At 43.1% G+C, this 71,806-nt stretch overlaps 2 protein-coding genes and 1 long non-coding RNA gene across 4 annotated transcripts; 1 reads left to right on the top strand and 2 right to left on the bottom strand.

Moving 5' to 3' along the window:
• Window positions 1–17,516: 17,516 nt before the first annotated feature.
• On the bottom strand, window positions 17,517–21,500 carry LOC133801888 (uncharacterized). The gene is made up of 3 exons (XR_009877049.1): window positions 21,271–21,500; window positions 20,298–20,667; window positions 17,517–17,651 (listed from the first exon to the last, which is right to left on the bottom strand). It is a non-coding gene; the product is annotated as an uncharacterized LOC133801888 (long non-coding RNA).
• Window positions 21,501–23,243: 1,743 nt separating this feature from the next.
• On the bottom strand, window positions 23,244–26,831 carry LOC133801932 (uncharacterized). Of its 2 annotated transcripts, none has more exons than XM_062240158.1 (10): window positions 26,673–26,831; window positions 26,292–26,515; window positions 25,880–25,988; window positions 25,368–25,713; window positions 25,117–25,186; window positions 24,945–25,012; window positions 24,469–24,584; window positions 24,265–24,371; window positions 24,025–24,161; window positions 23,244–23,800 (listed from the first exon to the last, which is right to left on the bottom strand). In XM_062240158.1, exons 1-10 carry the CDS (start codon window positions 26,751–26,753, stop codon window positions 23,565–23,567), a joined length of 1,494 nt encoding a protein of 497 aa, XP_062096142.1. In that variant the 5' UTR covers window positions 26,754–26,831; the 3' UTR covers window positions 23,244–23,564. The 2 variants fall into 2 exon arrangements, with proteins under 2 accessions (XP_062096142.1, XP_062096143.1); XM_062240159.1 differs by having other exon boundaries at window positions 26,292–26,508; window positions 26,673–26,822.
• Window positions 26,832–26,971: 140 nt separating this feature from the next.
• Window positions 26,972–29,397, top strand: LOC133801933 (uncharacterized). The gene is made up of 8 exons (XM_062240160.1): window positions 26,972–27,134; window positions 27,218–27,303; window positions 27,409–27,461; window positions 27,576–27,670; window positions 27,947–28,055; window positions 28,243–28,256; window positions 28,730–28,831; window positions 28,916–29,397. The coding sequence occupies exons 1-8, from the start codon at window positions 27,066–27,068 to the stop codon at window positions 29,066–29,068; spliced, it is 681 nt and encodes a 226-aa protein (XP_062096144.1). The 5' UTR covers window positions 26,972–27,065; the 3' UTR covers window positions 29,069–29,397.
• The last annotated feature ends 42,409 nt before the right edge of the window (window positions 29,398–71,806 follow it).

Here is a 71,806-nt window from a genome sequence, read left to right on the forward strand (position 1 = left end):
TCTCTCGGGTTCTCTTGAAGAAGATGAAGCTAGAGAGATTTTAGCAGAGTTCTTGCTATGTAATTTGTTGGCCGTCCCCTCCATCGTAAAATGAGGGGGTTTTTATAGCTAGGGTTTTTTATTAGGGTTTTACTCTGTCCCATTAGTCTTAATTACACCAGCCACAAATAGGGGATACAATTACTGTAGTAGCATGGCTACAAGACTCTATGTGGGTATATTTACGTGAAAGTATGGGGAATACACAAAGTCAGCCATCTTTTCCAAGTTGTCAGCGGAACAGTAGGCGAAAAGGTACCCTTAAGCGTGCTGGGATGTGTGCGGCCTTGACCTGTCGGGCGTGTCAGGGGGGATCCTGTGTCAGGTGGATATCATTCCAAATATGCCTCCTCCATGACTCGACCGCTTGGTCTTGCTCCGTGCGTGGCATGGAACTGTTTCCGCGAAGGCAACCTGAAGAGCTTCTCCTGGAAGGAGCTTCCCCGAAGGATATCCCTTCGGGAGTCCGGGAGAGTTGACGAGCTTCCGTGTCGCGTTTGCTTGAAAGAGTAAGCCGGACACTAAACGGGAGAGGCGAAGCCTTTCTGTCCATCCGCGAGCTCTGGTCACTTTCCATGAAAGACTTTGATAATTCTGCTTCCCCGAGGATATCCATCTAAACACTATCCGGAAATCTGGATAACATTTACCCCCCAAGGTCACGGAGCTTTGAGAGATCCGGGAGCTTGTACAGTCCTCCGGGTACTCTGGTTTCTAGATTAGGCGAGGGGTCACCTCCTGTGTTCCTGGAAGGGTTCCTTTTTCCCGCCTGAGTGTTAGTATGAAAAAGAAAAGAAATTTCTTCTGTTTGAACTCAAGTACTCAAGTGTGGCAAGGGCCACGCGTCATGTCGGGAGTGGCTCTGCGACCAAGGCGTGTACGTGAGGCGACTGGCTGAGTATGCGTGCGTCAGGCATCTGATTAATGATTTGACGGTTTTTAATGGTACACCGGGCCCTAGGTGGTATAATGATGGGAAATAAATACTTTATTCCCATCCGAGGAGTCATAAATAGGATCGTCGCTTCATCTCCAGCCGTTGGATCTGATGCACACGGAATGGGAAGATCGGGACCGTCCATTTGAGGAATTCGAAACGACTTCTTTCCTGCTATAAAAACGAGGGAATGGACCTTTCTTCCTCTTTACGCTTTCAAATTCTCTATCCTTCGGATTTTCAGATTCCCAAACCTTCGAACTCTCAGGCTTCCAAGCTTCCATTCCTTCGAACTTGCCACTTCTTTTGGTAAGGAATCTAGAGACTTTTCTTTTGATTTGGCAGTGGGTTTATTCGCTGAAGTTCAGGGTTTGAAATGCCGTTCGTCTTTGCAGCTTTTACTTCTCGCGATCGTGCTGTGCAGTGATCCGGTTACTCCTTCAACCTTCAACTACCCGAATACCAGTAAGTATTTCTACTTTGCTCTTTCCTCCCAAACCTTAGGGTGTTGGTAGTTGTTAGAGTTGAGTATTCTGCCAGTATCGCCTATGTGCATGCGTGAATAGGGCTTTGATAGGCATGCGATTGATGTGAGTCGATAAGTAATCTCTTTTGCATGCTTTGACGATTTGCGTTTGGAAAGTCGTTCCTTGTCTTGCTTGCGCTGTTCTGGTTTGCTGTTTTAGGGCATAAGCATGAACGCCTTTAGGGTGTCTTTCTCTGGAAAAACACTTCTCTCGGCGGGCTTAGGCTCGGAGTCTGATTTTGGCTCCTTGCTGTCCTTCGGGTGGCATGGTGCCAACCCCTCGGCAAGCTCGGTGGGAGCCTCTCCAAGCAGTTTTCGGGGAAGGTCTCCCCGACGCCTTTGATACCGCTAGGGTACGACAAGGGTGCTGACTGCTTAGAGTGTTTTCTTCTTTGTTTCTTTTGTTCAGTGACGAACATCTCAAAGGAACAACTCATCGCTGCGACAGAGGCTGATTCTACCCAGGAGAAGGGTTCCCCTGTCGCCGGCGCAAAGGGGAAAGGAAAGGCAAAACTGGTCGCGGCTAGCCCACCGACTACCAATAGTTCAATCTGGGAGATGGACCAGAAGCCGAACCTGTTCAGGAACTACGGCATGCTGGAGCTGTACTCCTCCGAGGCAGGCCTGAAGAACATCCCAGGTCTGATGTGGCACCGTCTGTCGGTGCTGGGCGAGTTGGCTAGCCAGAGTCACGTGGGCTTTGGTGCCTGGAGCTGGGCACACATAGTGTGTGGGGCGCACTTGCCCCTAAGAAATTACTTTGCCAATTTCTGTGTGAAGGCGGGGATTGCCCCCTTTCAGTTGATTCCCCCCAGCTACAAGCTCCTAGCGGGGTGGTTCATCTTTTGCAAGTCCTGGAACCTGGAGGCTCCTACCCCGGAGGAGGTGCTGTACTTCTACGGGTTGAAGTCTCAGCCCATGAGAGGTCATCCAGACAAGGTGGGATTTTACAGGCTGGAGAGGCACCCGGACGTGATGTGTCCCACCTGTCATACCGCAAGGGTTCCAGACCTCCGGGAGTACTGGTTCCTGACGACTGGCTTCCCACTGAAGAGGGTGCCAGCCCTATCTTTGGATTTCAAAGTCCCTGGTAAGTGCTCCTTCCTCTCCTTTTTAACTTTGTTTCTTTACGTTTGGTTTGCCTTTCGGGAGGATCTCTAATACTCATGTTTGAATTTTGCAGAAACCATCCCGCGGATGCCTCGCTGTGCGGAGATGATAAGGAGGTCGCAATTCTACGAGGGGTTCTCTGAGGAAGAGCTGAAGGTGGAAGGACTTGTGACCACCGAATCTCTGCGAGAGTAAGGGCTACTCGCCTCCTTCCAAAGTATTGGGCCAGTGAGTGGCCGGGGGCAAAGTCAGGTGTCCGCTGACGTCCGGGAGCAGATTGCCCTGGAACTGTCCAAGGTGATCTGCCAGGCAGTCCAGGACGAGAATAATTTGTCCCCTAGTTGGGCGGAGAGGTTCCCCGACCCCCAGTCGGAGGAAGAAGAAATTGAGGCTCGCTACGCCGCGGCTTACCCCAATGAAGGGACTCCGGGAGCTGGCACCTCCGGGATAGGTAAGGCTAGCTTTCGATTGATTCACACCCCCAGCCTATCTGAAGTTTCCCGGACCTCCCAGATGGGGTTCGATCCCCGCTTCCTTAGGCTAAATCCGCGTAGGATACCCTTTGACAGATATTGCGATAGGGTAGATGAGCTTCTCGGGTGTTTGAGTGACGGTAGTCTGCCAGAAGGTGTCATCACGGTTGACCCTTCCTCCCTCAGCATGTCATTCCCGGACTTCAAGGAGTACGGGAGCTTCCTGGAGCAGGAAGCAATGTTTTGTTTTGCTCGGGGAAGACCATCCACGTTTCTCGTGCATGGTCGTCCCTCTCAAATGTCTCTCTTTTTTGTTCCTTGTTCCCTGTTGGCGGACTTGATTTTTCTTTTATGTTGTTGATCGTCTTGCCTTCTGTTTATTTTCTTTCACATTGCTTGCTGGTTCGTTAACCTTGCTTCGTACGTTTCTTGCAGAACATCCTGAAGCAAAAATGTTGGGGGGAGCTACCTCGCTTATTAAGAAGGCTGCCACCAGCCAAGACCCGTCCAAGGGGAAAGGACGAAAGGCCAAAGCTGGTAGGGGAGGTAAAGCTGCCACTCCCAAGAAGACAAGTGGCGAGGCGCAAGCGTCTCCGGAGGTAGAGAAGTCTCCTGCCGACGGGCCTTCCGAGACCATGCTGGTCTCGGGTAGCAGCAGCGATGGGGAAGGTCTTGTGTTCCCCGTGAAGACGACCGGGGTGAGCAAGCGTCCTGGAGGAGAGGCTGAGGGCGACAAGAGGAAATGCCTCAGACATTCTTCCCTCGGAGGTGACGGAGACCTCCGGGCCGCGTGCAGTCCTCGCCAGACTACCATCTCCCAGCAGCAACCACAACTCCAGCAGCAAGAGCAACAACAACAACAACAACAAAGGAAATCAGCACCGCCACAGCAGCAGCCGAAACAACAGCAACATCAGCTGCAACAACAGACCGGGGTGGTAGTGTCTTCGCTACCGTCCCTAATACCCCGTCTTCCTCCTCCTCCAGCCCAAAGGGAGTCCACCCTTTCGGGGTCTCCTTCATCTCAGCAAACAAACCTTCCTCTGCCTGGCCTAAAGTTCCATTTCCCTCAGAAACCAACCCGTTTCCCCGCTGCCCTCCTGGAGGGTGTAAGACGGGCCGATAATTTTTTGAAGAGGCGGTTGGAGGCCGAGAAGGCTGTTACTCAGGGAAGGGCAGACAACTTGTCTGCCGTGAAGAGAGCTGAGCTGGCCGAGGGGGTGAGATCCCTTCACCCGGCTGGAGCGGTTTTGGATGGCCCATCCTTGGAGAAGAGGCTGGTGCCTAGGCTCGGACGTGCATTGGCGCCGTTCGGAGCGGAGATGATGGAGGACATGGCCCTGAGCTTGTGCGAGCTCAATTCTGAGAAATGGGCCATCAGTAGCAGTAAGGATCCGCTGTTGCTGACACATGCCGTGAAGCAGCAATTGTCTGGGGTAAGCCGTCAGTTGTGTCTTGGGATCATCTGTCTTAGTGCATTTGGTTCTGCTTAACTTATTCTGTTGTCTTTCCTTGCAGGCCTCTCTCATCGCGGAACGCTCGTTCCGGGAGGTGGGTGCAGTTCTGGTTCAACTGGAGGAGAGCCAGGTGGCTCGCCAGGCCTTGGAGGTTGAGAAGCTGAAACTGACCCAACAGGTCGAGAGCATAAGGGGGGAGGCTTCGGAGAAGGCTGACCGGGCCCGGCGCACAGCTGAGGAAGAGGCGGACAAGAAATATCTTGCCAAATATCGAGAGTACCGGGCCAGCACAGAGAATGACTTCAAACAGCGGTCGGATGACTTGAAGGCCGAAAACTCCAAGCTCCGGGAAGAGCTATCCCAAGCCAGGGTGGAGAAGGATACCTTGGAAGCCCGCTTGCAATCAAAAAATGATCTCCTCCTTAAGCAGCAAGAGGAATATTCCACTCTTCAGAATAAGCTGCGCGAGGAGGAGCAACTTCATAAGAGGAGCAGGGATCTCGTGTCTATGCTGGAGTTGGGGCTCGCCGAGAAGGATAAAGAGATCGGAGCCTTGCAATTCACTGCCAGGGGACATGTGACCGAGAAGCAATCCGTGCTGAAACAAAATAAGGAGCAGCGCAAGGAGATTGATTCTCTTAAGGGAGAGCGGGATGCCTCCAAGGCCGAAATGGAAAAATTGAGGGCTCAACTAGCTGTCGCGGAGGCACAGCTGGCAACCTCTGAGGCGGAGCGCTTGAAGGAGAAGGAGGATGCCGAGGTGGTACTGAACAGGACGATTAATATATCGCACGTGGTCCTCATGCATCAACTCTGGAAAGCGAACCCGGAGGTATTAGGCTATTTGGGAGAGGATGCCGACGCCATGAGGGAGAAGCTACAGGTGTGGGATCAAGGCCCAGAGGTGTACGTCCAAACTTACAACATTGACGAGCCTGCTGGAGCTCCTGAGGCAGAAGTCCTTGAAGAGGCGGGGACCTCTGAACTTGCCACCGATGACGTTCCATCTTCCAATGAGCCGACTCCGCTAGCCCCAGTTGAAACTGCTGTCTCCGAGACCCCGGTCGAGGATGCCACTGCCACCCCCAGTGCCTGAAGGGCTCTTATTTTCCGTGAAAAATATTCTTTGCTGATTATTATTTTTCATTTGTGTTTTTCTTTGGGGCGAAGCTCCCTGTACTCTTTTCTCATTGCAGACATATTTTCCATAATTATAGCATTCTCCTTTGTTTTCTGCCGAGTTCTCTGTTTAACTTTGCGTTTAGGGTAGACTTTTATACGGTAGAAACTGTTGTAGGGGCGCATGAGGTTTTGGTTCCAACGGCCAGAACCTATGCACTTCCAATTTGAAGCTCTACGGCTGATGTCTTTTCCCACGTAGTTTCTAGGTTACGAACGTTTCCTGGCTCCAACGGCCAGACTCCTTTCACCGTATTTCAGCTTTCCTAAGGCAAATAGCTAATCCCGGGACTTGCAGTTATACTGTTCGCTGGGATTGCTAAGGTGAGCCGTTCCATGGTGCTGGAACGGGAGTTCTCTTGGTGAGCGTCGCTAGACTTGAGGTTAGATCTTTGCGAAGCAAAACTAACTGTCGTTGCGGACCTCATGGTGGCTGACTTCAAGGGACCTGGCATGGAGCCCTGCGAGGCAAGGCTCGTTGCGGTCGGGGAAATTGCCACGCCCACCATGTGCGATCCCGGAGCAGGGACTTTGCGAAGCAAGGCCTGCTGTGAATGGGGGATTGACCATATCTGCTCCTGGAGCTGAAGCTTGCAGTGGTCGAGGAGCTCGCCATGCATTATTTTGTGAGATCCGGAGCTGAAGCCTGCGAAGCAAGGCTTACAACGGTCGCGGATCTTGCCATCTTTCGCCTTGCGGGACACGGAGCTGGAGCTTGCGAAGCAAAACTCTACAACGGTCGCGGAGTATTTTTTGAAGGGCTTGCCCGGAGGTTGGGGGTGTTTCGGCGTAGCTCTCTGAATGTGCCCCAACCCCCAGTCCTGTTCATCGCTGGGCTACACAGGAGATAATTTTCATGATGCATAATGGCAGGCATTTCAATGGCAATTTTCACATAAACACATAATGCACACATGACACGTAATGCAAGCATGTTCATGGCAACAAATTAACCTAAGCTTAACAATTTAAAAATCTCAAACACAATGCTAGCACATAAGTGGTGTTCTATGTATGTTTTGTTCAAGGGGCGTATGGCTATGCCTTAGCCATGTATACCCCCCCAAGTGAGCGTGGGGTCCAGACGTCTCCGGATCGCGTGGTCACTTGTTAAAACGCAGCTTTGAACACAGGGATAAAAATTGCAGTAAAAGCGGAGTGAATCTCTCCGTGTTTCATTAAATTAGCCTGTTAGGCACGTGTTTTACAGCAGGGAGGATTATTTCCACATTTTACACTTTTGCTACGTCCACCAAGGACTTTCGACTAGATAGTCCGGGGCCTACTGATAGTAACGGCGGAGGTGCTCCGCGTTCCAGGCGCGGGGGACTTTAGATCCGTCAAGTCTCTTTAAGTGATACGTCCCATGGCCCACTTTTTCTTGTACTTCATAGGGGCCTTCCCAGTTGGGTCCGAGGACCCCCACTCCCGGGTCTTGCGTAGCAGGAAATACTCTCCGTAGGACAAGGTCTCCAACTTCGAATGTACGGCTCTTGACTTTTGTGTTGAAGTGTCGGGCTATCATGCCTTGGTACATTTTGAGTTGGACCTGTGACTGCTCCTGGAGCTCTTCGATCATGTCCAGGGACTCCTGGAGAAGGGCGTGGTTCCGGGCAGGGTCGTAGGTGTCCTGCCTGTGAGATGGGATAATAGTTTCTACTGGGATGACGGCCTCGCAACCGAAGGTCATGGAATAAGGTGTGTGCCCCGTCGAAGTCCTCTCTGTCGGGCGATAGGCCCAAAGTACTCGCGGAAGCTCTTCCGGCCAGTGAGCCTTGCATGCTTGGAGTTTTTTCTTCAACGTGGTCTTTAAGATTTTGTTTACTTCTTCCACTTGCCCATTAGCTTGAGGTCTGGCGACTGCGGAAAAGATTTTGATGATTCCATGCGAGGCACAGAAGTCCGTGAAATGTTCACTATCAAATTGCTTCCCGTTGTCGGACACAATTTTTCGTGGAAGCCCAAAACGACACACTATATTCCTGATGACAAAGTCCAGTGCTTTCTTAGACGTGACCGTGTTCATAGGTTCGGCTTCAGCCCATTTGGTGAAGTAGTCTACCGCGACTATGGCATACTTCACTCCACCCCTTCCAGTCGGAAGGGAACCTACTAGGTCAATGCCCCAAACGGCGAACGGCCAGGGGCTGGTCATTAAGGTAATTTCTGTAGGCGGCGCTCGCGGAACCTTGGCGTACCTCTGGCACTGCTCACACTTTCTGACATAATCCACACAATCCTTCTTCATGGTGGGCCAGAAGTATCCTTGTCGAAGGATCTTTTTGGAGAGGCTCAGCCCGGAGGTATGGTCGCCACAGAAGCCTCCGTGAATCTCATGGATGATGGCGCTGATTTCGGTCCCGGCAACACACCTAAGGAAAGGTATGGACAACCCCCTGCGGTAAAGCTTTCCATCCAAAACCACGTATCGGGGAGCTTGATACTGGAGCTTTCTTGCGTCAGCTTTATCAGTGGGGAGCTCTCCGGTGGTGAGAAATCTGAGGATGGGCCCTATCCAGGAATGGGAATGGTCGATGATGGCATTTACCCTCTGTGTCTCGGTACTAGGTGCTTCTAAGTGCCCGATGGGCACCAGGCCATATTGCTCAATCTCCGGGTCTGTTGCAAGCTTGGCCAGTGTGTCCGCGAGTGAGTTCTGGTCCCGGGGGACCTGGCGGATTTGGTAGCCTTTGAAATGCTGCAGGAGGCCGCGGGAGAGAGACACGTAGGCAGCCATTTTTTCGCCTTTCGTCTGGTATTCCCCGGATATTTGGTTTACCACAAGTAGAGAGTCGCTGTATACCTCGATTTTTTGGGCTCCGACTTCCCTGGCCAGTTGCAATCCAGCAAGCATGGCCTCGTGTTCTGCCTCGTTGTTGGATGCTGGGAACGCGAAACGGATAGCGCTCTGGAGCTGATGCCCTTGGGGAGATACTAGGATGACCCCTGCTCCAGCTCCTTTTTCATTTGAGGCTCCGTCTACATAGACCTTCCATGTGGGATGTTCCGGGACAGGATCTTCCGGGAGGTCATTCATTCCCGAGCATTCCACAATAAAGTCCGCGAGAGCTTGTCCTTTTATGGAAACACGTGGCTGGTAGTGGATGTCAAACTGGCTCAGTTCCATGGCCCATTTAAGCAACCTGCCAGAAGACTCGGGCTTCTGCAAGACTTGTCGGAGAGGGTGGTTGGTGAGTACTCTGATGGTGTGCGCCTGGAAATAGGGCCTTAGCTTCCGCGAAGCGATTAGCAAGCAGAGGGAGAGTTTCTCGATCATTGAATATCTGGACTCGTCGTCCAGTAACCTCTTGCTTACGTAATACACAGGGAGCTGGATACGGCCGTCTTCCCGGATGAGAGCGGCACTCACGGCGTGCTTTGTCACAACTAAATACAAGAACAACGCCTCTCCTTCGACAGGTTTGGACAGAATGGGAGCTCGGGTTAGATGTTCCTTGAGGTGTTGGAAGGCTGCTTCGCATTCGGGGGTCCATTCGAACTTCTTGTTTTCTCGCAACACATTGAAGAAGGGGATACATTTGTCAGTGGCCTTAGATACGAAGCGGCTGAGAGCAGCTATCCTTCCGGTAACGCTTTGGACATCCTTATGCTTTCGGGGAGAAGGCATATCTATGAAAGCCTTAATTTTTTCAGGGTTGGCTTCCACTCCGCGGGAGCTGACAATGAAACCGAGGAACTTCCCAGACGAGACCCCGAAAGTACATTTCTTCGGATTCAGTTTCATCCCGTACTTTCGGATCACGGCGAAAGCTTCCTCAAGGTCGTCACTGTGGTCCTCGGAGGTCTTGGATTTTACCAACATGTCGTCTACGTACACCTCCATGTTCCTCCCCAGCTGGTCCCTGAACATCTTGTTTACCAGACGCTGGTACGTCGCCCCATCATTCTTCAATCCGAAAGGCATGACCACGTAACAGTAGACACCCTTGTCCGTGAGGAAGCTGGTGTGTTCCTGGTCCACGACATGCATCTTGATCTGGTTGTATCCGGAGTACGCATCCATGAAGGATAAGAGTTCATACCCGGAAGTAGCATCTACCATCTGATCGATTCGCGGAAGAGGGAAACAATCTTTCGGGCAGGCTTTGTTTAGGTCTGTGAAGTCAATGCACATTCTCCAGGACCCATCGGGTTTCGGGACAAGAAATGGGTTGGCCAACCACACGGGATAGTGCGACTCCTGGAGAAAGCCTATGGACCTCAGCTTGTCCACTTCAGCTTTGACGGCTTCGGCCCTCACTGGGTCTAACGGCCTCCTCTTTTGGCGAACTGGAGTTGCAGATGGGTCTATGTTGAGTGTGTGGCACGCAACATTAGGATTAATCCCCGTCATATCAGCGTGGCACCACGCCAGGATATCCTGATTATTTCTCACAGTGGCCACGATCTTTTCTCGAATGGCCGACGGCAGGTTTTTCCCCACCTGAATGACTTTGGTGGGATCTCCCGGGTTGAGGATCACCTCTTCGACTTCCTCCATCGGTTCTATCGCTTTCTCGATCCCCACTCTAGGGTCGAGTTCGTCAAAGCATGCCCCTTGGGCATCCCCAGTTTCTGGTAATTCTTCCGCCAAAGGAACAGCTGCAACCGTCTCCTGGACCGTGTAGACGGATCGGACGGAGACGTTATAACAGCTTCGTGCACTTCGTTGGTCTCCTCAGAGGGTGCCGATACGCCGATCGTCGCATGGAAACTTCAAGCATAAGTGGCGTATCGAGGTTATGGCCCCACACTCTATTAGGACCGGTCGGCCTAGGATGGCATTATACGCCGTGGGGCAGTCGACCACCACGAAAGTGCTGTGCTTGAAGGCACAAGCGTCGCTTTCTCCTCTGAGGGTGACTGGAAGTTGAATTTTGCCTAATGGCATGAGTGCATCCCCATTGAACCCTTGAAGCTGGATGGGGCATGGGGTCAAGTCTGTCTCGGTTAATCCGATCGCGTGGAAGGCCGCTTTGAAGAGGATGTTTACGGAGCTTCCGTTATCGACCAAGATCCGTGAGACCTTTTTATTGGCAATCTGGGCTTCCACCACGAGGGGATCGTTGTGGGGGAAGTGCACATGTCGGGCGTCGTCCTCCGTGAAGGTGATGGGAAGCTCCATCATTCGGGGACGTTGAGCAGGTGATTGAACCAAGGCGCACATCTCCCCGGTGTGTTCTAACTCCCTCAAGTACCTTTTCTGGGAGTTGCGCGTGCTTCCGGCAAGGTGCGGTCCTCCGGAGATGGTGGCTACGTGTCCCTCAACGGGTGGCGGAGCAAGGCCGGGCGGATATGGGTTGTCAGGTCCTGGAGCCAACAAGGAAATGGGTGCCGGAGCGGTTGGAGCAGGAAGCGCTGGGAACTGAGACCCAGGAGCTTGTGGGTGACCGGCTCCAGGAGCGCTAGCGGTCCCCCTCTGTCCCAGGGAATATGCAGCTCCGTGAACTACTCCCTGTCCGGGATAGATTATGGGTATCCTCACCCATTGACCGAGGTGCCCCGCTCTTGCCAGGGACTCGATCTCATCCTTCAGCTGAAGGCATTCGTTTGTGGTGTGCCCCACGTCTCCGTGGAACTCACACCTCTTATTGGAGTCTCGCAGACGCCTTCCTCCGTGAGACACTTTCGGGGGTTTCCTGTAGTTGACCATATTACAGGTCGCCCGATTGACATTCTCTCACGAGTCTATCAAACTGGTGTACTCCGTGAACTTGGGCTCGTAATTCTTCCGGGGTTTCTTTGAATGGTCCCCCCGGTTGGAGTTTCTTCCGCCTCGTTTGTTCCGCGATTGGCTCAGATTTTGTTCTGGGCCTTCCGCTTGCGGTTGTGACGGTCCGGGAGCGATACTACACCCGGTTTGTACAGCTCCGTACCCAGAGAAATGGGTTTGACTTGGCGTCTGAGAAGACGCGGAAGGCCCATACACGCTTGGAGTGAACTGGGCTCCTGGAAGCGTGAGGGCTGGTGCGGGAGCTTGCGAAGCAAAGCTCGGCGCAGTCACGGAAGGCGTCGGAGCGGGGGGAACTCCAAAGGCCTGCTGGTAGGCATCCTCAAGGTTGATGATTCCCTGAGCTTTTGACAAGAATTCGGACAGCGTTTCTGCCCGTCTCCTTTGCATTTCCCCCCACAGCAGGGAGCCGACAGTAAGGCCCGATTGAAGGGCGATCAGCTTCATGTCATCGCTGACCTTGGTCTTTGCAGCAGCTTCCATCATTCTCTAAATGAAAGCTTTGAGGTTCTCATGGGGTAGCTGTTTGATGTTGGTTAAGGAGCCAACCTCCATGTCGTGGTCTCGGGCAGCAATGAACTGCCTTCTGAATGCAGACTGTAGCTCCTTCCAACTGTGGATGGATCCGGGAGCTAATCTTTTCCACCAGTCCTCCGCAGACTTGGTAAGGGTGAGTGAGAAGCACATGCATTTGGTGTCCTCACTGACGCGCGCCACTTGCATCATTTTGTTGTATTTAGCTAGATGGGTGCGCGGGTCTGTCCTCCCCTCATATAATTCTATGTGAGGCATTTTGAAGTTATCCGGGAGGGACGTTTCCGCGATCCTACGAATACATGGTTCCGGGTCTTCCTCCTCAGAGTCTGACAGGGCCCCACTTTGCTTCCGGACCAGCTTGGTCAAGGCAGCAATCTGTTCCTCGAGCCTCTTTGTATCACTCTCTGGGAGGTCACGTCCCCGGAGCTTGTCATTAAGATGATTTCGGAGGTCATCTCCGCGAGGCCGGGCCTTTTCTCCTTTGGCCTTTTCATACTTGGCCTCCAACCTTCTTCTTAGGTCCACCGTGGACCAGCTATCTTCGGAGTGCGTGTCCGCTACCCGACCGTCCTGGTTGACGGAATCACTGGGGCGGTTGTTCCTTCCCCTAGGCCTGGGTGCCTTAGCACCGGGCCCTTTAGGCACAGAGTGCCCCCTTGGGGCTGAAGGACGTCTGGGCTTAGGAGCGCCAGAGACCTTCTGCGCGCGAGGGGGGGGGGGCAGTCGGCCTGGTGATTCACGCCTTTAGGAGGTGCAGGGGCGTCAGTGCGCACAGGCTCCCCGACTTTTTCTTTGCCCTTGTTAGGGGCGGCTTTGGATGGTTCAGCAGCGGCTGGATCCGGCATGGGGGTATCAGCACCACCTAGAACAGAGGCATCCTCGTCCGAGTCGCCTAGATCTCCGAACTTGCTTTGGAGGCGCTCCATCATGCGTTGCATTTTTTCGGAGACGCGCTCCTGCTCAGCAAGCTTGGCCTTAGTGACCATCAGTTCTTCGGCTACTGGGACCAGTTCTGGATCCTTCTCATAGTAGCAGCCGTCCTTGTAATAACCGTCTTGGACATACTCTTCTTCATCTTCTAAGTATGTCGTATCTTCAGTACTGACCCGATCCTGGCGGGATGTCGGGTCTTCACCTTGGTAGTCCAAGGGTTCATTTTGTACCGCATCTTCCATCATAGTATCGGGGTTGACCCTAGCATTTTCGTCAACCGCGGATTTTCTCGTAGTCACCATCTTTTTAGCACGGAGTGAATACAAAAAACGTACACAGAAAAAGAGCTGACTAACAACTTCCTACAGCTCTCAATGAAAGCACCAAAATGTTTACCGAGTTTTTCGGAAACGAATACAAACAGAATAATAAAAAGATAAGAACTGTAGAAGTGCAGGAATATAATTAGACAAACAGGTTTTTTACGTGGTTCAGGCGTTAACGAGCCCTAGTCCACGAGTCGATGTTATTATACTTGTAGAGAATTACAGTAAGATGGCTGGTGTACAAGAACTTCACACACTCACAGTGTTTCTCTCGGGTTCTCTTGAAGAAGATGAAGCTAGAGAGATTTTAGTAGAGTTCTTGCTATGTAATTTGTTGGCCGTCCCCTCCATCGTAAAATGAGGGGGTTTTTATAGCTAGGGTTTTTTATTAGGGTTTTACTCTGTCCCATTAGTCTTAATTACACCAGCCACAAATAGGGGATACAATTACTGTAGTAGCATGGCTACAAGACTCTATGTGGGTATATTTACGTGAAAGTATGGGGAATACACAAAGTCAGCCGTCTTTTCCAAGTTGTCAGCGGAACAGTAGGCGAAAAGGTACCCTTAAGCGTGCTGGGATGTGTGCGGCCTTGACCTGTCGGGCGTGTCAGGGGGGATCCTGTGTCAGGTGGATATCATTCCAAATATGCCTCCTCCATGACTCGACCGCTTGGTCTTGCTCCGTGCGTGGCACGGAACTGTTTCCGCGAAGGCAACCTGAAGAGCTTCTCCTGGAAGGAGCTTCCCCGAAGGATATCCCTTCAGGAGTCCGGGAGAGTTGACGAGCTTCCGTGTCGCGTTTGCTTGAAAGAGTAAGCCGGACACTAAACGGGAGAGGCGAAGCCTTTCTGTCCATCCGTGATCTCTGGTCACTTTCCATGAAAGACTTTGATAATTCTGCTTCCCCGAGGATATCCATCTAAACACTATCCGGAAATATGGATAACAGTTATCAAGATTACTTTGAATAAATCTAGAGTTTTGAGTGTGTGCACCAAACTTGAACCTTCTTACCGGAAACCATAGCACATAAAACTTTTGAATTATGCCAAGTAAAAGTCTCAACTCCATTAACCTCTCATGTAATTGAAAATATTTAAAGTTTAAGGTTTCACTCATGGAGTTGGAAAAGAAGTAAGCACTCATCAAATGGGTATATATTTAGGACAAACTCATAAATAATTATTGAAACGAAGATAGGAAATAAACTATTTGGACAACCACCATAAAGAGTACCACAAAACCAGTTTTTTGGGATTTTAAGTTAAATAGACAATCTTTACATTTATTCTAAGAGCCATAAAATAAAACATGAAATTAATAAACACACTTTTTATATATATATATATATTTTTTCTTTTCTCTTTTCTTCTTCTTCTTCTTCTTTTTTTTTTCATGAACAACATAATAAAAGGCTCTCTAATAAGATTTGTCTATAGAAAATATTATCCCTAAAACATCATCCATTCATACCACAATACATTGTCCAAATAATTATAACCATCTCTAAGAATCAATAAAAATTTAAAAGTTGTTTTCTCAAGTCTCACTTCTCACACAAAAGAATGAATTACTTAAACATGGCAAATTTCTAAGCAAATATGTGCTAACAACCATCTTACCACAACAATTGGCATGTGCATTAGGTAGCTCTAGAGAAATTCTTAGTAATACATATAACAAAAATTGACTCAAAAGTAACATTTTGCAAAAATAAATAAGTAATTTTTAAAAAATTTGACCGTGAAAATATTAATATGACAAAAATCAACATGAACGTGCATGAATATGCTCACCACCCCCAACGAAAATCTGACAGTGTCCTCAATGTCTCAAAAGATAATAAATGTAAAAGAGCAGGGAAAGAGAACACCTGGATAGCGAGCATCGAGTGATAGAGCAAATATTGATTCTCTAAAACATAAAAAACTGAAAACACAAAATGATAACAAATAAAATAAAATGACAAAAGGGAAATAAACAGAAAACAAACCTATGTATAAACAATTTGGAACACTACTCAGACTTGGTAAACTGGTTTCACGAGAGTGACTTCTTCAGGCTAGGTCACCCTCTCTATGTAGTGTTTCAGTTGTTGGCCATTTACTTTGAATTCTCTCCCATCAGTTAGGTCTATGATCTCAACAGCACCGTTGGGAAAGATGGTTTTCACAACATATGGGCCAGTCCACCTTGATCTCAGCTTGCTAGGGTGGATATGCAGACGAGAGTCATAAAGATGCACTCGTTGGTTTGGCTCAAATTCTTTTCTTAGGATCTGCTTGTCATGGGTCGCTTTCATTTTAGCCTTGTAAATCCTAGAGTTGTCATAAGCATCGTTCCTTAACTCTTCAATTTCTGACAACTGAAGCTTATGATTGAGTCCTGCCGCCTTGAGATCAAAATTTAGGCTTTTAACTTCCCAATAAGCTTTGTGTTCCAGCTCAACAGGAAGGTGGCAGGCTTTACCATAGACTAGCCTATAAGGAGACATACCGAGTTGAGTTTTGTAAGCAGTGCGGTATGCTCAGAGAGCATCGAGAAGTCATGAGGACCAAAATTTGCGGTCAGGATTAACCGTCTTTTCTAAAATTTGCTTAATTTCTCGATTGGCTAACTCAGCTTGGCCATTTGTCTGTGGGTGATAAGGCAATGCAACCTTATGAATTACACCATATTTTTGCATTATGGTCTCAAAAGAATAGTTGCAAAAATGGGTGCCTTGATCACTTATGATAGCCCGAGGTGTGCCAAACCTAGATAACACATTTTCCTTTAAGAATTTCACAACAGTTGTGTCATCATTATTTCGACAAGGCACAACTTCCATCCATTTTGAGACATAGTCTATGGCGAGAAGAATGTAAAGGTAGCTAGAAGAAGGTGGAAATGGTCCCATAAAGTCTATCCCCCAACAATCGAATATTTCTATTACAAGAATTGGGTTTAATGGCATCATATGTCGTCAGGACAGGGCACCTAATTTCTGACACCTTTCACATGATCGGCAGAAATTGTTAGTGTCTTTGAACAAAGTGGGCAAATAAAGACCACACTGTAAGATTTTTGCAGCAATCTTTTTCATAGAAAAATGACCACCACAAGCTTCATTATGACAAAAGTTCAGAACACTAAAAATTTCATCATCTGGAATGCAACGTCTCATAATTTGGTCAGGGCAATACTTGAAAAGATATGGGTCGTCCCAATAGAAGTTACGAACCTCGACCAAAAATTTACGTTTATCTTGTGCACTCCATGTAGTTGGAAGTTCGCCAGTCACTAAGTAATTGACGATATGAGCGTACCATGGCAACTTAGTGACCGCGAAGAGATGTTCATCAGGGAAGTCATCTCGAATGGCTAGGCCATCAGCGGAATCAGAAAATTCAAGACGAGATAAGTGGTCTGCTACCACGTTTTCAACTCCTTTCTTGTCTTTTATGGTCAGATCAAATTCCTGTAACAGAAGGATCCACCTAATTAAACGCGCCTTAGCATCCTTTTTGGAAAGGAGGTATTTTAAGGCGGAATGGTCTGTAAAGACTGTGATAGGTGAACCAATCAGGTAGGAACGAAACTTGTCAAGTGCAAATACTACAGCAAGTAACTATTTTTCAGTAGTAGAATAGTTCATCTGAGCACTGTTAAGAGTTCTACTTGCATAATAAACAACGAAGGACTTCCCTTCCCTTCTTTGACCTAAGACGACCCCTATAGCATAATTGCTAGCATCACACATGATTTCGAATGGTAAGTTCCAATCTGGTGGCTGAATGATAGAGGCGGAAGTGAGTTTTGCAACGAGCGTTTGAAAAGATTCCTCACACTCAGGTGTCCAACTGAACACAACATCTTTTGCTAGGAGGTTTGACAAAGGGCGAGCAATTGTCGAAATTTTTTGTATGAACCTCCTATAGAATCCTGCATGCCCAAGAAAAGATCGAATGTCTTTAACAGTCTTGGGGGTAGGTAGCTTTGATATGAGTTCAATCTTTGATTGATCAACCTCAATTCCTCGTTCTGACACGATATGTGTAACGCCCTACTACCTTAGAGCCGTTACTAAGTGAGTTTAAAATAGAAATCGTGCTTTTGACTGACTCTAAGTGGGTTTCTAAAACCAAAAGTGTGGATAAATCAGAATTTAAGGCTGTACTCTTTTAAAATGTTTAACTTCATTGAAAATGTAAGTATAAAACATCTGGGATCCCAAAATAAGGTTTACAAAATATTTACAACTCAAAAATAGATTTACACCAGGTTAACTATCAAAAGAATGGATTAATACAGCCATTTACAAAATGCCCCCAACCAATGCAGTCGGGCAGGCCGAACATGTACGCGCCGCCCCCACGCTCTCCATACTCATGGCCGGTTGACTGACTCCTTGCTTTTACCTGCCACACGGAGCACCCATGAGCCGAAGCCCAGCAAGAAAACCCAAATAGTACATAACATATGCAAATAATATAGCTGGCATAATTCACTGATAAATAGGAAAACCATCATATTAAACAAGTACGGCCATGCCGCCCCAGAGGCCTTACCAAAGCCTGGGGTTTCGGTTCTCACCGCGAGGATAACTCATGTATCCCTTGGGTCCCACCCTGGCTATAGCATCCCATGTGCCGAGTGTTACTTCCGGCCCCACTGCCGTACCCGGCCTTCGCCGCTCTCGTCCTTGCCGTTCATTCCATTATAATCACACACATATAATACATTATGAAATAACCATTCAAACATACAATAGTTCATCTAAGATTACACATTTGCACACAATACAATCTAGGGTCGTGCCCTGAAATCACACCGTGGGCCCATGCCCTATTCTCGGGTGTTACGGTTTTCTTACCTTTAGATTCGGTAGCCTTGATCACCTGACTCCTTGAGCACGATCCGATCCTCGAGCCCTAGCTTAACACCTAGTCACAACCATGAAGAAAGACACCATTAACAACCTTAAATGAGCTTCCAGGCCAAGTTCTAGTACTCGGAACGTTGAACTTCACCAAACATGGTAAAAGACTCAACCCCGAGCACCCTAGGTTAAATTCCCAAGCCTAAAATCTCAAAATCCCAAAATCCCTTAAGCGCCGCGGCATAGGCCACCCATGCCGCGGCATGGCCCCCAAACAGAACCCCAAAAGGCTCAAAAACAGGTAAGGGCCGCGGCATTGCTTGGGCCATGCCGCGGCCCGCCCTTCTCCTTCAGCATGCAACTTCTTCGAAGGGCCGCGGCTCACCAAGAACCATGCCGCGGCCCGACCCTTCGAACCCAGAAAAAAAACCACCTTTTTACTCTCTAAACCTCACCTTAAACCATCCCAAACACATATCTCAACCCCAAAACTAAATTCCAAACTTCATATGAACAATCTAACAACCTATAGACACTAGAATCAAGATCAAAACATCAACACACCCAAGATCCACACCTTTGATCTTAAATTTCAGCAACCCAAACCAAAACCTTGAAAAGCTTAACTCAAGCATTAAATTCCTCAAATCAACACAGAAACCAAACTTAAGTGTGTATAAAATCCATACCTTAAGTGAAGAATCCACTCAACAAGCTTCCTTGAACTCCTCCTAAGCTCCCACTTCAGCCTTTCTACCCTTCTTCTTCTTTTCTTTTTGCTTGCCCTATCTCTTCTTTCTCCTTCTCTTTCTTCTCTTCAATTTCTATCAAAGCCTCAAGTGACCCCAAATGCCCAAACCGTACCCCCTAAATCCCAGCTGAAAGTTTCATAATTCCCTTGCCAAAAGACCAATTTTCCCCTTCCTAATAATCCTTCCCAACTAAACCTTCAAGGGCACTTAAGTCTTTACAATTCTATTTCAATTCTATCACTTTCTATCTTAAAACTTGTTACCCACAGCAGTTACAAACAGTTACCCAGGTTACCCAATAACTATCCACTCATTCTCAACTCAACTTATAAGATTCCCGAAGTACCCCTAGGCTCCTCCCGAGCCGGGTACAACATCCCGTTGTGACTTTTAGACTAATTGGCTCACTAGGACCGTCTCGATGCGTGCATCCTGATAATAACATCACACACACATGGCACAATTCACATAGTACAATTATCACAATTATGCCCTAACATGGCCAGATTACAATCATGCTCATTCTAAGACAATCAGGTCTACATGCATACTAATTCACATAGTCATGCATCTCAAATAATCAAATAGTCATATAACGTGCAATAAATCGTAATCATGCATTAAACTCAATAAAGACACACACCAAATCCCATCATGCCCTCCAGGCACACTACTCCAGGCCCTTAAGCCTAATAGTGAAATTGGGGTCGTTACAATATGCTCCAAGACTATGCCTGATGGCACCATGAAATGACACTTTTCCCAGTTGAGTACCAAGCCTTTCTTTTTGCAACGTTTAAGCACAGACTCTAAATTGAGAAGGCTTGATTCAAAGGAATCTCCAAAGACTGTCAACTCATCCATGAATACTTCCATACATTTCTCAATCATATCACTAAATATGCTCATCATGCATCGCTGGAAAGTGGCTGGAGCATTGCACAGGCCAAATGACATGCACCGAAAGGCAAAAGTACCAAAAGGACAAGTGAATGTGGTCTTATCCTGATCTTCTAAGGCAATCTCGATTTGGTAATACCGTGAATAACCATCGAGAAAACTATAGAAAGGATGACCTGCCACACGTTCCAATATTTGATCGATGAATGGAAGTGGAAAATGGTCTTTGCGGGTGGCTGCATTTAACTTTCTATAATCAATGCACATGCGCCACCCAGTTGTGACCTTGGTAGGAACAAGTTCCCCTTTTTCATTTTGTACCACTGTTACCCTAGATTTATTGGGAACAACCTGAGTTGGGCTGACCCATTTATTGTCAGCAACAGGATAAATTATGCCAGAATCCAAAAGTTTCAAGACTTCAGCCTTTACTACTTCCTTCATCATTGGGTTCAATCTTCTTTGAGGGTCACGACGCGATATAACCCCGTCTTCCAATTGAATGTGATGGGAGAAAATTAAAGGACTAATACCTTTGATGTCAGCTATCGTTCATCCTAATGCATCTCTTTGTTCTTGCAACACATTGATGAGTTGGTGTTCTTGTCAGACATGTGGCAGGTGTGGCAGCGTCAGGTGGCAGGTGTCAGACGGAGTCAGGGGCACCTGGCGGCTGGGCTGGTGGCTGGCGGCTGGCTGCTTGGCTGGTGTGGCTTGGCTGGCCAAATGGCGGGCTGCCAAGTGGCAGCATGGGGGAGCAGCCATTGCTTGGGTTTGGGCTCCATTTTGGGCCTAGTTTTGGGCCATTTCATCTTCAAAAATGCAATTTTCTTCATGATTTCTTCAATTTTAATTCTTTCTTTCTCCTTTATTTTTCTTTGTGTCAAAAATATATTTTATTTCCTGAAAATTAAACACAAATTAAATTAAAATTAATATTTTCAAATATAAAATATATGACAATAAATCTATGAAAATATTAATTAAAACTTAATTAATTTTACACTTTAAGATTAATAAAATTATATTTTTGAACACTAATCACCCAACTATGTAACTTTCTATGATTTCATTGAATGTTCAAATTTTATAATTAATATTGTTAAACGAATTTTATTTTAATTGAGTCACACTTTTAACTTGAAACCTTGATTAGCGAGCAAATGGCACATTTTTAACTGACATGGTAACGACTCTAAGGAAGTAGGGTGTTACAACTTGCTATCAAAGCGTGCCAAAGTTTATGATTCCTGGAGAACGACCGAACATGTACGCTCGCTGCCAATGACAAGCTCGACTCAAGGTTGGTTGGTTGTTAATGGATTATATAGTTAATTGCTTATTTAAGTGCCCTGTTTTCCTGAATATATAGATATAGCATGATGAAATTGTTATTATATGCATGATATTGGGGCATGACTCTCGATTGTTTTATGTTGTGTGTGACTTGTGGACTTACATGATATTGTTTTATGCATGATATTTGCATGTTTTCGACACACTTACATATTCTGAAATGATCCGCCGATTTTAAAAAGCTTCATAGTCGCAAGGATGAAGAGCATCAGAGTTTGTTTATGCCGGAAAATGTGAATGCCACGACCACGACCAATTGCTTCCATGGCTGACAAGTTGCAGGCAGAGAACGACGATCCGTACCTCTGTAATTTCCATTAACAACGAGTTCATGGTTACATATGAAAGAAAGATGAAGAATGTTACTGATGCATATAGGAGTGCTCCCATTTTTGTCTTCTCCGCACAAAAAATTCTGACACTATTTTTTCACAATGATTCGGGCACCTTAGTGACCTTCATTTTTTACTTTCCGTGTTGATGAAGGTGTACATATGTGTATAAGAGGATGATGGTGAGTGAGTGTGGGTCCAAGGTTTCTTTTCTTCTTTTTTTCAAAAAATTAAATAAATAAATATCATTAGTAGTCATTTTTTGTGATTATAATTTGTGGCTACTAGAAATAACACCACGTGGTTTCTGAAGAGTTCACCGAAAAAGGAAGGGAATTTTTGTATAAAAAATGATACCAGTGTTAAGCACGTGCACAACTTTTTTGCCGGAAACACCACATATCACTTGTTATATATATATATAATCGTATATATAATGTTGACATCATGTAGCTTAAAAAAGAACATAACTACTGAGCATGTATAACTACTGAACATGTATATATGGTGTGAATCCATAAAAAAGAATATAACTACCAAAAATATATCTCTCTCTCCGCTGACCATGTTGTGATGCACCTTTCAAACCTTTAGTCAATGTGTGTCTTGAAACATAGCAAAAGAATTATATACATATATATATATATATATATATATATATATATATATAGACACACAAACAAACATTTATAGAAAACCTTGTTCTCATTTACTTAAAACTTTGTTCTCATTTACTTGAGAAAACAAAAAGTTTCAATTTATTTTGTATTTAGTTGATATGTTTTTTTATTTGGGCTATTTTTTTGCAAAAAAAATAGAAATAGTTGTTGTGTCAATTTTAGTTGAGGTTGAGCATTTCCTAAATTTCCTAGTTTATGTGTTTGATGATTTGGTTTATTTATTGCAAAAATTTAGAACGAATTGTTAATTCAAGTTTGGTTAATGTTAATGATAAGTTTGTTTTTTTAGTTGTTGTGTGTGTTGTTTTTTAATTTATTTTGACTATATGTTTAGTTTTCTTAGTATATTCTATACTGATATTTAGTTTTTATTTTTTAATTTTTGAGTTTATTTTGGGCATTGGGTGGTTGCTTTGAGGAATATTTTTAAGTATCTTTTTGGCACATTTTAATATGTAATAGATCCAAGTTTTTTTAAAGTATAATTTTAGTATACTTCTTATATAATTTAATTATGTGTTGGGTTGATTTTAATTTTTTTTCAAGTTTAATTAAACTATATGTGTGTTTCTTTTTATGATTTTTAGCGGTTGATTTTTAGCTATTTTAGGTATATGTTTTTTTTAGAAATTTTTTAGGTATATGTTTATTTAGTTGTTCTGATGAATATTTTGGGTTGATTATTAGTTGATAATATTTTTTGTTTAATTTTTTATTGTAGGTATACTTTGGGTTTATGTATATATTTTGAAAAGTAATTTGTGTTTAATAGTAATGTTTTTCAAGTTATTTTTTTTAGTTTATTTTTGGTATATGTTTAATTGTTTTGAAATATATTTTAAATTTATTTTTTACACAGTTTAAAATGCAGTGATAAATCTTTTATGTTGCTTTTTAATTTATTTTTTGTTGATGCAATGAATTGATGTATAATTGATTTATAATTGCTTTTTCAAAACTGTATTGTCATTTTATGTTGCTTGTCACACTATTTGTTGTGGGATTGATGTCTAGTTGAAACCGTATTTTTGTAATTATGAAACTTTAAAATGATATTTTTTAAAATTTGAGTTAGTAAAATTGAAAAAAAAAAATAGAGGTCGTACAAAAATAAAAAAAAACATAACAAATGTGTATTTATGAAAAAAACACCTAAAATTATCATTATAATGTTACATGGAACAAAGATTGAAACATTTTTGAATGAATATATTCGAACAAGTAAAATGTTGTTTTGATGAATTGCAGGTGTAATAAAAACAAAAATCCTTCAAAACCTATCACAGGCACGAACAGTCAAAATTTACTATAGAGTTTTTGTTAGGCTTGCCTCTCATATATGCTTCATGCAGACTAATGAAGAACCTATCCACATTCACTTGGCTACTTTCTTCTCTTTCCCTACTTTGATAGATTAATCAAAACTCTCCTTCTAAGACTTCTCATCTTGGTACCCTGCTGCCCTCCCACTCCTTCCAACAATGTATCGTTCCGGCAATTCATTTTTATTGTGTATCTCTAAACCTTGATAAGATCGACCTGCCAGAAACTCTGCACCAGATTTCACTGTTCGCTTGGCTAGAGAATTTGGATTATCACGCAATTGTAGAGCCTGCTCTGTCAAATGTGCTAAAGTAAGACCTCCTTCCTCGTCTTCTTCATTATTCTCTGTTTATGTAACAATTCAAATGAAGAATGGTATTGTTTTAAATTTGGAGAGTGACACAAATTGTATCAAAAGAAGAAACATGGGTGAGTTATTGTAAAAATTTCTCCACGTCTTCAAGAGACACCATCACTTTCAATTAGTCACATCTTTTAGATACATTATAGGGACAAGAACCCCTCAGCACATCATCACAGGCATTAGAAGCGAAGAGGAGGGTCATTACCTTGTATATAAAAATCTTCTACATAACCACCTTGCAAAAAGGAAAAGCGTGCCTCTTTTGAGTGGTTCTGTGACTCTATAAGTGATGAATCGATCAAATCCTGGAATTGCATTACATATTCTCCTGTCCATTGTCCCCTGGTAGAAGCAACAGTGTGCTTCAATCAATTGAGAATTTCGAGAATATGAATACCTTTAATATTATCAAGGCTACTACAGATCATTTGCACTAAATTAATACCTGTTGAAAGCTAACATTGCTTCAAACGGAGTAATAACTGGAGCTAAATACTCTTTGCTATCCAAAAGAGCCGTTTGGGCACAAGAAACATAAACAAAGACATCGCACTGCAATGGGGTAATGGATGAAGCTTTGTTATTACTTATTATAAATTCCTCCCAAAAGAAAAGACTACACTTTACCAGTTTGTATATAGAAAATAACCTCTGGAAAGTTGGCAAGTTTTGCAGGGTTTGGTTTTCCCATAACAAGCGTATAAGCTTTTTTCCCTGCTGCCGCAATCAAATCTTTCATCTGATTAATCATGTGCAGGTAACCAGCTGCATCAACAGAGGCATTATTTGAAAGAAATCAGTACTTATTACAGAGCCCAATCAAACCATCATATTTTCTACCTTATCTGTATAAGACTCACAACCCATCAACCATAGGATATAATGATAAGATTGATATCAATAAACCAGTGAACAAAACTAGAGTCAACCCACTTCGGTTTCATACTTTTGAAGCATTAAATTTTCTAAACCAAATACAAAATTTATTAAGCAAGCTAATCATGATAAAATCCACACAGCTAATTTTAAAAGATCAAGGTAGTGAAAAACATTTGAGAGAAAAAAGAACCCACTCTCATTAATTCCCAGAAGAGAAACTAAAAGGAGCACAAAATGAGAGCATACCAACACCAAGTGTGCCAACCAGAATGCCAACAATGTTAGCATCCTTTGCTTTCTCCACAAGGTAATATCTGCATGAGATTAACAATAGCGGTACATCATGCCACAACCAGGTCAGAAAAGTATAGATAGGAGCATGTGCAAGGGAAGACAGAAGATCATATGGGTACAATACCTGCGCATAAGAATTCTTTTCTGTTGAGATAAGTCTGTCACCATGCAATTTTCGGTTGCATCATATCTGACTACCAACATGACAAAATAAGATAACTAATCAACTTAGAGAAGGTTCACATAAGGAAAGTAAAACACACACCTAATTCAAGAAGTTTCATATATGATATAAAATGATATCTGGAATATAAAATTAACATAACAAACATAAATATATAAGAAAATACATGAAATACAAAGTAACTTATATACTTATTTCACAGCCATTATATGTAAGCACAACATTTGCAAATGCTGAATTGTCAGAACCAATCCAAAATAGCAAGTAGTCCTCCATTTTTTGTTCCGCATGCAACTCCCAGTGCAAACCTCCGATTGCATATCTGTTACCTGCGACCATCCCAAAACTTTTATTATTAGTCAATAAGCCAGCTGGTAGCATTCCCCGACTGCATACGTTCTGGTTATCAGATGCATTCATTTCTGAACACAAAATTTCTGCAAATTGGATTTCGAACTGGGATCTAGACCCACAAGCTTCTACCACTTCTTCTCTGATGTTCTGTATCGAATGTGCATATTCCAGCCCAAAAAGGACCTGCAATTTCAAGTAAAGACATTTTAAACACACAATTCTTCCAAAAGAACTACAGCACCTCTCAATAACACAATCATGGTGGTATATCTAGCATATATAGAACATTCACATTACACACATGAAACAAGAGAAATCTCAAGCTAAATTCCTAAATCAATAATCATACCAAAACAGGTTTGTCATTGGTCATAGCTTGATCTGTGAGATTTTTGACGCAATCAGACACATTCATAGGAGCTTTGCCAAAGACGAAAAAGGCTGGAAGCTTAGTGGTCCTGCCAAAAACATATAAGAAAACCAATTGTTGTTTTCTTTTTTTGGGTGAAATTGAATCCTTTCCAGAAACAGACGATGTAGAGCGGTAATGGAGGTGAAAAAAGTTTCAATTATACCAATGCTATAGATTTTTCTTCCCTTTTGCTACAAGGTAGAATTTTCAGTCACTGTTTGGCAAGCAAACTAAGCTATTTGGCACTTTAAAGAAAAGAAACAGCATACAGTACCGAATACAAATAGTTAGCTTTGATATTTGAAATCTATAATTGGCATGAAAAGAAAAGGTCTGAATGAGCACTCACGGGCTGAGACACGCATGGCCGTAATGCACGACACAATCAGCTCCGACGTGCGAAGCTCCGACCTCGTCAACACAACAGCTGCCGTACGCCGTGTCCGCCATGACGAAGATAGAAACATCTTTAACGTCGTTATTTCGTTCGGTTTCCGATTCTCTTAGCCAGTGAAGCTTGTCCTTTAAAGCCTTCGCAACTCTTACTGAGTCCTTCAAGAGCTCGTCTGGAAACTGAGAATTATTAAAATTTAGAATGAATTCATTATTCAATTCATGAACAAGATTAAACCCTCATTAAACTCTTGTTTGGCGGCTCTCGAGGAAATACAAAAACTGCCTTGCTTATTAAACACCAAAAAAGAGAAAAGATCAGAAACAGAATAATGACCTGCAAAGCCGCTTTAATGAAGTTTCCACTGCGTATGAAGTCGACGGTACGGGAAATTTCGTATGTTGATTCGAACTCCATGGCGGAAGCTTACGTCTCAGAAACCTCTGCTGTTCGACTCAGGGAGTGGAGGTAGATCTAAAATTGGGCCCAAAAGCTAGTGAGTGATTTAAGAGCAAGAAAGCAGCCCATTTATAAACGGCCCAATAAGGCGGTGAATATGGGCCTGAATATTGTGGTCTCCCAAAATACGAACGACTTGTTGTCTATTTAAGACTTTTTTTGTGCTTTCTCATAAGATATGTTGTTTCGTGTTCTCTTGTATAAATTTAAACCATAACAGTAATCAAGTCCGAACTCTCAACCACATAGAAAAGGATTTCAGTTCAGGAAATGGCTATGGCATCCACAATAACGACAAGAACTGCTCTCTCACAGTTTCAACGGCTCCATATCCCCAAAGTAATAACATCCACTTTAGTATATGTAATGTATTTTACATAACTTTATTATTGAGCAACTTTTATGGTCTTGATATTTTATAGAAGTTTTCCATTACAAGCTCCACTGGATGTGTTCATACTCGAGGAAACATCAACTTTGAAACTGCAAGGCGTTTCTTGTTAACCAGGTAAAAACCCATTTACTATCAGGCAATTGGAGAACATGGACATTGTATTTACATATTAATTCAACTTTCTTTGTTTTGGCGGGTCTTCTATTTGTTTTCCTGTAGTCCCCAAAGGAGAGAGTTTGGACTGAGGAAACTCATATGCGAAGCTGTTTCAGGTGAAGCTTCCTTGAGATTGCTTTCTCTTAACTTCTTTCAATATGGATTTTGGACCTTTGTTATTGTGTTAGTTGTTTTGAGTGATTTCTTGTGGATTTATTTGCTATATATAGGTGTTGAGGCATCAGTTTCAGAATCAGGGGATGATTTAGTTATTGTCAAGAACCATCAGATAGTTGTGGAATCTCAAGATAATGATAAGATGCAAGTAAGCTTGCAAACTTACACTCGTAAATAACCCAATTTAGAGCTTTTTCTGCTTGAACTTGACATCTATTATTGAGTAACATGAAATTGAATGACATTTTGCACTTCTCATAATGCATACAATATTTTTACTATTCATAATTTGTGGTGTTTAAGTTTCCCTTTCGAACAAGGTAGGCATACTGAAGAGGAAAATGTCATGTTCCAAGTTATGCAAGTATGAATTACTTATTTGGGTAACAAAAGTAAATATAGTTCCTGTAATGCTGAATGGCAGGCTAGAGTGGACTTGACTGGTGAGGAAACTGAAAGAGTGTTTGATCAGGTTTTAGTCAATCTGGCTCGAACAGCACCGCCAATTCCAGGATTTCGTAGAGAAAAGGGGGGTAATGCTTTCTGCTTTTATTTTGGTCAAAAATGGGCCTTTATCACCTGATATGAACTTGTTGTGTACTGCATACAACACAAGCTAATAGTGTCCTTATTTTTCCAATTTTATTCATAGAAGTTTGTCACTTCAGCATCTTATAAAAAATTTGTTTTGTTTGATTTTCATGTGCATTGGATCTCCAGGGAAAACATCAAAGGTCAGTGGTTTCTGGATTGGGGCTTTCTATTTAATTTATGCTGTTTGTCTTCTTTCTTTTGCCTATTAATTGCATTATTAGTTGGTTCTTATCATTGTTGGAGTCTTGGTTTAGTCATCGAACCCCAAACTTAAAAAAAAAATGCTTCATGTTAGTCCCTTTTAACAGTTACCTTAAAATTTGAACAATAAATGATTTGAGACAACTTTTTTCAATGTTCTGAACTCTAAAAGAAACTTTTGAAGGGATAGTTCTCTTCAAGATTTAATTTGGTGTAATTTACTGATTACTTTGGAAAGGGGAATAGTTATGAAGTCATGATACGGATCTCAGTCCTTGCACTTTTTCTCACATACATGTTATTCAACTCCATATGGTTGATATTCTTTAAGGATGCTTGTGAAACTTTATTAGGTTGTCTTAATTAGTCGATTTAGAATGGGAAATTATATAGACTGTGCTATTGTTCTTAGGTACCCAAAAGCTTCCTATTAGGGATGCTTGGTGAAGAACGTGTGACTAAGTTTGTGATACAAGAAATAGTCAGTTCAACCATGATTCAATACGCAAAGAAGGCAAGTTACCATATCACGTAATTACTTTGATCTATCTCAATACCATGCAAGTATATTATTTTCTCACTTTGATGCCTCTACCAGGAAAATCTGAAGGTGAAGGACAACAAAATCAATACAATTCAGTCAGCCGAAGAACTCAAGGCATCATTTAAAGAAGGACGTGAATTCGGATTCAATGTCATTATTGAGTTTGAAAATTCAGAAGTTGAGGCACCCACAGTACAGCGGTTGTAATGGACTCAGATTATAGAAGAAGACTTGCAGTGACCACTATTGTTATTCGATGGAAGGTTCGGAAAATGGGGGGTCAAATTAGAGGAGATCTCGGTCTTGGTTGATGATTTTCAGTTTCATCTTCTGCCCCCTGTTCAACAACAGAGCAAAATTGGTCATCTTGACATTAAGCTAAGACCAATGACATGTGAAAATATGATTTATATTCACTCTTTACCTTTACTTTCCACATTAGTTAGTTGTTGATTCCAAAAGGATCCTAACATTATCATCTTGAGATTCTTGAGTAAAGCAGCCATCTAAAACTTCAGTGGCAACATTAGGAAAAACATCTTCTTCCTTCAAATACCTCTGGACCTTATAAATATGCATCCAAAATTACACATTGAGAGATTCACACAAGATGAGAACAAGCAAATAAAATAATTAATTGTAATTTTGGTAAAAGAGCAAAATTTCTAAACACTTGTAGGACCATTTGGTACAAGGAGTAAAAAATCTTCCAACTAATGAGAATGTCATTCGATTGTGATATGATCAACTTGCAAACGGATACACTAATAAGAGGCTTATCTGTGTGTGTTTTAAGAATATGTATTATATGTAGCCCTATCGAGGCCTAGGATGATGGTCCAAAAGTTTAGTCATTTCAACGAAATAACACAGGCAATTCTCTTATTAAGTTTTATTTAATTTTCTTGTGCATTTGTTGCTGATAACACTCCATTTTTGTTAATTAAGAAATTTTTTTCTCTAAGGGATTAAAGGGGAAATGAGAGAATATGGAACAATTGATGAAAATGAGAGAGGGAAAGACCTCTCTTGTATCTTTTTTATTACCTGGCCCTTGTACGGGAACATTCGCCCCTTTTATAATGTGGGAGTTAGTTTATTTACATCCATGTTGTTAGGATGGGTTAAATGTAGAACCTAAGGTGATGTTTGCTTCAATGAATCAAATTGAATGGAATGGGAATTGGAATAGAAATAGGAATTGAAATGGAAAAGAATCATGATTATTTTGTTTGGTTAAAACTTTTAAATGGAAGTTGGAATGAGGATTATTATATATATATATATTTAATAAAAGTAATAACAATTATAACCCTATCATGAAATAATATTCCCTATCAGAGAAGCGTTGTTGAGCTTTCTCAAGGAAAACCAGGACGTCTTTACTTGGTCCACTTTGACATGATGGGCATTGACCCGAACATCGTATGTCACGCCTTGAATATCGACCCAAATATTGCCCCGATGCAACCAAAGCGGAGGACAATTGACCCGACCCGTGCAGAGGCCTTAAAGGCAGAAGTCGACAAGCTTATTGCGAATGGCTACATCTGAGACGCTTATACCCTAAGTGGTTGCCGAACCAAGTCTTGATGCCTAAGCCGAACGACACCAAGAGGACGTGTATAGACTTCTCCGGCCTTAACAAGGCATGCCCAAAGGATTGCTTTCTTTTGCCGAAGATTGATCAGATGGTCGACGCTACATTCGAGTATGATCTCCTGTCCTTCATGGACGCATACTCCAGATACAATGAAATCTCCATGCATGTCGCAGATTAGGAACACACTAGCTTCCGAACAAACAAAGGGGTCTACTGCTACAAGGTGATGCCTTTTGGTCTCAAGAATGTCGGTGCCATTTATCAAAGATTAGTACACCGAATGTTCAAAAAAAAGTTGGTCGGAACATGGAGGTTTATGTAGACAACATGTTGGTAAAATCGATAACAGCCCACGACCACATGAAAGATTTGGCAGAAGCCTTTTCAGTCCTTTGCAGGTTTGAGATGAAGTTAATGTTGGGTTTTATGCCCTTATAAAACCATGTCAGACATGTAGCACGGTTTCATATTATCAATAAAAATAGTAGAAATTATTTAGTTTGATAACCATTTTGCTTGCTTGTTTTATTACATGATTATTGAAATAATATAAACATTTATAAAATAACAAACATATGGATAGTTACAATTATAGTGACAAGGTCATAGTGGATTATAGTTGTAATTATATGTTCAAAAGAATTAGTCCTAAGATTAGATCAGTGCATTGGATTTTCACTGATCAAGCAATCTACGATATGATCTACTTACACATTTGGTGTGTGATGTCTTATCCAAGGCATTGACCAAGTAGAAAAGATCAGATGTATTTAGTTACATCGAACTAGGACCAATATTGATTATTGATTGATAAATAAGTATCGTTGTTATCGAATCTAATCAATGTCACAACGTTGATCATATGTTAATTCGATATTAATGATGAGTGATAATATTCTGCTAATTATATTATTTAAATCTTTTGACTTGTTCGTTACCAGCTTACCCTACGGTCTAGCCCATACTTACATCTTGGAGATTTAGTAGTGTAATTGAGTGGGAGTATTATTCATAGATATGAAATCTATAACTTCTGTATGAAAAGGAAAAAGATGATTTCCTTAATTGCTTTGTTCAAAATGTTAAATGATTGAGATCTCATTTCTGTGATTAAGTTCACAAAAATATCATTTATAATGAACTTAGTGGGAGTTAAGGATAAAATACTGATGAGGGGTAAAACTGTAATTTGCACCCATCTCGTTAGTAAGTCATCGATAGAGGATTGACTGACTGTAATGATTATAACAATGGATAACGTATTTATGGTTTTGAAAATACGTTCTATGAATTCAAGAGTTCAATTCCGAGTCTATAGTGGAGTCACGAGAATTAATAAGGTAGTGAAATTATATGTAAATAAATTCACAGGTACTTGTTGGAGCTTGATTTCATGGATCCATGGTCCCCGCATCACCTTTGAGTAAATCATCTAGATTGTCTCAATTAGTTGATTTAATTATCAATTAGAATTTTTAAAGTTGACTAGGTCAATTTTAGAAAATTTACAGAGATATGAAATTTAGAGAATAAAATAATTTCTTTGGCTAAATTTATTAATATTGATAAATTGGTGTCAATATAAATAAATAATATTAAATCAAGTATCAAAATATAATTAGTTAATTTGAATAAGGATTTAATTAATTAATTAGAAATAAATAAATAAATAAAAGGTTTTGAATTTAGGCCCAAATTGAGATATAAATTCAAAACAAAGAGATTGGGCCCAAGTCCATTTATGGCAGCCCAAGGCTTTTATTTTTGTTTATTATTTTTCATTAATTTAAATGTAAATAAAGCCTATTAAGTTTCCTATATAATGAATATGATATCTAAGATTTTCATAAGGAAATGAGTTTTAGATGATCGGTAAGTGAAAACCTAGATAGTCTAACCTTTCTTGGCCACTCTCTCTTCTTCTCCTCCTTAAGATCTCTATCTCATGTGTTGAGAACCAACCCACACTAGTTCTAGGTTGATCAAATGCTTGGCGAGGAAGATTGTGTTGCTGATCTTGTTCAATCTCTTGATAATACTATGCTACAGAAAGGAATCAAGGGTTAGAAGAGATTGAAGGATGGAGTTGTTCCAGTTCCGCTGCGTAATGTAAGTTATTACTTTACTCTGTATTTGTATCAATATAATAGGAGCATGTGTTTAGGAATTTGCATGTGTTGTTTAATAATATGTATTTCCAACAATTGGCCTCGGAGCAATAGGTTGCTAGTTTATTTTCATGAATGAACATGTATGAAATTGATTGATATGTTAGGTATTAATTGGATGGTACATGTTATTGGTGCATGTGTTATGTTTTCTTATGTAAATTTAGCAATAATTTGGTTGTTTTTGGCTTGTTTTGGATTAAAAAACTGCATAGTTTTTATTTTATTTTTTTTGGACTGATTTTGCAGTGTGCGTGCTGGCATGGAGCCGCTGTCGGGACCCGGGTGTATAGACGTCTGTACGGCGTCGGGTCCGGAACCCGCATTGGCATTTTTTCACAAAATTTTTTTATTTTTTATTTTTTTAAATTAGATATTTTGTGCAGTTGGGTTTAAAATTGATTATCTAATTATTTAGATATTTTAGCTTTTTAAAATATTTTGAATTGGTTGTTTGATAATCACGATATTTTAAGATTTTTTTGTTATACATAAAATATTAAAATTAGTTATCTGATTATTCAAGATATTTTTATTGTTTAAAATATTTATAATTAGTTATCAGATAATTCTAGATATTTTGATATTTTAAAATTGGTTAAAATATTTAAAAATAAAACATCTTATCATTCCTAACAACTTAACAGCCTTGGTTAAATTAATTATTTGAAATTGAATTTTGTTTGATAAATTCTATTTTAATTAATTTAATATTTTGTAACATGTTTAATTAATTATATTGATTTTTGTCTGATAAATTCTGTGTTAATTAATTATTGTATTTTGCAAAATAGTATATTGTTGTGGTGTATTTGCATAATTTAATAATACATGTTTATAGAGTAACATGTTAGGCCCATCCAATTATTAACATATCAAACAACACTATTAAGTTAATTTTTGTATTTGGGCTTTAAATATAAATATAATGATTGCCAAATTTTTGTGTTTAAAAATGTGGGAAAACTCAAATAAAACTTTTATAAAATGTTAGGTTTTATTTGAGCCTAATTGAACATGTAAAGTTTAAATTCCTTTCTTGTGGGTGGTCCCACTTGTGAATGCCCATTTGCTTTGCATTACTAGAATGAGCCTACTCAATTTCATAACAATTAATAAAACAAAGGTTCAAATTCCTGTCTTTTTGGGCTTTGTGTGGAAGTTAGAGAGCCTTAGTAGTGAGTTCGACATATTGAACTTAGCTCTCCTCCATACAAGCTTGAATTGTTAAGGTCCATTTACCTAAGTTGGACTTAATTGTATTAGGTTATTCTTTTTAGTTGGACCTAATAATTGATTAGAAACAAATTAATTCTATTTTTTGGATTAATTTTCAATGGTAATTTTAGAATTAATGGAAAAATTATAAACTATGGTTTATTAATTATTTTATTAACTTGGCAAACCTAAGTTGGTTTATTGATTATTTTTATAATTTGGCAAACCTAAGTTGGTTTATTGATTATTTTTATAATTTGGCAAACCTAAGTTGGTTTATTAATTATTTTAATAATTTGGAAAACCAAAATTGATATTTTTCAAAAAGAATAAAATACTAAAATATTTAATACTGAGTTTGAAAATTTTGAATTCAATCTTCACCGTTAGTTTAACAAGGTTAGAGTTCAGTGGGGCCTCATGGTGCTTTGATTTCGTCTCCCTACGGAAGGTGTTCACTGGACTTCTTAACATGGTTAAATTTCTTAGGATAAATGGTTATAGATAGACATTCTATAAACTCATCCCTACGGTGACTATAGGAATTAAGTCTATAATAATCGAAATCGTGGGTCAAACTCATAAAGTAAGAAATATTTGTGACACTGGCCTACCGGAACACATGAGTTTTCGTTACTTTGATCGGATGGAATAGGTAGTTAATAAAAGTCTATGATGTTTTATTAATTGAGATGTTTCTCTATTTAACTAAGTGAATATTTGTGACTCTCGCCTACCGGAACACATGGGTTCATGGCTAGTTAAAGTACCTAAGAAATAAAAGATAAGTGTTTTAGTATTTTTCTTATCTCAAAACATTTTGTATGTTATGCTATTTCGAAAAATTTTAATGAATAAATCTTTGTCAACCAATGCGTTGATTTCTACTTAGTTGATAATCGTAGCTCTAGGCTTTCCACCTCATACTCTCTCTAATCTCTAAAAGGTTACTCTATGGTGAGAACCTCACGAAATGTTTGTCCAAGACCAACATGGTGTTGATTATGGACAACATCAAGTTCGTGATAATCAAAGATATTCCTATTTTCCTATGCAACGATCACCAAATCCTTCAAAAGATGATTGTTGATGGTGGTTCAAGCTAAGGAAAGAATGCTAATACTACTAAACAAGCTCAAGGAGAAGCTGCTTTAAGCTTCTTCTTCGAAGAGCAATAGAGGAAGAAATTCATACAAAAAGAACAAAAAGTCCACTGGCAAGGCACCAAATGCTGCAAAGCATCTTGGAGCAAGGCTTGATTATAAGTTCACAAAAAAGTGAGTGTTTCCAACTGCAAGGAGATTGAGAATTGGAATAAGATGCCCAACATTCAAGGCATATGAAACCCAAAATAATTAAATTTGTCTTGGATGCATGTGATCTTAGAGGATGAGACTTCAGTTTTGGATCGCTGAATCAAAATCTACTAAACATGCATGTACCTTTTTAAACCTTTTTTGCATTGGGAAAGCCATGAAGGATAAAAAGTCACAGCTTGGAATCCATCAAGGGTTGTTCGCATCAAACAAGGCAAAAGGATATGCTTGAATGAATTTTGGAAATAAATATATTGTGTTAAGACAATGTTTATTTTATTCCGATTTTCAATGGAAATTTTAATTTTAGTTTTTCTTATTACATCAACAACAATTTGTAGTTACTTTCACAAGTAATAAAATCCTCTTTCTTTAAATGGATGTGAATTGTGGGGTGGATGTATGAAAAACGGGCTATACCTATTGCAACTAAACGAACCCTATGCTCTAAATAATGAGTTGTTTAAGATAGCTAATTCTAGGACCGTTAAAGGACAAAATGTCAATAACGTTAGAAATGACGTACCTTTGGCATTTTTGCTTTGGTCATATTTTCTATGATAGGATTCAAAGACTAACAAAGGCTGGGCCTTTGAGGGAACTCACCTAGGGTGACCTACCTGTTTGTGAATCTAGTCTCGAGGGCAGAATGACAAAGCGTCCATTCTCTGTGATAGGAGAAAGGGCCAAAGAACCACTAGGTCTAATATGTTCAAATGTCTGGGGACATATAAATGTTCAAGCGAGGGGTGGTTATGAGTATTTCGTCACCTTCATCAACGATTGCTCTAGGGACTCATGTAAGTACCTAAAGCATAGGAATTCTGCGAATTTGTTAAGAAGTTCAAAGAATTCATTGCTATGGCCTTAAAACCATATTAGGCAAAACGTTAAAGATCTTGCAATCTGTGTAACGACCCAAATTTGCTAATAAGACTTAGGGCCTTGATTAGTGTGCCTGGAGGGCAATAAGTGAATTATTGCTATAATATGTGAATTTATGTGAATACGTGATTAGAGATGATTGTTTAGCTGAATTAAATATGCATGTAGGACCTGTTTGGTTATTAGGGGAATGTTTGCAATTTTAGCCCGATGAGGGCATAAATGTGATAATTGTTATAATTGTGATATATCTGTGTAGCACGATCCGAGACAGTCCCTGGGAGCTGTTAGCCAGGAAGTCACAACGGGGTTGAGTGTCTGAATCGGGATGAGTCGAGGGGTATCTCGGGTATTAGATGTTTTATGGGGTTATCAGGTTATGGAAATATATATTTGAGGTTAGAATGTTTAGGAGGGAAAATTGGGGAAATGTACTATTTTGCCCCTGATGACGTTTTTGGCACCCCGAGCTTTGAGGTAACCTTAGAAGCTTAAGTTAAATAAAACAAAATTCAGGAAACACTTAGAAACTTGGAGAAACCGACCCAAGAATTTCCTCTTCTCTCTCTCTTTATTTTCTCTAAGTCATACCAAGGGAAATTTTGGTGGAAGCTAATCAAAACTAAGGAATTCAGCTGGGATTTTGGGAGCTTGAGGCTTGGAGCTTAGGGAACTGGTTTGGGGAATCACTTCAACTAAAGGTGAGCTTTAATCTTAGTAAATTGTTTTGAGTAGCTGCTGGCTTTCTTAGAGTTTGCATGTGTTTTGGTGATGGATCATTCTTGAGTTTGATGAGGCTTTGAACTTGAATTCTTGTTGGGTTTTGTAGTTGAATCCATAGTATAACCTTTGTGATGATTAGCTTGAGTTGTTGGGTGGATTTTGGGGTTAATTGTATGGGTTTCTGTGGAAAAAATGGAGGATTTTTCTAGGTTCGAAGGGTCGGGCCACGACATTGTTCTTGCTGATTCGCGGCCCTACGAAGCATTTTGGTGCCCTGGAAGAAGAGCGGGACGCGGCATGCCCTAGCTAGGGCTGCGGCGCGTCTGCCCTGTTTTGGAGTGGCTCTCGGGTTTGGGTGGCCTCATGGGGCCACGACCCTTAGTGTATTTTCGGGCTTTAATGTAATGCCCTACTGCCTTAGAGCCGTTACTAAGTGATTTTGAAAACGTGCTTTCAACTCGCTAATTGAGGTTTTAGGTCAAATAGTGTAATTAAGCCATAAACAGAGGAAAAACTTTAGAAATAACACCATAGCATTGAAAATCATAAAAGTTTGACACCTGGGATCCCAAAATACAGTTTAGAAATATTTACAACATAAAAATTGAACCAAGTCGACTAAGCGACAAAACCTAAGTTTATTTACAAGCAACTCCCAAAATCCTCTAGCTGTGGCAGCCAGGCTGGCCAAACATGTACACGCCGCCTCACGCCTGCTACACTCATGGTTGGTTGACCTTCTCTTTACCCTTACCTGCACCACAGAGCATCTGTGAGCCAAAGCCCAGCAAGAAAACCCACAAACAGATAACATATGCAACACATAAATCAAGCATATAAACAGGCCACCAATGGGCTAAACACATACGACCTAACCGTCCCAGGCGTTTACCAAGCCTTGGGTTCGCGGACCACGCCGTGAGGATATCTCAGGTATCCTTATAGGGACTCGCCCTGGCAACTCGCAATCCACGTGCTCAACGCTGCTCCCGGCCCCTTGCCGTTCTCAGCCTTGCACTCAGTGTGCCCTTCGCCGTTCCTGGCTCTTGCCGATCATTCACATAATAGCATTCATAGCATAACAAGAAAATACATAATTCTAGCTAATTCAATTAAAGGGCTACTGTTGAGTCTAGTTTTTATCATGTTTTGGTGATGTTTTAGTAGTCTTTTATTTTGTTTTTCTATCATTTAGTGCGGGTTTATGCTTTGTTTGTTTGTCTTTGTGAATATCAGGAAGAATTGAGCTCTTGGAAGAAAATGTCAAAGAAATGGAAGAAATAACTAAGTTTTTCATCATATTTCGAGGAAGAATGGTTCTCAACATAATTTGGAAGTGTTGGTGAATTTTTGGGATAAAAACTCGAAAAATTGAGAAATCCCTTAAGAGCCACGGCATGAGCAAAGTGGAGCCGCGGCTAGGTGGGAAACAGAACCAATGTTTTGAAGGAAATCCTAGGGCCGCGGCATGGCTAGAGAGGGCTGCGGCATTGAAGAGCATCAACCCAGATTTCGTCGACACGGGCCGCGACATGGCTGACTAATGCCGCGACATGATGAGGACCTTTTGCCTAGGAAATTGGACATGGGCCGCGACATAGTGTATGTAGAGCCGCAGCCCGCCTCTTTAAAATTTGAAGTCCTAGGTTTTATTTTGGCGAAATAGAGGAGAAAATAGAGACGTACGGACGAGGGAGAAGTGCTGGTTTTGAAGGCTCAGGCTTAGAGTATTTTTTACATGTTTTTCTTCTTCTTCCTGATGTTATCTTTAATTTCTGTTGTGATTAGCATTATGATCATGAACTAATTTTCTGTTTAGGATGTTTAATTGAATCACTTGAATTCCTGTTATGAACTAATGCAATTTTAATATTCTTCTTCTTCAATCTTCTTCAATTCCTTATAACCTGTTTTTATAGATTGATTATTGATTGGCCATCTATAGTCAAATACATATGTTTTTTAAGTCAAAATCTGAGAAGTGAGATTTAATTCTGCTGTGGTTATATTGGACATAATTCTAATTTAGAACGAAAGTATCTGAATTAATTGTGTAACTGTTTATTAAGTTGTCGAGATAAATGCTACCTGTGTGGTTCAATTTACCATATAAATATAGGAAATTGTCACCTAGGTTGAGTTTATAATTCATAGTATGATTATAGGCTGCTGTATCAACTTGTTAATTGAATTAGGTAAAAAGAAGAAGAATTCACACTTTGCATTAGGGAATAATAGGGAGGATAGTTGATGAGATTAAATATCCTAATTGTTTCTCAGTGATTAAATTAAAATTTTTTCTATTAGTTGTTATTCCATTCAATTTTCAATTATTGTTTCTGCACTTTATAGTTTCTTTTGCTGTATTTACAAAAATCAAGAATTTCAATTCATCAAATAGAACAAGAAATTAATTGACTGGTAATTGATAGATCAGTCCTCGAGGACGATACTTGGTTTTACCATTTTATTACGAATTGCAACTGTGTGCACTTGCATAGCAAAAATATCGCAACAGCTACACCCAGCAGTTTAAATAGCTTGGGCTCAGCTCTACATACTAGTTCTATTCAAACACATTGGGCTCAGCCCTGCATACAAGCTCTATGGGAACGAGGGATTTCTTACCTGAGTCCCGAGCTTTCCGAGCACCGATGCCCCGAGCACAGTCCTCTAACTTGAGCTTCACCGAAACCCTAGTCATAACACATTAACAATATCCATCCATCAAGTTCTAATCCAGTAAATAACTTCGAGCCATAACCCTAACCTCCAGGACCTTGAATTCTATCAATCCGGGTGATAAAATCCATCCCAAGCCTTACCCATTGAGTTCCCAAGCCTAAACACCCTTAACACTCAAACTGGCACTAAGGGCCCTGGCCCCACCCTCAAGAGCCGTGGCTAGCCTCAAAATAGAGGCTAGCACCTCACTGACCCCCACACCGGCCGCGACGCGTGCACCAAGCGCCGCGGCGCGCATGAACCTCTCGGCCACCCATGGCCGCGCGCGCACACGGGCCGCGGCGCCCCCCTCCTAGGGCCGCGGCCCTCACCTCCAAACCCAAAATTTTCCATCTTTCTCCTGCATTTTCTTCAAACCAACTCAAGCTAACAGTTCCAGATATTCACCACCAATATTCTAGCCCAGTTTTAACACCATAACCCACCAAAATCTACTCCAAAACTCAACTAAAACCCTCAAGAACACTCAGATTCTACCCACATGCATAGCTTAGAAACAAAACTTAAATTCAAGCAAAACTCCCATGGTAGAGCTTACCTTTTGCTGAATTAGACCTCTGAAGTTGAACCTTAATCCCCAAGCTCCTAGCTCCTTAACTTCAATAGCCCAAAGTCCTCAATTTCCTGACTAGTTCCACCCAAAGTTCTCCTATGATATGCCTTAGAGAAGAGAAGGTGGGATAGAGGGAGAGTAATAGAAAGTTATCCTCAGCTGAGAAGGAGAGTATAAGTCGTTTTCTCTAAGTTTCTAAACAATTTTCTCTTTTTGTTTTATTCACTTAAATCTATGTGGTTACCTCAAGGCTAGGGGTACCAAAACGTCCCCGAGGGCAAAATGGTAAATTTCCCCAGTATTCCCTCCTAGACATTCTATCCTCAAATATATCTCCAAATATTTATTTTCATGTCCCGATAACCCCATAACTCATCTAATACCCGAATTACCCCTCGACTCGCCCTGAGTCCGAATCTCATCCCTGTTGTGACTTTCAGGTTAACCGCTCCCCAAGACTGTCTCGGATCGTGCTGCACAGACATATCACATATATATAACATTTATCACATTTATGCCCCTAATATCCAGACGGGGCCCACATGCACATTTAACTCAATTAAACATGCATCATTATCATATATTCACATAAATCCACATGTAAGCATATTAAATCATTTATTGCCCTCCAGGCACACTAATCAAGGCCCTAAGCCCTATTAGCAAATTCGGGTTTACATTTAAAGTGTGTTTAGGCTTGGGAACTCAAAGGTGAAGGCTCAGAACGAATTTTATCACCCGGATTGATAGAATTCAAGGTCCCAGAGACTAGAATTGTGGCTTGAAGTCATTTAATGGATTAGAACTTGATGGATGAATATTGTTAATGCGTTGTGACTAGGGTTTCAGCAAGGCTCAGACTAGAGGACTGTGCTCGAGACATCGGTGCTTAGAAAGCTCAAGACACAGGTAAGGAAACTACTGTACCCATAGAGCTTGTGATGCATGGCACGACCCTATATGATTGTGTTGCAGGGCGTAGCCCTTTAATAGAGTTTATTAATGTGTTAAGTATTTGCTTTACTATGCTATGCGTGCATATGTGTGAATGATCGCCAAGAGCCGGGAACAGCGAGGGCCGGGAATGGTGAAGGCCAAGATTGGCCGGCAACGGCAAGGGGCCAGCAACGGAATTAAGCACGTGGAGTGCAAGGTCGAGTGCGGCAAGGGGTCAGGAGCAACGTTTAGCACGTGGAGTGTGAGTTGCCAGGGCGAGACCCTAAAGGATACCTAGGATATCCTCACGGTGTGGATCGCGAACCGAGGGCCTGGTAAAGCGCCTGGGATGGCATGGCCGTATGTGGTTAGCCTAATGATGGTTTATTTATATGCTAAGTGTTTGATATGCATATGTTATATGCTTGTGAGTGTTTTCTTACTAGGCTTAGGCTCACGGGTGCTCTGTGGTGCAGGTAAGGGCAAGGGGAAAGTCGACCAACCATGAGTACGGAGAGCGTGAAGCGGCGCGTACATGTTTGGCCTTCCTGGCTGCCAAAGCCAGGGGTATTTTGGGAGATGATTGTACTAAACCTAGATTTTGTCGCTTAGCCGACTCTGATTATGTTTTTGAGTTGTAAATATTTCTACGCAGTATTTTGGGATCCCAAATGTTTAAACGTTTTATGATTTTCAGTAAATGGGATTATTTTCAAAGTTTATGACTCTGTTTATGGTTTAATTACACTTTTTTCTTAAAACCTCGATTAGCGAGTTAAATGCACATTTTAAACTCACTTAGTAACGACTCTAAGGAAGTAGGGCGTTACAACTTGGTATCAGAGCAAGCCAAGGTTTATGGTTTCTGGAGATGGACCGAACATGTACGCTCGCTGTCAGTGGCAAGCTCGATTGAGGGTTGGTTGGTAAAGATTGACTATTATGCTTGAATATGTGCTTAAATGCCATGTTTCCCTGCTTATTTCATATAGAGCATGATGTATGAGTTAACATATGCATGATGTCAGGGCATGGCCCGTTGTGTGTTATGTTCTATCTGTATGTTATGTTGATTGTTGTTATGGTTGGCTGGTGTGATTGGGAGGCAGTTTTGGATATTGTTATCATGCCTAATGAGAGGCGTCGTTGATTGCAGGCATATTTATTGAGATGCCTCAACAATATTCTAGACTCCGCGGCAGTAGAGCCGAGGATGACAACCAGGGTTAGGACCCTCCACCTGCCCCACAGAATTGGCAACAGATGTTTGCTGAAATGGAAGCAAGATAGCAATGAACAGAGGAAGAACTTCAACAGTTAAGGCAACATGCCCCTCCAAAGGTCGCTGGGTTGCCAGTTCAGCAGGTTGTAGTGCCATTGCTAGTTAAACCTGTTGTGGAGAACAGGTGGGAACCTTTATATGAGAGGTTCAGGAAACAGCATCCTCCCACCTTCGAGGGCGGATCAGACCCACTGCGGGCAGAGCAGTGGATGAATATGATTTCCTCTATTTTGGATTTTATGAGGATTGAGGGGAACGAGAAGGTAGCCTGTGCTAGGTACATGTTTAGAGAGTATACCCGCATCTGGTGGGATGCAGAAGTTTAGAGGAGGAATGTGGCAGTTATGACCTAGGAAGAGTTCAAAAACATCTTCAACAAAAAATACTACAGTGTAGCAGTCCGAGATGCGAAGGTTAATGAGTTTATCAACTTGACTCAGAACCGGTTGTCAGTAACTGAGTATGCTTTGAGATTTGACCGATTGGAAAAGTTTGCACTAGATTTAGTGCCGACGGATGCGGCAAGAAGGGACAGATTTGTACGGAGATTGAACGTTATGATCGCCCGTGATGTGAAGATCGCTTTGGATCTAGAAACTACTACCTATGCTCAGGTTGTAGACAAGGCCCTTACAGCTGAGGGGGTCGAGGACCGAATTTGGAGAGAGAGCACTATTAGGTGCGATGCCAGGAGGATGGTGCCTCCTTTTATTGGATCCAGTTGGGGTAGTGGCTCCAGTGAGCAGAAGAGAGAGGCCCTAGATTCTTTTGTTCCTCCTAGCTCGGATAGGAGGGCACGGGGTGCTTTTGGTGGCCCTCAGGGTGGAGGTGACAACTGGAGGAGCTTTCTAGTGTGTCCATGGTGCAGACGACGACACCAGGGTGAGTGCAAGATTAGGGCCTGCTTTATCTATGGGAGTGCCAATCATCTGAAGAAGGACTGCCCACAAGCCAGGAAAGAGGAGCCGAAGCAGGGTGACAGTCTCGCTCTAGCCAGAGTGTTTACTTTGACTCAGACTGAGGTGGAGGCTAGCCCCTTAGTTGTGACAGGTCAGATTTCTAGTGCTGGTTCTTCTTATACTACATTGTTTGATTTAGGAGCTACTTATTCATTTGTGTCTGCTAGAGTGATAGATCAGCTGTGTTGTATGCTAGGGGTTTTCAGACTTTGTTGCCAACTGGGGAACTGGTAGTCTCTAGGAGATAGATTAGAGCTTTACCAGTAGAGGCAGATGGTAGGGAGTTGTTTACTGATCTGATTGAGCTTGCGATGGATGACTTCGATATGATCCTAGGAATGGATTGGCTATCAAAGTATGGGGCGACGATTGACTGTAAGCGTAGGATGGTGACTTTTGAACCAGAAGGGGAGGTACCCTTTGTATTTTTGGGGATATCTAGTGGACCGCGAGTACCTATGATTTCAGCACGGAAGGCTAGAGACCTGATGTAGGGAGGTTGCAGAGGATTCCTAGCAAATGTTGTGGATACCTCTAGGGTTGTGACTGTTGGACCGGGGGAGACCAGATTGGTATGTGAGTTCCCAGATTTATTTCCAGCAGATCTGCCAGGGTTACTGCTGTAGCGGGAGATTGATTTTGTCATAGAGCTGGTACTAGGGGCAGAGCCAGTATCTAGGACACCATATAGAATGGCTCCAACAGAATTAAAAGAGTTGAAGATTCAGTTGCAGGAGTTACTAGATTTGGGGTTCATCAGACCGAGTTCTCGCCATGGGGTGCTCCAGTATTGTTTGTCAAGAAGAAGGATGGATCTCTTAGGATGTGTATTGACTACAGGGAGCTGAATAAGTTGACCATTAAGAACAAGTATCCACTGCCTAGGATCGACGATTTATTTGATCAGTTACAAGGAAGGACAGTGTTTTCCAAGATTGATCTCCGCTTAGGTTACCATCAGTTAAGGACCTAGGAGGAGGACATACCAAAGACCGCTTTCCGAACGAGGTATGGACACTATGAATTCCTGGTTATGTCCTTTGGATTAACCAATGCCCCAACAACCTTTATGGATATGATGAATAGGATTTTCAAGGATTATCTAGATAAGTTTGTGATTGTGTTCATCGATGACATTCTGGTGTATTCTTAGTCAGAGATTGAGCATGAGCAGCATCTCCGGTTGGTATTGCAACAGTTGAGGGAACATAAGTTATATGCTAAGTTTATCAAGTGCGAGTTCTGGTTACTGAAAGTTACATTTCTGGGCCATATCGTCAGTAAGGTGGGGATTCTTGTTGACCCAAGTAAGAGAGAGGTAGTGAGAGACTGGCCTAGACCGAGCAATGTTCCTGAAGTGAGGAGTTTTCTGGGTTTCGCAGGGTATTAACGGCGGTTTGTTGAGGGGTTCTCCAGGATAGCTACGTCGTTGAGAAAATTAACAAAGAAGAAGACAAAGTATGTTTGGATAGACAGATGTTAGAACAGTTTCAAAGAGTTGAAGCGGCGACTGATCACCGCGCCAGTGTTGAGTTTGCCGATAGAGAATGAGAAGTTTGTGGTTTACTGTGATGCTTCCAGACAAGGTTTAGGTTGTGTGCTGATGCAAGCTAGTAAGGTGATAGCCTATGCATTGAGACAGTTAAAGGAGTATGAGCAGAGATATCCCACGCATGATTTGGAGTTGGCAGCAATGGTATTCGCACTTAAGATTTGGAGACATTATCTGTATGGAGAGATCTATGAGATATACACCGACCATAAGAGTTTGAAGTACTTCAAACTTAGAAGGGTCTGAATATGCGCTAGAGACAGTGGCTGGAGTTGGTTAAGGATTATGATTGTGATATCCTATACCATCCTGGGAAGGCCAATGTAGTGGCTGATGCATTGAGTCGGAAAGGCCAAGGACAGTTGTTCAGTTCGAGAAAGATATCTGAGAAGCTAGTTGAGGAGATGACTAGAGCGGGTATAGAGTTGGTGGTTGGCCGGTTAGCCAACATCACTCTTCAGTCTACACTCCTTGAGAGGATCAAGGAGGCGCAAGGGAAGGATTCCCAGTTGAGAGATCGCATAGAGAACGTCTTAGTCAGAGTAGCTAAGGACTTTTCTATTTCAGAGATGGGGTTACTGAAGTACAAGGATCAGATCTGTGTTCCGATGGATTCTGATATTGGATGGGAGATCTTAGATGAACTGTATACCACTCTCTATTCCATACATCGAGGTACAACAAAGATGTACCAGGATCTGAGAGCTTTGTATTGGTGGTCGGGAATGAAGAGGGATGTGGTGGATTATGTGGCCAAGTTCTTAACTTGTCAGTAGGTCAAGGCTGAACATCAGAGGCCAGCAGGGTTGCTGCAGCCTCTGGGGATTCCAGAGTGGAAGTGGGAAGATATCACCATGGACTTCGTGGTTGGTTTGCCGAAAACCGTGGGTCAGCATGACTCGGTGTGGGTTATTGTGGATAGGTATACCAAGTTCACCCACTTTTTACCTATCAGGATGACTTATACTGTGGAGCAGTATACTGAGTTATAAGTGATGGAAATTGTTCGACTTCATGGGGCTTCGAGGTCGATAGTATCCGACAGGGACCCCACCTTCACCTCTAAGTTTTGGGAGAGTCCGTAGAAAGCTATGGGCACACAGTTACAGTTTAGTATCGCTTGTCATCCTCAGATGGATGGACAGTCTGAGAGGATGATTCAAATACTGGAGGACATGTTGCGAGCCTGTGTGCTAGACTTTGGGGGATCTTGGAGTAAGTATCTCCCTTTGATTGAGTTCTCGTACAACAACAGTTATCAGGCGACTATCGAAGTGGCTTCATATGAGATGCTTTATGCGAGGAAGTGTAGATCACCTATCCATTGGGATGAGATAGGTGAGAGGAGTTATTTAGGTCCTGAGATGGTTCAGAGGACCAATGAGGCGATTGAGAAGATTAGAGCTCAAATGCTCTCCTCCCAAAGTTGCTAGAAGAGTTACTCAGACTTTAGACGCAGAAGTGTAGAGTTTCAGGTCGATGACCATGTGTTTCTTAGGGTTTTAACTTTGAGGGGAGTGAAACGGTTTGGTGTTCTGGGAAAGCTGAGCCCTAGGTTTGTTGGCCCCTTCGAGATTCTGGAACGAGTTGGAGAGGTAGCTTACAGATTGGCAATGCCTCCAGCCTTATCAGGGGTTCATAATGTTTTTCACGTATCCATGCTCCAGAAGTATGTATCAGATTCGTCGCACATTTTGAGTTATGAGAATTTGGAGCTGGACTAGGATTTGTCTTATGAGGAGAAGCCGGTTTAGATTCTTGACCAGAAGGATAAAGTCTTGCGGAGCAAGACCATCGCCTTGGTGAAAGTGCTGTCGAGGAACAACAAGATTAAGGAGGCAATGTGGGAACTTGAGTGCGGGAGCGGTATCCCGAGTTGTTCACGTAATTTCGGGGATGAAATTTCTGTAAGGAGGGGATAGTTGTAATGACCAAAATTTGCTAATAAGGCCTAGGGCCTTGATTAGCGTGCATGGAGGGCAATAAGTGAATTATTGCTATAATATGTGAATTTACGTGAATACGTGATTAGATATGCATGTTTAGCTGAATTAAATATGCATGTGGGCCCCGTTTGGTTATTAAGGGCATGTTTGCAATTTTAGCCCGATGAGGGCATAAATGTGATAATTGTTATAATTGTGATATATCTGTGTAGCACGATCCGAGACAGTCCCTGGGAGCTGTTTGCGAGGAAGTCACAACGGGGTTGAGTATCTGACTCAGGACGAGACGAGGGGTATCTTGGGTATTAGATGTTTTATGGGGTTATCGGGTTATGGAAATAAATATTTGGAGATATATTTGAGGTTAGAATGTTTAGGAGGGAAAATTGGGAAATTTACTATTTTGCCCCCGAGGACGTTTTTGGCACCCCGTGCTTTGAGGTAACCTTAGAAGCTTAAGTTAAATAAAACAGAATTTAGGAAACACTTAGAAACTTGGAGAAACTGACCGAAGCATTTCCTCTTCTCTCTCTCTTTATTTTCTCTAAGACATACCAAGGGAAATTTTGGTGGAAGCTAATTGTACGCCCTGATTTTCCGACGGGCTGATTAACGAGCTGAGATACGGCCTAATCATGACTACCACGTGGACCTCCCTGAGACCGGAGCTACCATCGTAAGGTCCTACCTCCTTAGCTCGAGGTAACCCAAGGGTTCGCCAAGATCGCTTAACGACTAAGTTTGGACTCTGAGGGCCGCAGGTCGAGGCAAGCATCCAGCTTGTGGTACGAGTTGGAGGTGAGGGCTGTGACCTCTTATAAAGTCAGCCACGCAAGGTAAACGTGCTTATATCAGACATCACGTGTCTAATATACCCCTGACTTCTCGGACATGCAGTAGGAACGTGCGTATTTAGACATCCACTACTGGTTTGGGCCATGCGGCCCATTATCCCCTTATCTATTGATTTGACCACACTTATGTGTCAGGTTTAGGAATTAATCATGAATGTCACAGAGTTGACATGATAGGTAAGAAGGTCACGGGATGACCTTCTTACCAACTCCCAGGTGCCTTCTCCTATAAATATGGAGACCTTGGGAGTTAATAGGGGTTTTTTTTTTGGTTGGATTCTTGATTGTAAGAAATACCCTGTAATCAAATACCCAGTATATAGCAATAATACTGACTAGTGGAGTAGAAGGATTTTAACCTTTGAACCACTTAAAAAACGTATTTTGAGCCACCCTTTCATTCCTAAGATCATTTATCTGTTTCGGTTCAACCTAAGCATTAATCCCTTTCTCTTCTTTTCTTAATTACCTGTTGGCGAAGAACCGCGTCAACAGTTTGGTGCTTTCATTGAGAGCAAGTTCGATTAGTGCTATCGCAAACACCCAACTATGGTGACTACTCGATCCAGGCACGGTAATGAGACAGAACAGCATGATGGGCAAAAGGCTCATCATACTGCCATTCCTGGTGAACAAATTCCTGAAGTCCAGCAGCGGCTCGGTAAGCAGCCGGCGGGCCAAGACGACACCGGAAGTTCGGCGCCCCGGCCACCTAATCCGAACCCATGTTATTACACTGCGGTGGAGATGGAGAATACTCAGCTGAGGAGCCAGCTAGCAATAGCTAACCAGCAGATCAAGGATGTGCTGGCCCGACTACCTTCTCTCACAACCGACGCTAACGTCGGAGAGAGGCAAGGCGATGCTCCTAAGTCTCGCCGGGGTAATCGGTCTAGGCATAGCCGCTTGGATAGACTTCCGACAGCCAACTCCACTCCCTCATCGCACCGACGAGAGGCAGACTTCAGAGGAATGCCTAGAGCCGAACAACAGCAGTACAGCCGTTCAGTCAGGACTTCAACTCCTAGCTCCCAACCAGCCTCGAGCACGCCCAGGGGAGCTCGAGGAAATTCCAGAAGGAGGTCCGGGGAGGGCTTACAGCGTCAGCCCATCCCCAATAGTCATCCTGTGCCTCCTCCAGACCGCCAGGCGCGGGACCCCCAGGTTGGCAGGGCCGAAAGGCCCCCACCTAATTTGATCCGTCCTGACGGAACTAGGATCGCGTCTTCAGTCAGGCATCCTCCGTCTCCAATCAGATATCCATCTCCTTCTCGGCCCATCTGAGATATCCCGGCCTATGGAAGTATCAGGAGAAACCCGCCATCAGCCGGACCTTCCCGATGTAGCAGGGCGCCAAGGGAAAGCCCAGGTCCTCAGCACCAAAGGCGAGCTCCAAGCCTCTCTAGCAGGAGCTACTGGACCAGCAGTCGCCGGAGTGACCTTTCTGGTGGAGACCTTCATCAGCGTTTGAGCTCGGCACAAAGTCCACAAGCCACCTAGGGGGCGACCTGCGAGATCGCCTTAACTCTCATAGAGGGGAGCCAGCAGGAGGAGACAGCCATGCTCGCTCAGGGGGAGCCTTGTCCGAAGCATGTAACGGCGGGAATGCCCCAAATAACCTATCTCAAGATAGGAAGGGCAATAACCCACCAAATATGTACAATGGATCCGGAGCTGTTGAACAGCCTCGGAATAACCAAGGACATCAGGACCAAACCCTCGAGTGCCTGGCCAGATGGAGGAGCTGATGAGGAAGCTCCTATCGGAGAAATAGAAAGATGAGTACGATTTGGGGGATGAGATGGAGCTCTTCGCCCCCAGCATAGCAGCAACGGCGTACCCACCTGGTTTCCGTATGCCGCACCTGTCTAAGTTCAATGGAGACGGAGACCCGTCAGATCATCTGGGGATGTTCAACACCCTGATGATGGCTCACAACATTGTCCCCGAGCTGAGGTGTTTAATCTTTCCTTCCACCCTGACTGGACCAGCCAGGCAGTGGTTCAAGCAAGGCAAAAGATAGTCAATCAACTCCTGGAAAACTTTCTCGGCTGATTTCAAAAGGGCATTCCGAGCCTCCCAGGTTGCCCGCGTTCAGGCCGACTCTCTGGCTAACGTGAGGCAGCAGCCCGGTGAAACTCTGAAGGCTTACCTGAGCAGATTTACGAACGTCGCTGCTTGAGCCAGAGACGCGGATGATAGCTCCAAGATCATGACCATGAGAACTAGAATCCTCATCGGAGGGGATCTCTGGAAAGATATACAAAGAAAGGGAGTCAGCTCGGTTAACGAGTTCCTCAACAGGGCCCAGGAATGGATCAACTTGGAGGAAGCCGAAGCCTCAGCTGCAGGAACTAGCCAGGTCCCTGATCAGCCCGCTGGAGTGGGGACGGAGTTCGTGACAGCGACCAAAACGTCACACAGAACAACTAGCTCGGTGGAGGCAAAAGAAAGGGGAATGGTGAAGGCAGCCAGCACGGCCAAAAGAAGAATAAGTCCGTGGACAAGTTCAAGCCCGTCTACGCGACTTATACAGAGCTCACGCAGTCTAGGGAGAATATCTTCCTAGCTAACTCTACTCGCCTCCCCTGGAAGAGGCCGGAGCCATTGAAGCACCAGAAGGGGAAGAGAGACACCTCCAAGTTTTGCCGTTTTCACAACGATGTTGGCCACAATACTGATGATTGTAGGCATTTGAAGGATGAGATCGAGACTCTCATCCGAGCCGGCCCCTTGGCTCAGTACGCGGGGAATAGGGTCCGAGCAAGTTGACCTGCTCCAGAAGTCCCGGCCAGTCAGCCTGGGTCTCGGGTAGATCAGGATGTCCCTCCTCCCGTGATAGGAGGGAAGATATCCACCATCTCTGGAGGTCTGCATATGGCTGGCACAAGTAGGGGTGCCCAGAAGAGGTACGTAAATGAAATTAAGGCGCACAATGGAGTAGAGTTCGTCCCGGAACAACGCCTGCCAAAGCAACAGCGATTGGAGAAGCAACCAATCATTTTTACAGAAGATGATGCGAGCCATGTCCAGTTCCCACACAATGACCCTCTGGTCGTAACAATTCAGCTCGCTAATCGGAGGGTTAAGAGGGTGCTGATCGACAATGGGAGCTCGGTGAACCTCCTATTCTGGTCCACGTTAGAAAAGATGGGTTTGACTGTCGCCGAGCTGAAGGCGACCTCCATGATGCTGTATGGTTTTTTGGGAGAAGGATCGGCAGCCATAGGGATGATTGAGCTGGTGATCACCCTGGGAGAAGGATCTCAGACAGTCTCCAAACTCCTCGAGTTCATGGTCATCGACTACTCCGCTGCGTACAACGCAATTTTGGGACGACCTACGCTCATAGCTTTTGAGGCCGTCACTTCCATTCTCCACCTCGCGATGAAATTCCCTACTTCCATGGGAATATGCGCTGTCCATGGCGATCAACTCGTTGCCAGGGAATGCTACAACATTTCCATGAAGGGAAAATCTAAACCCGGGCAGCTGGCAATGGCCATCCAAGGTGGTGAAGAGGAATCTCAGGAACCCTTAGCTGATCCTGAGATTGAAAAACCTCAAAGCGCCGAAGGGGAAAATATCGTCTTAAGTGAGGATATTGACCCTCGAATAGGCGAGGACAGATCCGAGCTCCAAGCTATTGAGGAGCTCGAGGAAGTAAACATTGATTCGCAGAATCCATCACGGATGGTCAAGCTCGGAAAAATCCTCTGCAGCGAGAGGAAGGTGGAGCTGGTCAGATTTCTGCGGGATAACCTGGATGTGTTTGCGTGGTCACACGAGGACATGGTGGGAATCAACCCGAGTGTCATCATGCACACACTTTATCTGGATAAAAGCGTTCCTACAAAGTCCAAGAAGCAGAGATGCCTAGGAACAACCCGGGCTGAAGCCTTGGAGGAGGAGGTGGCCCGGCTAAAAAAATGCGGCTTTATCAATGAAGCCAAGTTTCCAATATGGGTCGCCAACCCCGTGCTGGTGCCGAAGCCCAACGGGAAATGGCGGACCTGCATCGACTTCTCCGACCTGAATAAAGCCTACCCCAAGGATTGTTTTCCATTGCCAAGGATTGACCAGTTGGTGGATGCCACGGCGGGGCACGAGCTCATGTCCTTTATGGAAGTGTACTCAGGCTACAATCAGATCGCCATGAATCCAGCGGACCAGGAGCACACCAGTTTCATGACCCCGACTAAGGTTTATTGTTACAAGGTCATGCCCTTCGGGTTGAAGAACGCCAGAGCTACGTATCAAAGGTTGGTGAATAGAATGTTCGCAGACCAGATCGGAAAAAACATGGAAGTGTACGTTGATGACATGCTAGTCAAGTCAAAGACTGCCGATAACCATGTTTCTGACCTGGAAGAATGCTTCAAGATCCTACGGGAGTATGGCATGAGGCTAAATCCACAGAAGTGCACTTTCGGAGTAACATCGGGAAAATTCCTGGGTTTCATCATCAATACCCAAGGAATCGAGGCAAACCCGGACAAGATCAGATCGTTGCTCGAGCTTCCCTCACCCAGGTCACGCAAAGATGTCCAAGGCCTGATAGGAAGAGTAGCAGCTCTCAATCAGTTTATTTCCAAGTCCACCGATAAGTGTTTGCCATTCTACAACCTGCTCCAAGGAAATAAGAAGTTCGAATGGACAGAAGAATGCAAAAGCGCTTTCCTCGACCTGAAGGCACATCTGCCCGAGCCACCCGTACTATCCAAACCAAAAGCAGGAGAGCCTCTTTTTCTCTACCTGGCTGTCACAGAGGATGCAGCCAGTGCCGTGTTGGTCCGGGAAGAAGACCGGATTCAGAAGCCAGTCTACTACATCAGCAAGAGACTTCTCAGAGCTGAATCCCAGTACCCGTTGATGGAGAAATTGGCGTTCTGCCTTATCACGGCCTCGCGAAAGCTCAGGCCGTACTTCCAGTCCCACTCAATACACGTCATGACCGACCAGCCTTTAAGGCAGGTTTTGTAAAAACCTGAAGCATCGGGATGCTTGTTAAAGTGGGCAATCGAACTCAGCCAGTTCGAAATTTTGTACACTCCGCGAACTGCTATAAAGAGTCAGGCCCTGGCCGATTTTGTAGCAGAGTGCACAGGATTTCGGGAGGATCCTGTAGAAGGCCCACCCAAGGTCTCCTCGGCCCAGGCATCGTGGAGGATATTAGTGGATGGTTCATCCAACGAGAATAGCTGCGGAGCTAAAATCATTTTGATATCCCCTGAGCACATCGATTCCACTCGGTGCTGAGGTTCGGGTTCAAGGCCTCTAACAACGAGGCCGAATACGAAGCTTTGCTAGCCGGGCTAAGGATAGCTCAACAGCTGAAGGCGAGCTCCGTCCAGTGCTTCAGTGACTCCCAGCTCGTGGTAAACTAGGTTATGGGCGAATATCAAGGACGGGGACATAAGATGGCTGCCTATCTAGCAAGGGTAAAGGTTGAGCTGTCAGCGTTCGGGCGGGGCTCGATCGAGTAGATACCTCGGGAGCAGAACACTAATGCAGACGCTCTTGCTAAGCTCGCCACCTCCGGGGAAATGGAGACCTTGGGGTTAGTGCCATTAGAATTCTTGGAGAAACCTAGTATGGAAGAAGACAGGGCGGAGGTCAAAATGATTGACGCCAGGCCGACCTGGATGACCCCCATACTTGAGTATCTCATCGAGGGAAAGCTACCTGAAGGGCGTAATGATGCGCGACAAGTTCTATATCAAGCTCCCAGGTACGCTATAATAGATGGGGTGTTATACCGACGTGGGCACTCCCTACCTCTCCTACGATGTGTTCTTCCAGGTGAAGCAAAGGCCATCCTGCAGGAAGTGCATGAGGGTTTTTGCGGAGATCACACTGGGGGGCAAAGCTTGGCCTTAAAGGTCCTGAGGCAAGGTTATTACTGGCCAACTCTGTCCAAAGACTCAATCTCATATGTGAAGAAGTGCGAAAAATTCCAGAACAGCTCCCCCAGGTTCTCTGGGCATACCGGACCTCGCATCGGACTCCTACTGGTCATACTCCTTTCTCCCTGACCTTTGGGAGTGAAGCAGTCCTCCCTGTGGAAATAAAGGTACTTTCGCATAGGGTCCATTCATACGACCAGGATCGCAACCATGAGCTACTTCACAGTTCCTTAGACTTGATTGATGAAAGACGAGAAGATTCGCAACTCCAGCTCGCCCATTATCAGCAGAAGATCACTCGCTATTTCAACTCAAAAGTAAAAAATCGCACCTTTAGCGTTGGCGACCTGGTCCTTAGGAGAGTTTTCTTGGCCAATAAGGACCCCAAAGATGGAGTCTTGGGACCGAACTGGGAAGGACCATATCAAGTCATCGAGGCCATTAAGGAGGGAACTTATAAGTTTGCTCGGCTCGATGGAGGGGCAGTCCCACGGAACTGGAACGCCATCCATTTGAAGAGATACTATCAATGATTCACTTGTAAGGCCTGAAAGGCCATTTTTTATGTATTAAGCAATGAGAATCAACTTTTTGTTTATATTTGTACATGTTTTCAAGTGTAATCTAAAGTAACCACGAAAGACCCTTTCCCAGTTACTTGGGGAGCATATGGTACCTGGATATAACCAGGCCGCCTTAATGACTTAGAAGTTGATTCGTATCGATTGATCGTTGTTTTTCTTAAAAAAAAAACGCGAGATATTGGTAAGAATTAACGCGAAATAAGTCCTATCCTGGATTTAACCAGGTCATAAAACTTAGAAGTTGATTTAAATCTATTGATTGTTGTTCTTCCTAAAGAGCTCGAGATATTGATAAAAATTAACACGAACTAAGTTTTCAAATTAAGTTCCTGGATATAACCAGGTCATAAAACTTAGAAGTTGATTTAAATCTATTGATCGTTGTTCTTCCTAAAGAGCTCGAGATATTGATAAAAATTAACACGAACTAAGTTTTCAAATTAAGTTCCTGGATATAACCAGGTCATAAAACTTAGAAGTTTATTTAAATCTATTGATCGTTGTTCTTCCTAAAGAGCTCGAGATATTGATAAAAATTAACACGAACTAAGTTTTCAAATTAAGTTCCTGGATATAACCAAGTCATAAAACTTAGAAGTTGATTTAAATCTATTGATCGTTGTTCTTCCTAAAGAGCTCGAGATATTGATAAAAATTAACACGAAATAAGTTTTCAAATTAATTTCTTGGATATAACCAGGTCATAAAACGTAGAAGTTGATTTAAATCTATTGGTCATTGTTCTTCCTAAAGAGCTTGAGATATTGATAAAAATTAAACACGAACTATGTTTTCAAATTAAGTTCCTGGATATAACCAGGTCATAAAACTTAGAAGTTAATTTAAATCTATTGATCGTTGTTCTTCCTAAAGAGCTCGAGATATAGATAAAGATTAACGCGAACTAAGTTTTTCAAAATAGTAACTAAAATGCGTAGAGGCAAAGGGCAATAAATCAATTAAAAAAAATTTTGATAGTTAAATTGTCTCGAGGTGTAAGCACCTCATGCAGAAGTTACACAGAAAAATTTAAAAATATTCAAGAAAAGGGCACAAAGAGGAAGGCCCTAAGCTCCGCCAGTTGGCCCCTTGGAGGTCGCCGTCTCGCCCTGCTCAGCTGCGCCGGAGCCTTCCCCAGCCTCGGAGGGCGTTTCTTTATCGAGGCGAGCTTTGAACTTCTCCAGCAAGGGCTCCCAGACGGCCCCTGCTAGGAAAGAGAAGTCCGCGTCCTAGTTATAGGCCCAGTAATGGTAGAACATGTCTTCCATGGCGGCATCTGAAGTTACCCGCTCGGCCGCTAGGGCGGCCTTGGCCTCCGCCTTCGCGGTATCTAGGTCTGCCCGCGCAGTGGCGAGGGCGGTCTCGAGCTCTTGAAGCTTCGGGCGAGTCTCTTCCAGCTCGGCCTGCGAGGCTGCAAAGGCATCCTTAGCCGTCTGCAGAGAAGTCTGGTGGGTGGCCACCACCGCTTGGTGCTCGCTCCTCATCTCCTCGAGCTGAGTCTTCATCCTGGCGATGCTTCGGTGAAGGGCAACGGCGCTCCGCGAAAGCGGAGAGGCAATTGCCTTAGGGAAAAGGAAGAAAGAAAGAAAAAACAGGGCAAGGTGTAATAATCAAAAACCATAAAAGGTTGAGGTTAGCTTACCATTAGGGCCATGCTCAGTGAAGACTCCAACACGCCCACCGGGCTCCTGGTTTCGATGGCCCTAAGCTCCTTCTCGTTGAACTTGTATATGTGGCTAGCGGCGTAGTTCGTCGACTCATACACTGTTCCCCGGAAGGCCTCTGGAATCTTCTCCTGGTCCTGGGGATTGACTGGGATGCGTACCTCGGAGGGTACAATCGCCGAAGCCTCGGGCTCCGCCCTTGCGTTCCGGATGGGGGCTGGAACTTGCGGAGGGGGTGGGGGCATGTTTCTCCCCCTTGCAGCTGGAGGAACAGTTCCCGCGACCTGGGCGGTTGGGGGCTGCTCTTTCTCCTTTACAGGAGACTTAGTAGGGGTTCCGGCGGCTTTTTTCGATGTCCGGAGCTTCTTCATTTTTGGCCCAGAGGCCCCGGCTGAGGGTTCCCCCCAGCGAACGCAGTTCGCAGACTCCCGTCAGGCTGAGACATCTCTTCTGTCAAAGCAAAGACATGGTTAGTACAAGAATTAACAACCATTCAAAAACAAAGGGGGAAACAGGAGAAATTCAAGTATGTACATATACTAAAAGGGATCCTACCCCCCGAGCTAGAAGAAGAACCTATGGTTATGACCATCAGCCCCAGAGCTCCTACGGGAGAATCTAAGTCGATTATTTCCCGAGCTGGCGCAAGTTCTGGATCCGACTTTGGTTCCGGGCTAGATTCTTCTACATATTGCCTAAGCCCCGGAGCTACGGCACCCCTCCGGAGTGATGGCCATGACCGAAGGTTGGTCCCGTACTCCTCAAATAAGATCGACCTAAAGGCTAGGGTGTTATCTACGACTACGGTACCCCTAGGTCGGCTATCTTGGTAATCCAGCACGAGCTGGTCGACACAGTGGAGCAGGGTTGTATCCAGGTCCGGATCACTTCGATGACGTTGGACTAGCTGTCTGGGATTGAAACTAGCTAGCCGGGGGTCGGCAATGGCCCTATCTAAATTCCTAAACATGTAAGGGTTACCTTGGCCAGAAGGAACCGCGGCTGCTCCGGATCGGATCCTCTCCTCGTCCGTTCTCTGGGCGACCTCCAGCGCCCGCTTCCTATTCCTCACAAGGGGAACCTCGCCCTCCTCGTCCTCCTCCTCTTCTTCCCCCGCGGCCTCCTCCACGATGGTAGGTCTGGTATCGCGAGCTGGGGGAAGCCCCCGGGTCCTCCTTAGGTTCAGAGTCTGATTTGGGAAGATCAGTTTGCAGGCCACCATCGTCTTGTCTGTCACGAGCACGCGGTAATCCTTCTCACTAGGGGGCAAGCCCGCCAGTGTATCGTATTGGGCCCCGAGGGTCACAGATTTCTATGTCCTCGCGAAGATAGCTGCAGGATTAATCTAAGTCAGAAAGGGATACAGGAGGAGCTAAATGACACTTAACTTACGAGCTAAGGTTGAAAAGCACTTACGAGGACGATTGAAGTAGTGGAGCTCGCAGTTTCTGAACCCCGTCGACATAAAAAATTAATCTTTGAAGTCGTTGGGGTGGCTGGGCAGCTCGATGACCGCAGCCGTGTTGGGGAATCATGTTAAGTAATAAAACCTGTCGCCTCGCCCCCGCTGCTCTGGGCTAGCCTTGAGGCAGAAAAAGTACAAAATGTCTGCAGGAGTAGGGACCTCCCACTCCTGTTTCAAGAATAAATATCTTAACCCCGCCAACAGCTGATAAGAGTTGGGGGGGAGCTGGAAGGGGGCCAACTTCACGTAATTGAGGAAGTCAGCAAAATAATGATCCAACGGGAGGAAGGCCCCCTCCTTGAAATGCTCGTCGCTCCAGGCCGCGAATGCCTCGTCAAGTGGCTCGCAGCTCCGCTCGCCCTCTGCGGGAGGTCGGGCAATCACTGATGCTATCCCCAACCCGATGTTGTTGGAGAGGAATATTTTGTTGACCTTCGTCTGGTCGATAATCTTTGAGACAATCCTCTCCGCTTCAAAGAACGCGTCAGGAGCCTCCTCGAGCTCCTGTTCCACCGCTGGCCCGAAGTGGGGGATTGGGGATTTGGCCATCACCGCCTTTCCTTTGTCTTGCTGGGAGGCCGAGCTGCCGGCGGTCCTTTTTGGGGCATTCTTCTTCGGTGCCATCTGGTTGCCTAGCGAACAAAAGAAAAGAAGAAAAGGCGACCTGAGCATGAGGAAAAATCAAATGTTCTTTGCACGAGCTGAGGTAAGCCCAGCTCGTGGAGAGTGAGACCACGCGGTTCTATGAACACGCGCCTGTGCTCCCAACAGATCCCCAATTACTCAGAATTCGTGTGTCAGGAGGGTTAGGTTAAAATTTTTCCTTGGAGGGAAAGTTCCAATAGGCAAGAAAGGCAAAACCGCCTGTGAAGCGTGTCCCCTAAGCTACCCGATTTTGCACCCAAAATACTGGATATTTTGAACTAATGTCTCAAAAATCCTACCCAGAAATTTTCCCCAGAAAATGCATCCTGTAAACCATGCTCCTAAACGGCTTCCTACTATAAACAATACCCTAACCTAAAAGGCTTTCACCCTTCATTCCCACAAAACCCAGCAAACCCTTGCATGCGGCTACAGTAAATATTTACCTAAGCTACAGTGAAAATAATTTCAAAACATGCATAGTCAGGAGACTTACAGAATGTTTGGTTGGGAAGTGGATGAAGGAATCGCCTGGGTTGGAACTTTGTCGGAGTAGTTGGTCTCAAGGCTTCGAAGGAGTCCTTGCACCTGAGTTTCTGGAACGCCGAAGGTAGTAACTGGAAAGAGGAAAATGGGGGATTTTTGAGAGCACGAAGAAGAGAAAATTTTGGAAAATTTTGAATGAACGGGTGGCCCATGCGTAAGGTGGCCACCCCTTTTTATATGCGTGAAGGGTCACGTGAAGAGGGCCGTTGGATTTCCCAGATGTGGGATCCAAGGCCCTCCACTCGAAAGATGAAACGACGGCTGGGCATAGGCTAGGCCATTTAATGCGGTTCTCGGAAGACGTACCGTCGCCAACCAGGATGTTCCACGTATTCGGCGCCTGCGTAGAATGTGGAATATGAAGAGTTCATGGGGAAGCCTAAAAGCCCCTACTGTGGGCCTACACGATGTCGTGTACCACGAGTAGAGGCTTGAGGGGCAGATGTACGCCCTAATTTTCCCACGGGCTGATTAACGAGCTGAGATACGGCCTAATCATGACTACCACGTGGACCTCCCCGAGACAAAAGCTACCATCGTAAGGTCCTACCTCCTTAGCTCGAGGTAACCCAAGGGTTCGCCAAGATCGCTTAACGACTGAGTCTGGACTCTGAGGGCCGCAGGTCGAGGCAAGCATCCAGTTCGTGGTACGAGCTGGAGGTGAGGGCTGTGACCTCTTATAAAGTCAGCCACGTAAGGTAAACGTGCATATATCAGACATCACGTGTCTGATATACCCCTGACTTCTCAGACACGCAGTAGGAACGTGCGTATTCAGACATCCACAACTGGTTTGGGCCGTGCGGCCCATTATCCCCTTATCTATTGATTTGACCACACTTATGTGTCAGGTTTAGGAATTAATCATGAATGTCACAGAGTTGACATGATAGGTAAGAAGGTCACGGGATGACCTTCTTACCAACTCCCATGTGCCTTCTCCTATAAATATGGAGACCTTGGGAGTTAATAGGGGTTTTTTTTTTGGTTGGATTCTTGATTGTAAGAAATACCCTGTAATCAAATACCCAGTATATAGCAATAATACTGACTAGTGGAGTAGAAGGATTTTAACCTTTGAACCACTTAAAAAACGTATTTTGAGCCACCCTTTCATTCCTAAGATCATTTATCTGTTTCAGTTCAACCTAAGCACTAATCCCTTTCTCTTCTTTTCTTAATTACCTGTTGGCGAAGAACTGCGTCAACACTAATCAAAACTAAGGAATTCAGCTGGGATTTTGGGAGCATGAGGCTTGGAGCTTAGGGAACTGGTTTAGGGAATCACTTCAGCTTAAGGTGAGCTTTAATCTCAGTAAATTGTTCTGAGTAGCTGCTGGTTTTCTTAGAGTTTGCATGTGTTTTGGGTGATGGATCATTCTTGAGTTTGATGAGGCTTTGAACTTGAATTCTTGTTGGGTTTTGTTGTTGAATCCATAGTATAACCTCTGTGATAATTAGCATGAGTTGTTGGGTTGATTTTGGGGTTAATTGGATGAGTTTCTGTGGCGAAAATGGAGGATTTTTCTGGGTTCGAAGGGTTGGGCCACGACATTGTTCTTGCTGAGCCGTGACCCTCCGAAGCATTTTCGTGCCTTGGAAGAAGGGCGGGTCGCGACATGACCTAGCTAGGGCCGCGGCGCCCCTACCCTATTTTGGAGTGGCTCTCGGGTTTGGGGGCGGGTTGCGGCCCTTAGTGCATTTTCGGGCTTTATATTGTGTTTAGGCTTGGGAACTCAAAGGTTAAGGTTCGGGATGGATTTTATCACCCGGATCGATTGAATTCAAGGTCCCGGAGACTATAATTGTGGCTTGAAGTCATTTAATGGATTAGAACTTAAAGGATGTATATTGTTAATGCGTTGTGACTAGGGTTTCAGCAAGGCTCAGACTAGAGGACTGTGCTCAGGACATCGGTGCTTAGAAAGCTTGGGACACAGGTAAGGAAACTGCTGTACCCATAGAGATTGTGATGCAGGGCATAGCCCTTTAATTGAGTTTATTCATGTTTAAGTATTTGCTTTACTATGCTATCCGTGCATATGTGTGAATGATCGGCAAGAGCCGAGAACGGCAAGGGCCGGGAATGGCGAAGGCCGAGATCGGCAAGGCCGGGAACGGAAAGGGGCCAGAAACAGAATTAAGCACGTGGAGTGCAAGGATGAGTGTGACAAGGGGTCAGGAACAGCGTTTAGCATGCGGAGTGCAAGTTGCCAGGGAGAGACCCTAAAGGATACCTGGGATATCCTCATGGTGTGGACCGCGAACCCAGGGCCTGGGACGACATGGCCGTATGTGGTTAGCCTGATGATGGTTTATTTATATGCTAAGTGTTTGATATGCATATGTTATCAGCTTGTGAAGGTTTTCTTGCTAGGCTTCGGCTCACGGGTGCTCTGTGGTGCAGGTAAGGGCAAGGGGAAAGTCGACCAACCATGAGTACGGAGAGCGTGAAGCAGCGCGTACATGTTTGGCCTTCCTGGCTGCCACGGCTAGGGGTATTTTGGGAGATGATTGTACTAAACCTAGATTTTTTCGCTTAGCCGACTCTGATTATGTTTTTGAGTGGTAAATATTTCTAAACAGTATTTTTGGATCCCAAATGTTTAAACGCTTTATGATTTTCAGTAAATGAGATTATTTTAAAAGTTTATGACTCTGTTGATGGTTTAATTACACTTTTGTCTTAAAACCTCGATTAGCGAGTTAAATGCACGTTTTAAACTCACTTAGTAACGACTCTAAGGAAGTAGGGCATTACAATCTGATTGGGGTGGAGGATATTTGGATAATCAGAACCAAGATCATTTAATTGAACTTGGAGAATTGTCTAAAGCAACTTTCCCAAGGACTTCATAACAGAACAGTGTTGCTGAGCAGTGTGAATTGCACATTTATGAAAATGTGTGTTCTATGATAAGCTATTCAACTCTACCAACTTCTTACCCAGATCTAGACTGCATGTGACATTTTTTTTTAAATGTAGTGTCGTCTCAAAAGCTTTCTCCAAGACACCACTAGAATTATGAAATGGTCGTGAACCTGGTTTACGTCATTATGGAATTTGGGGGTGTCCTGAGGAAAAAGGTAGGAAAGCTAGAACAACGAACTGAGGTTTGCTTGTTTGATGGCAATTCTAAAGGTACTCAAGGTAGTTTGTTTTATAGTCTAGTAGAAAAGAAAGTGCTTTGCTCTACAAATGCTACATTTTTAGATGACGACTATATAATGAATTTCAAGTCTCATTGCCAAATAGTATTCAATGGAAAAACGATAAACTATTGTTCCATCCTCACCGACGCAAGTCAATGAAAATAAGGTAGATTTAGAAACCACTAATCCAAGTCAGAAAGTTACGATGCCTCGTCATAGTGGGAGGGTTTCTCGGAACCCTGTACCTATGATATGGATAGTGAAACCCACAAGTTGGTTGGGGACACAAGTAACAATGATTCATTGCCGTTTAAATAGGCAATGGATCTTTCACTCGAAGCCAAGTACCAGGAAATAAATTCTAAATACTCTTAATTTGTTTGAGATCTTGTAGATGTGCCATTTGACTTTAGGCCCATGGGGTGTAAGTGGATCTATAAGAAGAAGAGAGAAGCTGATGGAAAGGTCGAGACATTAAAGGCTCGACTCGTGGTAGTGAGAGAAACTTGACTTAGAGAAAACATTTTCTCCAGTAGCTATGTTAAAATTCATTTATTATACTCTTATCCATTGCCACGACTCTTGATTAAGAGATAAGGAAAATGGACATCAAAAAAGCATTTTTAATGGCTATCTTGATGAGACTATAAACATGGATCAATCAGAAGGATTTAAAATAGTTGGACAAGAAAGTCGGCAAGCTGAGTAGGTCAATCTATGGACTTAAACAAGCTTCGCACTCCTAGAACTTAAGGTTAAATGAAAACATTAAGACCTGAGATTTTGAACAAAATGTAGTTGACCCTTGTGTTTGACAACTTAGGGAAAAATATATTATGGTGTTCTTAATCCTTTATGTAGATGATATCTTATTCATTGGAAACAATGTCAAGAAATTACCAAACATAAAGAACTGGCTAGAAACAAAATTCTAGATTTTGTTGTAGCAAGTCGTGTTCTTGGTATCTAGAACATCAATGAAATAAATAATTGAATTTTAGCTCTAACTCAAGTGACCCACTTTAGTGAGGTGCTTGGTCGTTACTCTGTAACAAATTCCGAGAAAGGATGTTTAGCATCTTGACATGGAGTTTATTTTTCTAAGTAGCAGTCTCCACAAACTCCTCAAGAGAAAGAAAAGATGTAACAAATTCCTTATGCATTTGAAATTAGAAGTCTAATGCATACTATGTTGTGTGCCGTGACTGGAGATCTGCTATGTAGTGGGAGTGGTGAGCAAGTGTCAGTAAAACCTTGGAAATGAACAAAAGATGGAGGTCAGTATCTTTGATGGACTAGAGATTATATGTTAGTCTTTTCAGGTGGATCTTTGAACCTGCTAGGCTACACAGATTCATATTTTAGACTGATGTTGATGACAAGAAGTCTACTTCTGAAAAATGTGTTTACTCTTGGGGGTGGAGCTATGATTTGGAGAAGCGATAGCTTGTCTGCCATCTCAGTAGCTGTGATTTGGAGAAGCGTTAGGCTATCTGCCATTTCAGAATCCACCTTGGAGGCTGAGTACATAGCAGCGTCTATGGCGGCTAAGGAAATAGTCTGACTAAGGAAGTTCTATACAGATCTCGATGTTATTCCAGAAATGGATAAACCACTCATTTTTTCTAGTGACATGAATGAGGCAATAGCGAATTCGAAAGAACCTCGATGCTGCAAAAGAGCAAAGCATATAGAGAGAAAGTACCACATTATCGAGGATGTGTGGCGAAGGCGTGAAGTGAAGGTGGTGAAGATAGCATTGGAAGGCAATCTTTCATATCCCTTTACAAAGATATAAGTAGAGAGCATAATTGTGAAGCATGTAGAATACATGGTTTTGAGAAACATGTCCCATTTGTTTTAAAAGGGCAAGTGGGAGTTTGTTGGGTTTTATGCCGTTATAAAACCGTGTCGGACATGTAGCACGATTTCATATTATCAATAAAAGTTGTTGAAATCATTTAGTTTGACAATCATGTTGCTTGCTTGTTTTATTACATGGTTATTGAAATAATACAAACATTTATAAAGTCCCAAGCATATGGATAGTTGTAATTATAGTGACTAAGTCACATTGGATTATAGTTGTAATTATATGTTCAAAAGAACGAGTCCTAAGATTTGATCAGTGCATTGGATTTTCATTGATTAGGCAATCTACAATATGATCTACTTACATATTCGGTGAGTAATGTCTTGTCCAAGGCATCGACCAAGTAGATAAGATCAGATGTATTTAGTTACATCGGACTAGGACCAATATTGATTATTGTTAGATAAATAAGTATCGTTGTTATTGAATCTAATTAATGTCACAACGTTGATCATATGTTAAGTAAATCTTAATTCTGAGTGATAATATTCTGTTAATTATATTATTTAAATCTTTTGACTTGTTCGTTGCCAGCTTACCCTACGGTCTAGCCCATACTTACATCTTGGAGATTTAGTAGTGTAATTGAGTGGGAGTATTATTCATAGATATGAGATCTATAACTTCTGTATGAGAAGTGAAAATATGATTTCTTTAATTGCTTTGTTCAAAATGTTAAATGATTGAGATCTCATTTCTGTGATTAAGTTCACATAAATATCATTTATAAGGAACTTAGTGGGAGTTAAGGATAAAATACTGATGAGGGGTAAAATGGTAATTTGCACCCATCTCGTTAGTAAGTTATTGATAGAGGATTGACTGACTGTAATGGTTATAACATTGGATAACGTATTTATGGTTTTGAAAATACGTTCTATGAATTCAAGAGTTCAATTCTGAGTCTATAGTGGAGTCACGAGGAATTAATAAGGTAGTGAAATTGTTCGTAAATAAATTCACGGTGACTTTTTGGAGCTTGATTTCATGCATCCATGGTCCCTGCATTACCTTTGAGTAAATCATCTAGAATGTCTCAATTAATTGATTTAATTATCAATTAGGATTTTTAAAGTTGGCTAGGTCAATTTTGGAAAATTTACAGAGATATGAGATTTAGAAAATAAAAGAGTTTCTTTGGCTAAATTTATTAATATTGACAAATTGGTGTCAATATAAATAAATAATATTAAATCAAGTTTCAAATTATAATTAGTTAATTTGAATAAGAATTTAATTAACTAATTCAAAAAAAATAAAATAAAAGGTTTTGAATTTTGGCCCAAATTGAGATTTAAATTCAAAAGAAAGAGATTGAGCCTAAGTCCATTTATGGCAGCCCAAGGATTTTATTTTTGTTTATTATTTATAATTAATTTAAATTTAAATAAAGCCTATTAAGTTGCATATATAAGGAAGATGATATTTAGGATTTTCATAAGGAAGTGAGTTTCAGTTGATTGGTAAGTGAAAACCTAGACAGTCTAACCTTTCTTGGCCACTCTCTATTCTTCTTCTATTCAAGATCTCTTTCTCATGTGTTGAGAACCAGCCCACACTTGTTCTAGGTTGATCAAAGGCTTGGTGAGGAAGACTATGTTGTTGATCTTGTTCAATCTCTTGATAATACTCTGCTACAGAAAGGAATCAATTGTTAGAGAGATTGAAGGATGGAGTTGTTCCAGTTCCGTTGCGTAATGTAAGTTTTTACTTTACTCTGTATTTGTATCAATTTCATAGGAGCATGTTCTAGGAATTTGCATGTTTGTTTGATAATTTGTAAATTGCATGAAAATAAATAAAGATCCTGCAATGTGTATTTCCAACAGTTAAATCCCCAAAAATGCACTTTTTGAGTGTCCTTCGGGAAGTTCTTGAGATTCATTGTCAGCGCCCGAGGAATAAAGGCTAATCCTGAGAACATAATGACCTTGAGAGAGATTCCATCCCCAAGGAAGTTGAGGATATGCAGAGCCTGACTGTTTGGATATCAACTTTGAATCGCTTTGTCTCGAAGGCAACTGACAAGTGCATTCCTGTAACGTCCTAACTTCCCTAATATGGCTTAGTGCCTTGATTAGGGGGCCAGGAGGCAATACTTGAGTTAATTATGTGCTTATATGTTATGAGCATGTTATTATGTGAATTGTATTATGATATGATTATGCTTGCATGTTTAAGTGTATTAAATATGCATGTGAGCCCGTTTCTTATTAGAAGGGCATTTTCGTAATTTTCCCCGTTGAGGGTATTACTGTAAATATGTGTGATCTATAATTGCGACCACATTATTTTGTGGATATATTTGAACTACTCGACACAAGGAAATCCTAGGGAGAAAGTTAGCGGAAAAGTCACAACAGGGTAAAATACTCAGCTCGGAGTGAGCTTAGGGGCATCTTGGTAATTTGGTAAATTACCAGAAATTATTGAGTAGCGGGAATTAATTGATGAATATTTGGTTTGATAGACTTATTTGAGATTAGCGAGAATTATGCCAAATGATGATTTTTCCCTTGGGGGTAACCTATGAGGTTAAATGGGGCAAGGGGCATTGTGGTCATTTGACCACATGGGCTAGCAATTGGCCAATAGCTCAACACTTTGGCTCATACACGTTTTAGACATTGCTATTGAGTTTTGGGATCATTTTTGGAAGAGCACACAAGGTACTCCAAAGTTAGGCTAAGCATTGGATTTTTGGTGAAGATTGAAGGAAATTCTTGTGAGAGAGCAGCTTTGGATTGGGATTAGAGGTTACTAGGATCATCTTCATCCCCAAGAAATTTGAAATTCAGAGGTAAGACCCCTCCTTTTGGTGTTCTTAAATTTCTTTTGGTTTTGATTACTAGTTGAGATTCTATGGGTATTTTGGGATGAGTTCAGTATTTGGTTTTGTTGTCTAGGCCTAGTGATAAGTTTTGAGGTTGAAATTACGGTGGAAACAATGGTGTTTGTCAAATTTGGGGTATGATTTTGTAGGAAATTGCAGAGTTTGCAAATTGGGGAAGAACGTTTGTGTTTTGGGGCAGATTTTGGGTTTCTGGCGACCTAGCGCGACCGCACTAGGTTGTAGCGCGATCGCGCTAGCATCCTAGAAAGAGTGGAATTGAACTTCAATTTGGGTCTCAAGTTGAGGGGCGTGACCGTGCCAATGCCCTGGAAACCCAAAATTCCTTGGGGCGCGACCGCGCCAGGGGCCTCGAAATGCTGATTTGCAGAATTTAAAAGGCTAGGCCCAGGGGCTCAGGTGTAATGCCCTACTACCCTATAATTGTAACCATGTAATTTTAAAAAGTTCCATTGTGATAGTCATAATCTCGTGATCCACAGGGGGGAAGACCGGGTAAAAGCTGTGCAATCCCACATCGCTTGGGGAAAAGTCAAGTGTGATTATTCTAAGACTATGTAGGTATGGGACTACACATTTGAAGATGGCTTAAATGGATTGATTGGTACTATCTATAACACCCTACTTCCTTAGGGCCGTTACTAAGTGAGTTTAAAAAAACGTGCGTTCAACTCGCTAATCGAGGTTTTAGGTCAAATAGTGTATTTAAGCCGTAAACAGAAGAAAAACTTTAGAAATAATTCCATTTCAATGAAAATCATAAAAGTTTGACACCTGGGATCCTAAAATACAGTTTAGAAACATTTACAACATATAAATTGAATCAAGTCGACTAAACGAAAAAATCTAAGCTTATTTACAACCATCTCCCAAAATCCACTGGCTGTGGCAGCCAGGGTGGCGCAACATGTACACGCCGCCTCACGCCTGCTACACTCATGGTCGGTTGGCTTTCTCCTTACCCTTACCTGCACCACAGAGCATTTGTAAGCCGAAGCCTAGCAAGAAAACCCACAAACAGATAACAAATGCAAAACATACACCAAGCATATAAACAGGCCACCAATGGGCTAAACACATACGACCTAGCCGTCCCAGGTGCTTACCATGCCTTGGGTTCGCGGTCCACACTGTGAGGATATCCCAGGTATCCTTTTAGGGACTCGTCTTGGCAACTCGCACTCCACGTGCTCAACACTGCTCCTGGCCCCTTGCCGTACTCAGCTTTGCACTCGACGTGCCCAACGCTGTTCCCGGCCCCTGCCGATCACGGCCTAAACCGTTCCCGGCTCTTGCCGATCATTCACATAATTTTACTCATAGCATAATAAGCAAGTACAACATACTAGAAAATACAATCAAAGGGCTACACCCTAAAATTCAAACACATTGGGCTCAGCCCTGCATACAAGCTCCATGGGAACAAGGGTTTTCTTACCTGAGTCCCGAGCACACTCCTCTAACTTGAGCCTCGCCGAAAACCTAGTCACAACACATTAACAATATCCATCCATCAAGTTCTAATCCATTACATAACTTTGAGCCATAACTTTAACCTCCGGGACCTTGAATTCTATCAATCCGGGTCATAAAATCCATCTCGAGCCTTAACCATTGAGTTCCCAAACCTAAACACCCTTAAAAACACAACCTGGCACTAAGAGCTGCGGCCCTACCCACAAGCACCGCGGCTAGCCTCGAAACAGAGGCTAGCACCCCACAGACACCCACACGGGTCGCGACGCGCATGCAACTTCTCGGTCTCCCATGGCCGCATGCGCACGGGCTGTGGCGTGCCTATCCTAGGGCAGCGGCCCTCACCTCCAACCCAGAATTCTTCATCATCCTTCTACACTTTTCCTCAAGCTTATTCACACAAAACTTAGCTAACAATCCTAGATAATCAACACAATCATTCTAGCTCAATATTAGCATCAAAAACCCATTAAAACCTGCTCCAAAACTCAGCTAAAGTACCCAAGAACAGATCAAATTCTACCCACATGCATAACCCAAAAACACAACTGAAATTCAAACATAATCCCCATAGTTAGAGCTTACCTTTGCTGTGTTATGCTTCTGAACTGGTTCCTCAAATGCCTAGCCTCTAGCTCCTTAACTCCAACAGCCCAAAGTCCTCAATTCTTGACTAGTTCAACCAAAGTTCTCCTTGATATGCCTTAGAGAAGAGAAGGTGAGAGAGAAAGAGTAATGAGAAGCTATCCTCAACTGAAAAGAAAGGTATAAGTCGGTTTCCCCAAGTTTCTAAATAATTCTTCCTTTTTGTTTTATTTAACTTAAGTCTATGTGGTTACCTCAAGGCTAGGGGTACCAAAACGTCCTCGAGAGCAAAATGGTAAATTTCCCCAATATTCCCTCCTAGACATTCTATCCTCAAATATATCTCCAAATATTTATTTCCTTAACTCGTTAACCCCGTAACACATCTAATACCCAAATTACCCCTCGACTCGCCCCGAGTCGGATTCTCAACCCCGTTGTGACTTTCTGGCTAACCGCTCCCCAGGACTGTCTCAGATCGTGCTGCACAGACATATCACACACACATATATATATATATATATAACATTTATCACATTTATGCCCCCCAATATCCAGACGGGGCCCACATGCACATTTAAGTCAACTAAACATGCATCATTATCATATATTCACATAAATCCACATATTAACATATTAAATCATTTATTGCCCTCCAGGCACACTAATCAAGGCTCTAAGCCTTATTAGCAAATTTGGGTCGTTACACTATCTATGCCAACAAGATGCATCTTCTTTTTGGTAGCCCATCACTTGAGAACTCCAAAGTTAAGCATGCTTAACCTGGAGTAGTCTCATGATGGGTGACCTCCCAGGAAGTTTTCCCAAGAAGCATGCGAGTGAGGACAAAGCATGCTGGAAAGACTCATGTTGGTTTGCAGAGCTAGTTGTCATTCCAGAAAGGATCCATAGTGACATGGGGCATCACAAATGGTATCAGAGCCTTGACCCAGCCGGAAATGTGGCCGATGAGGACATCAGACCCCTAAGGGGAGTGATTGTGACTATCAGAATCCTGTGATCCACTGGGGGAAAGACCAGGTAAAAGCTATGCAATCCCACATCGCCTAGGGAAGGTCAAGTGTGATGATTCTAAGATTGTGTAGGTATGGGACTACACATTTGAAGAAGGCTTAAATGGATTGATGGGTACTACCTATGCCAACAAGATGCTTCTTCTTTTCGGTAGCCCATCGCTTGAGAACTCCAATGTTAAGCGTGTTTGACCTTGAGTAATCTCATGATGGATGACCTCTTGGGAAGTTTTCCTAGGAAGCATGCGAGTGAGGATACAACACGCTGGAAAGACTCGTGTTGGTTTACAGGGCCAGTCGTCATTCCAGAAAGGAGCCATAGTGACGTGGGGCGTTACGGCCATTAGCTTGCTAATTGAGGTATTAGACCAAAAAGTGTGATAAAATCAAAATAAATACTCCTTTAATGAAACTTAAGGTTGGATATTCATTTGAATCATAAAAAAGTGTTACATTGGGATCCCAAAATATTTTTTAAAAATATATTTACAACTCAAAAGTTATGGTACAATCGACCTAAGCGACAAAATTAAACGTTTGCACAGTGTTCCTCAAAACTACCCCAGCTGTGGTAACCAAGTAGGCCAAACATGTACGCCCCACTCCATGCCCTCCAACTCATGCTTGGTCAGCCTTTCCCTTGCCCTTACCTGCGTCATAGAGCACTCGTGAGCCAAGGCCGAGCAAGAAAACTCCACACACATAACATATAAAAATTCATTCTATTAAATGTATAACTTTAAACATATACAACAGACTAATTACATTGCGGCCTATGCCGACCAAGGTGCATTACCAGGCATCGGGTTCGTGGTCTTCATCGATCGGATGAGTAAAACACCCTAGATGGCTATGCCATGGCGGCCTGCATTCAGCATACTTGTTATTGTTTTCGGCATTTGCCTAACCCGGCCTTCACCGATCCTGGCCTTCGCTGATCAGTCACAATCACAAAAATATGGCATAACAATTATAAACATTCATACACAACACTAAACATATATAATTGGGCCAAGCCCTGCTCTATGGGCACAAACAATTTTCTTACCTGAGTCCTGACTTACGTGAGTCCCAAGTTGACCATATAGTGTGATCCCAAGCAAGATCCCCTAAATTTGAGCCTTAGCATTAAATACCTAGTCACAACACAATAATAATAAATATCCATCAAACCCTAAACCAAATAAAAGCTTCAAAATACTATTTTAGACTTTGGGACCTTGATTCCTACTAAACTGGGTAGTAGAATCCTTCCTGAGCCCCTAAGTTTGAGTTCTTGAGCTTAAAACCCTATTTTGGTCATTTTCCCTAATTTGAGTCGTGACCCAGCCCCTAGGGCTGCAGCACGCTACAAGTTAGAGAGCCCCAAGGCTTTCTCCTGGGGGACACGGGCTGCGGCGCACCCTACCTGCGCCGTGAATCCTGGGCAACTTCAGAGTCCCTCCAGGGCCTTCTCGCGTACACGGGCCGCCGCGCCTGAAGAACAGGGTAGTGACTTGAGCTCCAAACCCAGAACTCCCTACGTTTTTCTCGAGCTAATTCCACTGAAATTTACCCATATCAACGCAACATAAGCAGTATAACTACCCCAAATACTACTTCATAGACTCACCGAAACTCAAAATCAAACCAAGGTTTAAACCTAAACAAAAACCTTTAACTTACAGCTAAAAACTTAACAAACATCAGAATAAAGCCTTACCTCAATCAGGGAATTTGACCCTCAGCTGCCTCAGACTTCCTCCTAGCTCGTTTTCCCCAAGTTACCAGCCTTAAATCCTCAATTGCCAACCCCAAATTCAGAGCTTTTCCTTCAAAATTTCCCAAAACCTTTCAAGTCACCAAGAGAGAGAGTGTGTCGAGGAGAGAGAGAAAATCAGGGGTTGAGTTCCTTATGCTCAGTTCTAGACTCCTAAGGTCTAAGTTATCCCCTTGCACCACAATGACTAAAATTGCCCCTAAATTAACTCCTAGCCATTTAATACCACCAAGGGAAATTCCGTCATTCGTACAGTTGATGTGGTTTTTTGCCAACAGTGTATTAAGAAATAATAAGGTAGATTAGTGCTTAGTAATAAACCATAATGAAAAATGAAATGAATTCACAAGAAGACAAATATTTTACGTGGTTCAGTGGTTAAAATCCACCTAGTCTACGAGTCTATATTATTGATGTTTCTCTCTCTATTTTGGCAGAGTTTCAGTATTACAGAATAATGGTCCCCCTCCCTGTCCTACATTCCCAATATTTATAAGGGAATTCCATAGACAGGTTTGGGTAACCGCGTGAGTCAATCACACATATACATATTTATTACATTTAATACATATATTTCTCATTTATAATGGGATATGATTTGATCATACAGTAAATGTTCTCCTAATATCTGGGACATTAAATATGATAGCCTAGTCATAAATAA

This window comes from Humulus lupulus, chromosome 9, assembly GCF_963169125.1.
Source record: "Humulus lupulus chromosome 9, drHumLupu1.1, whole genome shotgun sequence".
NCBI classification, from domain to species: Eukaryota; Viridiplantae; Streptophyta; class Magnoliopsida; order Rosales; family Cannabaceae; genus Humulus; species Humulus lupulus.

What these genes read in the sequence shown, in the direction of transcription:
- LOC133801933 (XM_062240160.1), top strand. Translation starts at nt 27,066, where the DNA reads ATGGCTATGGCATCCACAATAACGACAAGAACTGCTCTCTCACAGTTT. An exon ending in AACGGCTCCATATCCCCAAA is followed by an intron (nt 27,135 to 27,217) that starts GTAATAACATCC and finishes GATATTTTATAG; the next exon opens with AAGTTTTCCATTACAAGCTC. An exon ending in TGATTCAATACGCAAAGAAG is followed by an intron (nt 28,832 to 28,915) that starts GCAAGTTACCAT and finishes TGCCTCTACCAG; the next exon opens with GAAAATCTGAAGGTGAAGGA.
- LOC133801932 (XM_062240158.1), bottom strand. Translation starts at nt 26,753, where the DNA reads ATGGAGTTCGAATCAACATACGAAATTTCCCGTACCGTCGACTTCATA. An exon ending in GGCCATGCGTGTCTCAGCCC is followed by an intron (nt 25,989 to 26,291) that starts GTGAGTGCTCAT and finishes TGTTTTTGGCAG; the next exon opens with GACCACTAAGCTTCCAGCCT. An exon ending in CCAATGACAAACCTGTTTTG is followed by an intron (nt 25,714 to 25,879) that starts GTATGATTATTG and finishes TTGAAATTGCAG; the next exon opens with GTCCTTTTTGGGCTGGAATA.